Here is a 72089-nt window from a genome sequence, read left to right as displayed (position 1 = left end):
GAACCAGCAGATGGTCTTTCTTTCAGGAAACTCTCATTACCATTACCATTGCCATCAAGAAACCCAGTTCTGCAACAACTTTGCCAACTGTGAGGCCTGAACTACAGAGTCTTACAGAGAAACTGCAGGTTTTCACCAGTGCATGCATTATTGACTAGGTAAATGGAGTGTTCTTCGGGCTCCCTTTAAAATCTAGTTGACTAGTGGTTTCCAACCTGAGATATCATTTCCATATTCTATTTTGCAGAGCTCCTCAATCCCTTTTTACACTTCCTGCTATGGTAGTTATTGGCTTCTATTTTTTACTTAGTAAGGGACATTGCCTTCTCTAGGCTTTCCACTGCCATCCTACAAGGTTAGCACTGTCTCCTGAGTCCTCTAGAGTCTTAAATCAAATTTCATAGGAGATTGTTCCCAATTTTATAAACTCTCCCTATCTAACACTATGCCATGATGCCCTCAATATCACACTTTTCTGCATCCAATTCCTTTCATGGACCCTGATTCGCGCTACTATATTTGTCAAGGCTATGTAGCACTTTCAGTTATAGTTCTTTTACTCCCTTAGTAGATCAAGTGACATTTAGCTGAGTTATGTTGTCACTTAACACTGGGTATTGCTCTCATGAACAAAATAAAGGGGAGATTCTGTAGGGATCACAAATTATCTTTTAAGTCAGCAACTGGTAGATTTTCTTCAAGGTATGTGCAAGATTTTAACGCGGAGATGTCACAGAGGATTCTGGGGAGTACTGAAAATCCCAGAGGATCTAGGAGATTCTGCAGTTTCAGAGAATTCAGGAGAATATGGACATCACAGATGCTCATGTGCATTGGCACACATATCTCCATCTCAAGTATAAAGGCCCATTCTTTCCAATTAGAGCTCAGATCATATTGTAATGGAATTGCTAGGGTGAGGATCCAATCTTCTCTGGAGCTGAATTGCCATTATAACTAAATGCTGACCTTAAGCCTCAGCTTTCTGCTTTCCAGCTCCAGGAGATAAAAATTCTCCATTTATGTTGCCAAGGAAGCACTATGGCTTTTAAACACATATCTTAAATTGGCGATGAATTAACTCAGGCTTTTGCTGTCTTTCTCCAATTCATTGATTACCCCTAGCAACATCTCTAGCAATCGTGTTTCTTATAATTAATTATTGTTTCCATTGAACTTCTCAAATACCCAAGATATTGATGCTTCATGCCTTTCTTTCACTAGTTTACCATTCCAGTTCACCATTGGTGCAAGCGCTAACAAATTCGCTTTTATCTCATGCCAGAGACTATCAGTACTCCACCTATCCCAGTGATAGGATCCTCAGTGCCAAATATTCAATGATTAATTCATCTCCCAAATCCCATTTTTAAAGACTGCTTCTTCCTCTGGACATCATCTGTCAATAGCCTGGTTCTTCAGAAAACTGAGTCTTGGGAATATTTGAGAATACTTTAGGAAACAATCCCTTTCAAAGACTGAAGGAAGCAGGATGGGGCAGAGGGAAAGTTGACCTGCAATATAATTGTAACCAAATTCTCAGCCAGTCCCACAAGTTGATCTGAAGCTGGTGTAGCTCTTTAGTGACATCCCGCATTAAATCTGAGGGGTACGAGATTGGTGGATGCTTTGTACCCTTGCCTTAGAAGTAGGCCATCCCTAGGGAGGAAGAGTCACTTTGGGCAAGTGAGTCCTTTTGCCTAAGAACATTTTCAGGGATTCGCTGTGGCAACACTTAACAGGCAACACTTCTAATCCTGAAGGGAGTATCTGCATGGCGAGTCACAGTATTTGCTACAGGACCCACGATGAAATAATTCTACTACAACTTCATCTTATGATACCCAGATCTATAGCTTTCCATTTTTCTTCCTTTCTTCCATATGGAGATCACTTGCAGAATGAAGCCTACCCTAGCAATTTTTCACATAGAATATCAGAGAACTTGTGAATTCTGAAGACAGATCATTTAACAGATGAGAAAAAACAGCAGGGGCAGCATTAAGGTTTCTTAATTCCTTCATTTTAGCTTCCCATTTATGTAGGTCATGTCTTTCCACTAGGCTAAACCTAGTGAAAGTAGAATGAAAAATGAGGAAAGGAGAATGGAATTCCATTTTACATTTTCCAGTTTTTTTGTACTAACTTAGTGATCCTCAAATTAGAATCCTTTTTAGTGTATTTTAAAACATACTCTAGTATCTGGGTCCACCACTGGTTAATTAAATCAGAATCTCAGAGAGATGCTCAGCAATCTCTAGGCTGTAAATGCTTACTAAAGTTCAGTCAGCATTATATAGTATATTGGGCTTATTGGTCAGGATTAGAATCAACCACTCTTGCCTTCCTAAGAAAAGACTGGCAGTCATACGCCCATATTTGTAATTCTGCTCTGCCAATATCAACCATTGCTCCTTTGTGTATCTTTCTGGAAATACTAGAAGACAGTTTTTATTTTGTCCTTGATAGGCTGTGACATCGATCAAGGATATACTGTTCCCTAAGCAGAAAATGTATTCTCTGTTCTATCTACTGTCTTGTTTTAGTCCCAGAGAAAAGCTATACAATGAGTCCAAATGACAGCATAAAAATTCTCCAAGTGTTTTAAGATTATCAATGTCAAAGAGTAATGAAATTATTAAATCCTCTAAAAATTTAAGATCTCATGGAGAAATTTATTTCTAGAAATAAAATATCTTCTTAAAGACATAAAAGTCCACACATGTTAAGCATTTAAATAAAGATCTTAATTTTTAACCCGTTCAGTTTCAGCCAAAAGAATCTAACAACCTTGTAATAGCTCTGATGATGATCTTACCTCCAAATCTTCAGTGTGTTCTACATTTTAAACCCAAAATGATGCATTGGATAACTTAAAGTTTTTATACACTGGCCTTCAAAAAGAAACTCTTGAAAATATACATTTTCAGCTCCTCAAGACAGCTAATAATTTTCCAGGCTCACTTTATATTTCCAAACAAAGACCATAGCAAAGAATTAGTCATTTCAGACAGAATGAGGTAGAGGGAGAGAGGAAACAATTCTTGGTTTCAGGCTTGTCTGGATGAATAGAGCTGTATGAGTTGTGCAGAATCAAAAACTCAGGAATTTAAACTAAGTTAAGAGAGCTATCTGTAAAGAGATTAATTTAAACTCCATCTTTATTATCTAAAAGGAAAAAAAATTACCCGAATTTCCTTCCTCTTTCTATAAATGAGATTTATACATTCCCGCCCCCCCCACCCCAATTTGGAACCATATTCCAGTGATGCATATTTTATTTATGGCATAGTTTTTTTCCATGTAGGATATTCAATCTCTCTTGTTTAAATATAGATTTTGATTTAGGAGATCAAGGAAATGGTCTGAGATTATCATATCTGAAAACCTCCTAGGTGATGCAGATGAAGTCAGTCTAAGAGCAACACTTTGAGTACTTAGGTCTTAAATAGTGAGTCTCAAACCACGATCTCTGGATCAGTAGCATGAGCAATGCCTGAGAGCTTTGAGAAATCCAAGCGCTCAGGCCCCACGCCAGACAGATTCTAGGAGACATTTTAAGGGCTGAGGCACAGTCATCTGTCTTTTAATACATTTTTTTTTTTACTATTCTGTTGCACATTAGTTTGAAAATCACTACTTTAGAGCATTGTTTTTCTTTCAAACAGCTTTATTGAGGTATAAGTGATAAGTGATTTTTCTCACTTTCTATGTACTTTTATTTCCTTCTGACAAAGTACAAGATATATGACTCTATATTCTGTGAATTCCTCAAAATTGATTTTCAAAATATCAGACTAGAATTAACAGACGAAATATCTAGATATGATCTTTACAATGATGGATACCTTTCAGTCTAACATAAATATATTTTCTGAAGACCAATTGTGTAACATCATGAAAGCAACAACAATACAAAACTAGTTTTCACATTATATAGAAACAAATTCTCTATTCATTCACTTAACAGAATACTATAAGCACCTACTACATGCAATGTATTATGTAATTATTTGGGTTATAAACTCAAGTCATTTGGGTTGAGTCAAACTTTGATGTATAAAATTTGTTGCAAAATATGATTTTAAATATAGTTGCAAATATAATTAAAATTTCAAAGATTTAAAACAAAAAAAATGTATACAAAAAAGGGCTATACAAGTGGAGAGAAAGATTTTAATCAGTTGGGGAAAAACATTGCTAAATGTTACACCTAATTTCTAAGAATCCATATAGTCTGAGGGCCTAAAAGTACTGTTTAAATTTTGCAAAAATATTTGGATGAAGTCAGTTGATAGTTTAAGTTTCTTATTGAAAGAACATAACTTCTATGATCAAGAAATAATTTGAGACCTATTTTTTTCTGTTAAAAAATAATTATAAAAACCAGTCTGTGTTGCTTTCTATTTTTAGGATTTCTTTTTAAATTATATATTCCTGTTCTGGTAGTAGCCCCGAATATTAGAATCTTGTTTATTTTTTCTCAAGTTGTCAGTAGGAGTCAGTGCAAAGAGAAAAAAAGAAAAAACACTGAATAGCATTGATTTAGTGATTCTAAAAATTAAGTTGAGTATGAAATTTTCTTTTATTTATTTACTGGTTTTGGCAAATCAGTTTTACCAACATATATTTAGTGATAATTCCATTGATATATTAAGAAAGATGTGTCTTAAAATCTAAGTCCTTAACAATTTTAGGACTTGTCATAAAAAATAAAAATGAAAATTAATATCTTAGTTATAATAAGTGCAAATATTAATTTTTGCTTATGCTATCATTTTTATCATTCATTTTTATGATTTTAATATCAATTTGAAAGAATGTGGCCTAGAATTTATTTATAACCTATTCTCAGTTATATAAAGCCATGTAATTTCACTATAATTCTTATTTTCTTTGATATTCTGGAATAAATTTAATCCATAACTACCAGTGGGATAGATCAGCTACTTTCAGGTTTTTGTTTTTGTTTTGTTCTTAGCTTTTGAAATGCAGGTAACTCACTTTGATACCTCAAGGAATCTTTGCTTAATTTAATCTTTCTTAAAATTAGAAAAAAAATGCACACAGATACATGTTAAAGAATTGTTAGGAACAATGAGTCTTAATTTTGTAGTTTATATAGTCTAAGTGCCTTTTATAGAAAGATTGTGATGGCCATCCGATGATACTCTTTAACATAAAGTTTATTTTCCCTCTATTAGGGTATGATTCATATTTATGATAAGCTTTTTATTAATAAATTTACTTTCCACAACTTTTTCTTCAGTTATTTATGATTAGATAAAATATATTAAATATAAATTTAGTTTCTTAATTCACGCTCATTTGTCAGATTGAGAGAGGAGAGGAGGCATCTGAAAGTAAAAGAGATGCAAAGAAAAGAGCCTTCAGAAATAACCAACTCAGCTAGTTAAAACTGCTCTCTCTTCCCCCATTCTGCCCTATGCTCTTCAGTTAACATGCTTTCCACAGCTGTATCCCTCACCTCAAGGATTCTCCAGTCCCCTCCCTATCTTTGCAGCTGTGTATGAAAGTCAAGACTGTGTGAAACTGTTGTGTTACAGTGAGAGCTCAGCTTTTGGATAAGGAACCTGCTGAGCAGTACTACATCAATGAGTGCTGCTCCCTGTCTGGAAGCTAGGAGTCCCAATTCTCTGATCAAGAATCTGATAATAACGCTGATAATACCAAGGTCTCAGACTCTGCAAAACAAATGACCTGTAAGACCAAGGGTCTAGAAATTCCTCCCCTGCAGCCCTCCCACCTGAAGCTTCCCCTCCCCACTCTGAGTAAGAAGGGACATATAAAACCTCAAAGGAATCACACACCCCTTGCATAGACACTGTGAGGGTATATAAGCTGTAAGAAATCTAACCAAGGGGAAATTGTGCTTTGGGTTTGGTGAATGCCCCACACTGTCCACTGGCAATAAATTCTCCTTCCTCCAAACAAAGTTGTCTGAGCTTCCGAATTCCTCCGTCAGGTGTTGCTTCCTGCAACAAGATGACATTTCATAAATAATTTAAACATGAGCATAAGTATATAGTTCATTAACTTCATGAGACTCTTTTATCATACATGCTTACTATACCAATTTTTTACATAATCCTGAGGCAATATGACAATTGGAAAAGGTGCTGGAGTTAGAAACCCTATTTAAGTCTTCGTCATATTTTTAAAGTTATTATGGTTTATATTATCACTGTGGTATTTAAAAACAATGCTAATAATTCTTATTTTGCTGGGTTAAGTTGGATTTATGTTTATGTATCAAATAAACTAGTATACTTGTAATTGGTAAAATATAAACTAGTACACACTTCTTCCTGTTGTTATTACTATTATTATTATCAAAAAGGTCTTCCTGTTAATATCATATTCTCTAGTTACAGAAGTGAGGCCTGTCCGTAAAGCCAGGGGAGTTTGGAATTTAAATTACATGTAACTATATCAAGCAGATTTATAGAATATTAAGTAATGGAGGGGACATGGAGAATGGTTCACTCTAGAATTGTAACCTAGCAGGCATAAGTAGTATTTGGTAAAAGAGAAAGGGGTGAAGGATCAAAGAAGTACAAATTAGTAGCTGATAGATGGTCATAGGGAAAGGGAGCACAGCATAGGGAATGCAGTCAATAGTAATGTAATGGATAGATGTAGAGCCAGACGGAACATAGAATAATCAGGGGTATTGTTTCATAAACTATATAAATGTCTAACCAAAGTCCTGTATACTTGAAACTAATAATAATAATAAAAAGAAACTTTGTGCAAGATAAAAAAAAAAAGAGTACATGGTAGAAGCAGAAAATCTTGAGGAAAATCTCTTTAAGATCATATGCTTGAACTACTTAAAATATCTGTACTGAAACTAATTAACAAACTGTAACTAAAGGAAAATTTCATAATGAAATATAATAAACACAAATCTTGATGTTCAATACATGGTTTGATTGGATTAGATTATAGGAAATATGAGTCTTACTTTTGTAAATTATAAACAGATAAATGAAAAGAGGCAAGAGCTGAAACCAGATACCTTTCATTAAAGCAAGTATTATAGTAGGATAAACCAGACTGTTAGTGAGCAGAATTTCAAACAAATTAATATCTGGCAGTGTTAAATAACATTATTTATATGATTTTTGCCTTAATCTACAACTTCTCAAAATTTTAGTTACACACCATCAACTACTTACATGTATCATAGACTCTATTCTCCAGTGCAGCACCTTTTGCATTTCCTTTATATTTACCTTTATTTATTTGTTCTGGCTTATTTTTGTATTTCAACTAGACTATATATTTAAGGGCAGGAATGATGTCTGTAAGTGTGACTGCCTAACATAGTTCTTGACTCATTGTAGCTCTTCAAATACAACTTGTGTGGATGAATTAAACTATTATTTATTCTCTGCATATCACTTGCATATTATCCACCCTGTTAATGTATTTTTGCAAGACTTATAGTCAAAGTATATTTTTTTACAGCAATAAGATTGGTTTTTCTTCATAGAAACTAATAAACATAATGACAAAGTTTTTCTTAGCTATATACCCAACAGGCCTCTGACTAAAGATTTAAAAGCTGTAGATATTTAATATTATATAATATTTGGTGTACTATTTTAATTTTCCACACTGCCAAGTATTAGTACAAAGATGAAGTATTAAAGCTAACATCAACTGTAGTGCTGCAGATATGTTGGTATATTAACAGCTAAATGCCTATAGGTGACTCCATTAAAAAAGATGGATAGATTTTTACTAAAGCATCAGTTAAAATTAGCATCCTTACTATCTTTAATTAGCATAATGTCTATTCATTTATTATGCTAAATTTAACAACTACTCTTTCTTGAAATTTTCTTATCTTCAGAAAATTAAATGGAGAGGTGACTCCATGTGTAGTATTTAAAAATTGTCAAAGTTACATGTAAGTAATCTGACTCATACGAGAGTATCTTTTAAAATTAAAGATATTTTCTTAGAAAATTTTTCAAAAACTGACGCATTTGATGCTAAACTTTTGCTAATTTAGGAGATATTTCTTTATAACATAAGTACATAAGTATATATGTTATTAAAATTGTGGACTTTCTTTTCTATTTAAAAAAAATAGTCAATTTAGTCAACTCGATAGATAGCACTTCTTACATTTGTTTGTGTTTTCCACTTTCAATGAACTGATTTGCAATCAACATTTTAATTATGAATTAACTCTTCGGTTTGGATAACATACACTTTTTGCATAGTCTGGCCCTGAGCATGTATAAAGAGGAATCAAACTGGTTTTCATAGTCATCATTCAGTTAACACAACATCTATCAATTAAAAATGAAATCCATGTCTAATGTATATAGAATGAAGAGACTGCTCAGCTACACCAATAAAAACTGATTTATTTGACAGTAAGATCTCCCTAAATTGTTACATTATCTTACAATAGTCTTTATAGCAGTTTCTCAAACTATTTTATTTATGCAAGTTGTGTCATTGTCACCTTTTCATTAATAGGCAAATTAAATGTCATAATATTTTATTCAAGCCATTACTTAGATTTTATACAATGTTTTATTGAAAGACATGAAAGAATACTGGATAAGAATCATAGCAACTTGGTCCTTGTCTTCTAATGTTTTACTATTAAATTAACTATTAAAGACTTTATAAAACTAACGCAACTAGATTTTGGTGGTTTGTTTAAAATACATCATAGCTGGTATGTACAATAGTAGTACTGTCACAATGACTAATTTGATTTGGGAGTGCATGTATGATAAAAGAGTCAGTGGTGAATAGGACAAATTCGATCTTGTAGCAGAAGAGAAAAGACAAGCCAATAAGGGTGTTTTAGTGACATTCTTGGAAATTCACATGCTGATCCTGAGAACATCTTGTCAGATAACCAAATTGAGAATCTAACATGCCGATAATAATTGCCAAAACATTATATAAAGCCAATATGAAAAGATATTATTGCTAAACAAAGGGAATGTTTTTAAAGCATTCATTTAAGAACCCATGACCTCAAAATCACACAGAGAACTATATGGGTGACTGTGTAGTATTTAAAAATTGTGAATGTGTGAAACTTTCCAAACTGTCACATATGTGAAACTTTCCCAAATAAGGTGATAGAGCTCCCACTAAGTAAGTCCAAGGCTTTCAGAGTCAGCTCTTTCCCTACTTGCTCACCTAGAATCCTCATACTCCAAAATACTTAAGTGGCATGCTCCCTCTTAGGATGAGGTTAGACATCACCTCTGACAAGAAATATTTCCTTACCTACACAATGTTCAGTTATCCTTTGAGCCACTCTAGCAAATTCTTTCTCTTTAGCGTGAATTTTATCACATTATATTGACTTTTATAGTTCATTTATTTTCTTTACAGTAGTAACAGATCTATAACATAGTTTATTTTTGGCTTACGGTAGACATTCAATACATGTTCCCTAAAAGAATGAGTGAAAAAATAAATGTATTCACAGTAGAAAAAATAAATTAGTTAAATTAAAGAATGAGTTTATTTAGTCTAATAACATTTATTGTGATGTATAATTTCATATTTAATAATTAAAGTTTATAAATTATCACTTTCAGTGCATTTTGAAACACTTTGGATGCAATGCGTCTTGGCCCTCAGGTCTTTATTGTCCTCTCATGTGAACACTAAACATTGAGAAAATGGCTTTTTTCAAAAATTATATGCCATTCAGTTACTAAATTTAATATTCAATTTAAATTTTAGATCTCTTCTAAAGAAGTCTATGACATTATCACAATTACTTGTGATAAGATATATACTTTAAATGAAGTGGAAAAATACTAAACTAGCCTAGCTAAATTATGTAATGGAAATAAGGCACCAAACTAGAAAAATAATACAAAATAAATATAATACATTTGGAAAATGGATCTTTGATCAAGTGCTAAAAGCAGTCATTTCAATTTTTTCAAAGAAAATAAAGCCTAGTTTAGATGATTCACAATGTATTTACCTTACAATTTAGTTTATAATTTAAATCATTTTAGGATGATTCATGACAAAACCCATGATCCATAACAAAAATACAAATTTAAATTTTGGTTTTTCTCTGCTTAAACTCTTCCATACCAATAACTCACATTTATTTTGCACTTATCATCCTATCCTATGCTAGGCTCATTATACACATAATGCGTAATAGGTATGCATTGCTTTCCCAATTTAATTTTTAAAACAATGTTTAGAGAAATAGGGTAACTTTCTCAAGGTAACACATTTAATAAATGGCAGAGAGAATTTGAATGTAGGAATTTTAGGCTTCAAACTCAAGGCCTAAAATGTTCTCTTTATCAAACTACTTATCTGTTTAGTATCATATCTTAATATTTTTATTCCCAACTCGATTTCCACTATAGCAATGAAAAAATACACTAGTTTTCTGAAAATCCCATGAGCTTTTGAACATTACTCTCTTTATAGCTTTTTCTTTTTTCTTTTTAGTTTAGATTGAAGTTCCCTCTCCTTTTAAATGCCTGGTAAATTCCTAGTTTCTTCAAGAACTGTCATTGTATATAAGTTCCCAATAAGCCTATTCTAACCACCACTATTCTCCTTAAAAGGGCATTTGCTCTCTACTTAACCTCTGTACTTTCTATGTTGTCTGTTCCTTCCATGTATGTATTCTATTTTTACATGTATGTCTAAATTTACAAATAATATGTTGGCTTCTTCAGAGATTATGCCATTATTATACTTGTATTTGAATCCCTAGTGCCTAGTACATTGTCTGGTACATAATGGCTGCTGAATAATTGTAGAACTGAAATAAAAGACAGTTTTCAATTTCTTCACAATCCTATTTATAAAGAAAAGAAGCCAAATCTGGGTAAGATGATAAAGAGAATATCATTGTGACTGGAACTATGAGAAGATGACTGGAATTAAAAGTAGATATTTTAAAAGTTTAATATTTTATAAAAAGATACTAAATTTGGAAATCAGAAGACATAAGTAATTCTTACTTTTTCATACGCAAGCAGTGGGAACTTAAGCATTTCCTTACTCTCTAAGTTTTGGTATATCTTCTATAAAATGTGGCTTAAACAACTCTTTTTAAATCATCTGGTTTCTTTGGAGAATCAAATGAAAGTAAAATAATGCATATGAAAACACTTGCAAACTTGAAATCATTATATATGACATTTCTATTATTTCACAGAGAGAACGTGACTACAAAGATTAGCAAAATATAGTGGGACTACCAGTCTAGTGATTTAGTAGAATTACTAGACTAGGTGCTATGAACAATCTTAACTGAACTCTCGAGTAAGTATTCCAAAGATTCAGTGATAAAATTTTGCAATGAACTTGGTTAACCTGAGATGTCGTTGTCAGTGTCATGCCATAGACTGAATTTAGCTGTTATATATTTAGAAATCACATCTGAAATTTAAATGAGATGTAGCAATCATGAATGTTGTTCTTCATTTCTTTTAGCGTTTTATTTTTTTATAAGTTTCAAGTATACAGTACATTGGTTAGACATTTATATAGTTTGTTAAACCATCCCCCTAATTGCTCTTTCTCTCCTGTGGCTCTCTACGTAGCCATTACATTAATGCTAACTGCATTCCCTATGCTGTGCTCCCAATCCACACGACCATTTATCAACTACTAATTTATACTTTTTTAACACTTCAACTCATTCTCCCAATTCCCCAACACCCCTTCCCTCTGGCCGTCACCAGATTGTCCTCTATATTTGTGAGTCTGTTTTTGATTACTTTGTTCTTTTTGTTCCTTCGATTCTGCATATATGTGAAATCATATGGTATTTATCTTTGTCTGATTTATTTCACTCAGAATAATAACGTCAAGGTCCATCCATGTCATTGCAAATGATAGGATTTCATCTTTTTAATGGCTGAGTAATATTCCATTGTATATATGAAATATAACTCCATTCAATCATCTGTTAATGGGCATTTAGATTGTGTCCATATCTTTGCTATTGTGAATAGTGCTGCCATGAACATAGGGGTGCATAGATCTTTACAAACTATTGTTTTGGTTTTCTTTAGATAAATACCTAGACGTGCAATTACTGTATAAAAGGCATATCCATTTTTAATTTTTGAGGAACCTCCTGACTGTTTCTCATAGTGGCTATAATAATTTACAATCCTACCAACAGTGTATGAGGGTTCCCTTTTCTCTACATCCTCACCAACACTGGTCGTTCTTAGAATTATTGATGATAGCCATTTTGATAGGTATGAGATGATATCTCATTGTGGTTTTAATTTACATTTCTCTGATGATTAGTGACCTTGAGCAGCATCTTTTCATACGTCTATTGGCCATTGATATTTCCTCTTTAGAGAATTATCTATTCAGATCTTCTGCCTATTTTTTAATTAGATTGTTTTTTTGTTGTTGATATTGAGTTGTATGAGTTCATTATATATTTTGGATATTAATCTCTTATCAGATGTATAATAAGCTAATAATCTCCTATTCAGTAGGTTGTCATCTTGTTTTGTTGAGGGTTTCTTTTTCTGTGCAAAACATTTTTAGTTTGATGTAGTCCCGTCTGTTTATTTTTTCTTGTTTCCCTCGCCCAAGAAGATATATACAAAAAGAAATTACTTAGTAGCACTATCAGAGAGGTTACTGCCTATGTTTTCTTCTAGAACTTTTATGATTTCAGGTCTTGCATTTAAGTCTTTAATGCATTTTGAGTCTATTTTGTATGTGGTGTAAGAAGGTGGTCCAGTTACTTATTTTTTTTTTTTGCATGTGTCTGTTTAATTTTCCCAACACCATTTATTGAAGAGACTATCTTTACCCCATTGTATATTTTTACCTCCTTTGTCATATATTAAATGAGAATATAGATGTGGATTTATTTCTGGGCTCTCTATTCTGTTCCACTGATCAATGAATCTGTTTTTATGCCAGTATCATGCTGTTTTGGTTACTGTAGCCTTGTAGTATAGTTTGATATCAGATGGTATGATACCTACAACTTTGTTCTTCTTTCTCAAGATTGCTGTGGCTCTTTGGGGTCTTTTATGGTTCTGTGTAAATTTTAGGATTATTTGTTCTAGCTCTCTGAAAAATGCCATTGGCATTTTGATAGGGATTGCATTGAATCTTTAGATTGCTTTGAGTAGAATGGCCATTTTAATGATGTTGATTCTTTCTACCAATGAGCACAGTATATGCTTCTATATGTTTGTATATTCTTCAATTTCTTTTTTCAATGACATAGTTTTCTGAGAACAGGTATTTTACCTCCTTGGTTAATTTGATTCCCAGGTATTTTATTGTTTTCGATGTAATTGTAAATAGGATTGTTTTCTTAATTTCTCTTTCCAAAAGTTCATCATTGATGCATAAAAATGCCACTGACTTCTGAACATTTATTTTGTAAGCTGTTACTTTACTGAATTCATTGATCAGTTCTAACAGGTGTGTGTGTGTGTGTGTGTGTGTGTGTGTGTGTGTGTGTGTAATCTTTAGGGTTCTCTCTATATGGTATAATGTCATCTGCAAATAATGACAGTTTTACCTCTCCCTTTCCAATTTAAATACCTTCTCTTTGTCTTTCTTGTCTGATTGCTAGCTAGGACTTCCAATATAATGTTGAAGAAGAGTGGTGAAAGTGGGCATCCTTGTCTTTTTCCTGATCTTAAGGAAAACACTTTAGCCTTCCCCCATTGAGTGCAATGTTAGCTGTTGGTTTGTTATAGACGGCCTTTTTTATGTTGAGGTATGTTCCCTTTATTCCCACTTTGCTGAGAGTTTTTATCATAGGTGGATGCTGGATTTTGTCAAAAGCTTTTTTTGCATCTGTTGATATAATCAAAATTTTATCTTTTAATTTGTTAATGTTGTGTTTCACATTAATTGATTTGCAAATATTGTACCAACCTTGCATCCTAGAAATAAATCCCACTTGATCATGACATATGACATTTTTAATATATTGCTGAATTTGGTTTGCTAATGTTTTGTTGAGGATTTTGTATCAATGTTTATAAGGGATATTGACCTATAGTGTTGTTTTTTTTTTGAAATGTCTTTTTCTGGTTTTGGAATCAGGGTAATGAAAAGAACTAAGGAGCCTTCTCTCTTCTTGAATTTTTTGGAATAGTTTGAGAATAGGTGTAATTTTGCTTCATTTTCAAAGTTGTTCCACCATAACATAATGCAATTTTTGAGAGAAAGAACAGAAACTGTAGTTAGGATAATTTAGGATCACCTCAAACCATATTCCTTTTTCTTTTAAATTAATTTATTTTTTATAGTTGTATTGGTTAACGGACTCCTATAAGTTTCATCTGTACACTTTAATAGTAAGGCATATGTGTATATTTACGCTGTGTCACCTCACATAGTTAGATTTCCTTCTGTCACCACATTTTTGACCTCCTATATCCTGTCTATCTGCCCCCTCCCCAAACCCCTTACTCTCTGGTAACCAGTAGTCTATAGTCCATGTCCATGAGTCTCTGTTTGTTTGTCCCATTCATTTGTTGCTTTTAGGTTATATCCCATATATCATGTGATTTTTAACTTTTACTGTCTGTCTTATTTTGCTTAGCATGATTATCTCGAGGTTCATCCATGTTGTCACTACTGGCAGTATTTCATTTGTTCTCATGGCTGAGTAATATTCTATTGTATATATGTACCACAGCTTCTTTAGTCAGTCATCTATCATAGGATACTTTGGTTGATTCTATGTCCTGGCCACTGTAAATAATGCTGCTGTGGACATCGGTGTGCAAATATCTTTTTGGATATGAATTTTCAAGTCGTTGGGGTAAATACCTGGTAGAGGGATTGCTGGATCACATGGTAGATCAATTCTTAGTTTTTTGAGGAACCTCCATACTATTTTCCATAGTAGCTGTACCAATATGCAGTCTTATCAGCAGTGTATGAGCAAAACGTATCCTTTTGCCATGATTCTAAATGCACATATGCAAAATTAAATATTTGCTCCTTTTAAAGTTTAGCAATTTTAAGATATTAAGGGTTGGGTTTTAAGTAATTTCAGTCCAAGTTACTGTCTTTCAAAAATCATTTTGAGAAAAAAAAACAGTTCTTGAGAATTTTAACAAATGAATCTGGAAGTACAAGTAGAGGGACCTAAGATTTGAAGATCAGCTGTAACTGAAAATTTTATCTCCAGCTAGATATTCCAATTATTAAGGATGCAATAGTAAGAGTCCTACTTAGAATTTTCCACTGAGAGAGTTTCATCTTTGGAGTAGTAATGAAAGTAGCAAAGTGTTCTTTCTGTCAATCAAGTATGTTCAGCTGAGTCATCTCACGATCTAGGCAAGCCAACAGCCATACTTTTTGTGAATATATTCTTCTATTGACCACTGCTTTCCTAGTGGATGAAAACAATCTGTATGCTGAGATTTAGTGGTAGTTCAAGGGGAGAGAGAAAGGACATTATTGTAAAGCCAGTGTATAAGGATATGTACCTTTAAGGAGTAACTTTGTTATATATTAATAAAGAAGTAAATAATGACTGTCTTAATAATACCTCTTTAAATGCAGAATTAATTAACGATTAGGAAATATGAAATTCTTAATTGTCATTTATAAGAAAACCCATGAGCAATCAATACTATTAGTAGAGTTAAAAATGTATTTCATATTATAATAAGACAATTCATTAAATTTCACAAGGGAACTTGCAGTACACAAATGTAGGTCAAAACATAAGAGTCTTTAGGTCAAATGTGAAATTATTTTAAATTCTTGGTACTAAACTAAAATAATTTTTGTACAGTGATTATTTTTTACTTTCATTAGCTATGGTGCTTTAATTTCTAAAGTATGATGCAGCAAGGTTCTTAATATGCATTTGTAGTAAATGCAAGCTCTCTTCTAACATTTTCTCTTAACATGTCCTTTATGAATAATTTCACCAACTGAATGTTAATATTCTTAGTTGTAGAAGAGAATTTACTGATATTTCTTTGCTTATTAATATCTTAATAGAAGTTTAATATTTAGGTAAAGTATTCAGATATGCCTACAATCATATTAGAAGCTTGAAAAATTAGACAAGTTAATCTCATTAAGTACTTTTGCAAAATCCAGTTTGAGGTTTACATTATTTAAGGTTTACATTATTTATAATCAATTTTATATGTGAAAACATACTTTGATTTATACTTCTATATAATTCTCTAAAGCAATTAAAAATCTGATAAAATATAAAAGAAAATATCTGGAAGAAAACAATAGGAGGAAGACGAAATAGAAATTGCTAAAAAAAAAAAACTGATTCTAAGCTTTGAAGAAAGTTCTAAAAGGATTAAAGGTGTTATCTTGAAAACTAATAGTTTTTATTAGAATTTAAACTAATCCATAAACGTAAACAAATTTTATTAAAAACAAATTATGGTAATATGACACAATTTCATTCATATTATGACTAATAATAGTAATATGTTCAATACATCTACTTACAGATATTTACTGGTGTCTATAATTTTCAAGGACTTTCTTAAATTCTGTGAACATAGAAAACAGAAAATGAAATTCTTGTACTCATGGAGATTATATTCTAATGAGTAGGTGTAAATGACAAATAATTAAATATATAATATATAAAAATGAAGAAAGATAAATTAGAAGGTAACTAGCGAGTGCCTGGGATGTTGAGAGTTACAATTTAGATAGGTTAACCATGGAAGCCCTTACTGAAAAGAAGACATTGAGCAAAGAACTGAAGGAAGAAGGAGAGGAATTAACTTAGTAGCTATTTAGAAGACCCTTAGAAAGGACTCCTACAGGTCTTCTATAAAATTTAGATATTTAAAGTGATTAATCGGTTTTAACTTAATGAACTATATCCTCAAAGTGTTTACTAATGAAACGAGATCAGCTTATAGTAATGTGCATACTAAAGTTTCTGCCCTCCAACTTGTATTCTTCAATATGTTAATCAATAATTGGAAATCCAGATCTAGAAGGCATTCTTTTAATATTTGTAGACAAAAAGTGGTAAGGTTAGTTAAATCTGCATGGATAAATTACATTCCTGAAGAAAATTGGACTTATGCTAACAAAAATAAACTGGGCAAACATGACTCTTACATCTTGTATTTGATAAATGCAAGATTATAGAAACCTGGCTAAACAGCTTTATATAAAATATTTGAAATTTTTTGGTTGAACTCAAGCTATGCTATACGTATGTCAGAATAAAAAAGAATAGTTAAATTAGTCCTTACTATATTGAAAATAATTCAGCCATTGTCTTTTGTAGTGTTTATTTTGTTGGAAACAATATGTTCAATGTTAAGAATGTTATTTTAAGGGAGTGCTAATATATCGATGTTAATACAGAAAAGAATAGTAACCCTAGAGGAATATTTAAAACTTTAAACATAGTCTTTCAAATACACTAAATAGTCTTCATTTAGAATTTCAGAAAAGTTATTTCCTCAATGGTCTTAGTAACTTGTCGAAAAATAGGTATTTTTGCCAGTTACCTCTCAACCTTGCTTTTAATCAATGTCTTGGGGCTTGCTAACTAGCCTAGTAAGAAAAGGGTTGTGAAAAAAGTTTATTACTACAAATGAAGCATTGTTTTTGGAAAAGTGACTATAAGAAAAAAGATACTAAGAAAAAGCTTTTTTTGTGTGTGTGATAATTAAAAAAATAATAATAAGCCAAGTAAATCTGGGGGAAAGTTGAATCAGAACACCTTGCAGACTATTTTTGATTCTTAAATAAAAATTTTAAATAAATCCATGATAAAAGTGAGAAATTATTACAGAACTTTCAAGAATGGCATGAGGTCCTTTACAGACTTTGAAGAAATCTCATGTGTCAAGAAGGCCACAGGGAAAGAATCTGTAAAGAGTGTGTAGGTGCTGAGATTGGTCTCTGGCTGATGACCAGGAAAAAAAGAGACCTCAGTTCTAGAAACACAAGAAATGAAATTTTCTAATGACCTGAAGGATCTTGAAATGAATTATCCCCTAGCTTACTCGCAGGTCCTGGAGGGGCTACATGGCACCCATCCAGGGTCCATGTGGTAGAAATATCCATGTGGTAGAAATATCAAGGCAGGGCAAACAACATAGCAGGACTTGGGGCATGTGCCTTGATTAAGGTCTGTACGATGGAATGCTTTGATGTTCCCAGGCTGAGGTTGGATTGTTCTGTTCCAACCAGAAAGGGAAGTATTTTGGTAATTTTAATAGGATTTTATCAAAGACATGCACAAGAGGAAGTCTCTTGGAGGTTGTGTACAGTGCTTATGAGAGGTTAGAGGAGTTTTATGAGGAATTTATATATCTGGGGACTATTATCTAGGGCATGAATTCCAGAGAAAGGCTAGTGTCACATCAACGCCCCTGCAGGGCACTTGGCCACAAATATAGATACTGAGATAGCAATATTATGGAGTAGTTTAGCTAAACTCTCAACACAGATGAAAATGCTTGATATCAGCCATGTGAGACCCTGAGCAAAGGACCCAGCTAAACTGTGGTTGTACTACTGACCATGGAAACTGAGAGATAATAACTATATGTTGACTTAAGCTTCTAAGTTTGTGGTAATTTGTTATTTGGCAATAGAAAACAGATATGAGCCATGTGAACAATTTTGATAGTAGGATAGTGTGGTGGTGGTTATATAATCTAGGTCAAACAAAATGGGACTTCATTCCTTAAGCTAGAAAAAATTGATTTAGAGATGGACATGTGAATAAAGCTTAGTCAATCAAAATTCTCTTTATGATATTTCTGCTACAGCAGATAAAACATTATCTACTGAAGTTTTTTTATTTTTATTTTTTTATGCCAGTCATCATGATACCTGGAAAGAGCAAGAAAAAATTTTTTTTTTTGCTAATATTGCTGTATTTCCTCTATCTAGCTATGTACAAACCAACTCTATCTAATCAGCTACCCATCCCAGAATTATAGTTACATAAGAAACATGTGCTTTACCAATGAAAGAGTTGTGGCTTATACAGACTGAAAATTTGGGTCTGTTGTCTTTTCCCAGCTTATCCTTCATCATTAATAAATTCTGGCCAAAAGTAACTATATGCCATTTCCTAAACTCATCATTTATACTTGACTTCTGTATCTTGCTCACAGTGTTTCTTCCACTGCAATCCACTTGCTCGTGTATACTTTACTTGACTTTTTATATCCAATTTATATCTATTCTTCAATGATATGAGTTGAAGTTGTCTGTCACCAGAATATCTTTGCTCAAAAATTCAAAATTCTTAGATTAATTTTACCTTAGTCCTATAAATGAATTCTCCTTTTGAAATTTAGTGAAAATGGTTCTATTTTTGATAATTCCTCCAAGCTTATTTGAAACGAGTGTATATTCTCTTTATAAACTCTTTTTTGAATCATTCTTAACTACTTTAAGAACTGTTAATAGGATTTCAGTTCTAATGTAAACATTTTCATTTAAATTTTTAAAATCTTATTTCTAATGTTGATATTTTTAAAGTAATAAAATTTTAAATATGGAGAAATGTGTGATTGTAAATGTAGTTTTAGAAGAAAAATGCTACCATCTCGACTTTTGAGAATGAGAATGGAGAGTCTACCATACACTAGGCTACTGGAATGGGGTGCAAAATACCTCCTCTCGCTTTGGCTACTCACTACACTAGAGACTCAAGATATTCTGATACTGACCATGATCCTGAGACACTGGTATTTAATGTAATAGCATAATACTAATCAAAGCATTGAGTTTGACTGGTTTGAGATATATATATATATATATATATATATAAATATATATATCTCAAACCAGTCAAACTGGTTATATATATATATAAATATATATATATTTATATATTTATAAATATAAAATTTTTTTATATATATAAATATAAATATAAATATAAATATATATAAATTATAAATATATATATTTATATATAATATATATATAATTATATATATAATATATATATAATATATATAAAATTTTTTTATATATAAATATATATAAATATATATAAATTATAAATATATATATTTATATATATATTATATATATATAAATATATATATATTTATATATATATATCTCAAACCAGTCAAACTGGTTTGATATATAAAAATTATATATTTTTATATATAATATATATATAAATATATATATTTATTTATTTATATATATATAAACAGTCCCATATTCTAATTAATAATTTCATAATCGTATATATTTCTTCTTCATTCTTTAGACTGTACAATCTTTCTGGGACAGGGCTGTTATCTGATATACCTTGATATACTTACCTTCTGAGCTGTGCCACAGTGATAAGCAGTTAGTTTTTACTCAGTACATCTTTGGTACATAATACATAAAACAATCTAAGGAAGCTGTATAGGCAGCTCAGAACTAAACCTTAGTAAAAATGCCTCTGCTTGGAGGCAGTGTATGGGGTTTGCCATGAAGTTAATAATAACAGTGAATTAATTTACTGAGAAACAGGAGGAGGAAAATAGTTATGTGATAACAGTTTTGCAATGCAATTGCATACTGATATTTTTAAATCAAACTTTAGGACTTTACTAGACTGACACGTATTTAACTTACTGTGATGTCTGCTCCACAAGGGCAGGAACTTTGTAGGTCGTATTTACCCATCTATCCTCAGCATCTATTCCTAGTATATATTTGGGCCTTGAATAATATCGATTAAATGGATTAATGGATTATCATTATATCAATGATTAGAAATATGAATTAGAAGGTAATTTGTTAAACATGTGTTCCTTATTTGTTACATAAATTTCTGGATGTCATTTAAAACAACAAAACCCAGAAGAGAATATGAACAGCATCTACTTTTATTTGCAAAAATTCTTATTTATTTTTAGAAAAATTCACTCCTTACCCCCAAATTTTTATATTATATTCCATTTTGTCTCCAAATATAACATGTCCAGTCCTAAGATCATTATTTTTCACTCAAAATAGATCGTCCCTCTTGTGTTCCTTGTTCTATATAGTCTAGCTATGAAATCCTGCAAAGAAGGTAATCTTCAAATTTTTTTTTAATATTATATTTAATTAATTGTCTTAGACTTTAAGGACATCTGTTAACCACATTTATTTTGATAACAACCCAATTGGATATGTTGGAACTCAGTCTACAGATGGGGAAATGGTGACTCACTTTCCCAAGAAGGTTTAAATAACTGTTACTGAGGCCTGTTCCATTTCCAATTTCTTCATCAGCTCTTTCCATTGCATTTGCTCTCATATGTTACTTTTTCTGACGTCTAATAATGTATATAATCTCCTGTACTTTAATTTTATAAATTGTGTGTTATAGTTGAATTAATCACTTGTGCTTATCATGTTTCCTAGACACATAGTAAGCCTTTTGATATCTCAGACAAAGGCTCTCTCCAGCCACCTATGAATATATCTATAGCATCCTCTATGTACAATGTTACTTCCTGACACTTCCTTTCAGAGCAATTACCATTTTCATTTTGAAGCAGCCTTATGATTATAGTTAAATCCCTAGTGGGCATCTATAAGGTCGTATTTTAAGTTTTTCCAGTGTAGTAGGTATGTACATCAAGCACAGTTCTTGCTATTAGGCTGTGCTATATTATCACTAATCCCTGTGAACTCAGTCAAGTTGAAAGACATGCAAGGAAATAGCAATTTCAAGAGAATCTGATAGAGATGCATAACAGGTGCTATGAAATAAGAAGTACCAAACCTAAAGTGGAGAAGCCTTGAAAACCATTTTTGGGGGATCTAAGGGCAAGGACTAAGTTTATTGAGTTACATTCACATAACAAAAATTCACCACCTCAGTTATTTAAAATTATATAATTCAGTTATATGTAGTATATTCACAATGCTATGCAACCATCCTAATTCAAGAAAAATTTGAACCCCCCAAAAAGAAACTATGCTTTTTAAGGAGTCATTTTTTATTTTCCCATGAACCTATCTCCTGGAATCTATTAATCTATTTTTTTGTCTCAATGGATTTGCCTATTCTGGACATTTCATATGAATAGAAACATACAAGTAGATTAATCTTTGTCTAGTAAGTTCAGAGTTTGATCTTCCTTAGGGACAGTTTGTATTTATTGCTGTTATTCCCCTTCTCTTTATGGGCTATATTTTCTTGTTCAGTTGTCTGCATCATATTTTTTTTGTTGTTGAAAACTGAACATTTTTATTATAATATGGCAGCTCTGGAAATCAGATTATTCCCCCCTGCCCAGGTTTGTTGTTGCTTCTGTTGTTGTTGCTATTATTTATTTATGTGACTTTTCTCAACTAATTTTGTAAAGTCTCTATTCTTTGCAATGTGTGGTTACTAATGTCTCTATTCTGTTAGTTTAGTGACAAGAAAGAGATTGGATCAAGATTTGCATAAAGACATGGACACAATAAACTACCAGTCTTCGCCTATGGCCTCTGCCTGCCTGCTGGGCATGCCTTAGACATTAGGCCTTCACCAGAGTTTACTTAGCCTTTATTTCCTCCCTGTGGACAGCCTGAAGGCCAATTAGAGGTGAAAGCTTCCTTCTTCTTTCTTGAGCATGTTCCCTACTCTGAGAATTCACAGGCCAATTAGATTCCCAGGAACATGTTCAAGTGTTTAAAAATGTTTATTATCATGAAGCATCTTATTCCCCAGCCTTTTCACCCAAGCTTTTTGGTTAATGATTTGTTCCAAAATGATTTGTTTCCAAATGTTATCTGTTATCCCAGACAGCAATGGCTAATACATGTCCATGTTTTTACAAATACTCTAGATAGCTGCTTTAGCACTGGAGAGTTCCTAGTTAGGTAAAATACAGGCAAGCATTTGGAACTGGTCTTCCAAGAAACCACTAGACAATACAAAACAACAACCATTCTGTGCAGATGAGGTCTGCTGTGGTCCCTCTGGTACTGGTGGCAATACAAAAATTAGGGGTTGCTAGTCTCAAAAACATAGAATAACTGGAGAATGTGAAATGGGACTAGGGTAAGTTCAAACACCACAAAGTTCTCTGTTTCTATCAAGATTCAGATGGCTTTTCTTATTTAAGCATTACCCTCATTGCTGCAAGTTTTTGGTGAGGTTGAGAATTCCAACAAGGTTGATTCTGACAGTTATTATGAGTTTTCATTGCCTTTATAGAAAGATTAACTTTCAGATAATAAACTTTGCCATTTTTACTGATAACATTAAGAAAACTTTTAAGATGATGTTACAACTAAGTTGGTTTTGAAAGAATCAGCAAGAATTAGGTAGAAAAGGTAAGAGAACAAACCAGATAGAGAAAGCATGACGTTAATAGTCCCAGAAACAGGCCTGTTATTGAGAAATGCCCCTAGTACAGTGCAGCTAAATTATAGGATGGAATTAAAAGTAAAAAGACATGCATTTTAGAAGAAATAGGTTGAGGACTCAGAGTTTCTTATGCCATAATACAATATTAAGACTTTATTTGGGTAATATGGACTGAATTATTTAAAATATTTGTTAAATCATTTTTATGAACATTATAGAAAATGGATAGTTTGAGAATGAATTTATGCAAGGAATCTAGTAAAGAGACTAATATAAAAAACAAGAGCCTAATAAATGATAAGCCAAATTGAGGATGAGACTGTTGGAGAGGAAAGGATACTTAATATTTAGATAGGGAAATACATAGAAGCTAAAATTTATAAATATTTCCAGTTTCAGCATGTGGGGAGATGGAAGGCATGGCAATGAAGAGGAAGAGTGAGAAAATGTCTAGATTAATGCTGATATTTTGGATTCAGCAAAGCAAGAGGGCATTAAGAATGCTGAACGTGAAGTGAATTTGAAAAAGGAAAGGAAAACTTAGATGTATTTAGATTTGGACATTACAAGATTAAGTTGTCTATGAAACATGCAGGGGTGATATTCAACAGGCACTTGGAGGAACTGGTTTAGTGTTCAAGAGGGAATTTGGAGCTGCCAGTACAAATTTTGAATAGACAAAGGTATATAAAAGTAATAACAACAACAACAAAAACTATGGGTATAAATGAGGTCCTTAGAAATAAAATATATTGAGAGAAGATGGTTAAGGTTATACTAGGATTCTTTAACAATTGAATAGACAATTTATTATTAGTATTGCTAGTCAAATTATAGCTTATGATAAGAATTGATGAAAGATATTAGTCATACTAATCCATGAAGATTATACTACTCTTTCTTAGATTTTTACCTTAACTGTACTACTAGCAAAGTTTTCATATAGTCAAACTAGAAAATTTTCTGATGGATAATAATTATGGAGAAGGAGCTTTGTCCCAACAGTATAGAATCCATAGTTTTTATTTATAGTGCAGAACAGCTTACCTGGGGATAATCATTGTTTTTAACCTAGGTCATCAATATGAATTTTTAATATTGTAAGCTACAAGAAAAGCAAACAAGAAAAGACAAGAGATTTTCAAAATTTAATCAAGGGGGCAAAAATTGAGGCATAATTAAATCACCTGACATTAGCCTTATTTCCAGCTTTAATCTATTCTAACATTAGAGATTTAAAAAAAAATAATTACATCCAAAGACATAGCCTAGATGTTGACAATTAATGATTTTTTAAATATTTATATGTTTTTGGATTTTGAAAAATAATAATCATGACTAAATAGAGTAATATATATAATACAAAATACTATATATTGGGAAAACAACCAAATTACTTGTATTATTTTTCAATGAAGATTGAAATAATCAGTCACAACTACTATTCAAAATGGGCAGCATCTTCATCTCTAATGATAAAGAGTAAACTGAGTTATTCAGAAAAGGATTATTTTAATATGAGTATCTCCATTCACACAGTGGATAATTTCCTGGTAAATGTTTCCTATATGAATAGTATATTTGAGGAGAAACAAAGCTTTCTATAAATATACAGACACAAATATTTTGGGCTTTGCAGTCCATACCATCTTTCATAACTATTCAAATCCATCCTTGTAGTGCAAAAGCAGCCATAGATACTACATAAATGAATGAGAGTGGCTGTGATTATTTTTTAAGCCTTATTTACATATAGCGAAGTTTGATTTCCTATTACTTTTATGTGTCACACAATATTAAACTTTTGAGTTTTTAAAAATATTGGGGGTGAAAAACACTTTTTTAGCTCACTATTCAAAACAAACAAAAATAGGCAGAAGGCCACATTAGGCATTTGGGATATTGTTAACCCTTGGCCTAAAACCTAAAATCTACATGAGTATTTTTTTCAATTGTGTGTGTATGTATATACATTATATATGCACATACATATATACGTATACGTGTGTGTGTATGTGTGTGTATATATATGTGTATATTTATATATATATAAAAGCAGAATATACATAGGCTAAAATCGAGTTTTCTGGACTAAAAATTCTAAGGCTAAACAGTTTGATTTTCCCCCTCATCTTGCTATTCCTCTTATTTAATATACAATAAAGGATTATTATTATTATTGTGTCTCATAAGCTCAAAATGAATGGTTTTTAAAATGATTGCCTACATATATGACTGAATAAAAATATTAACATCATTTCTGTTCTGGCAGAGCAATAGAAAGAACCAAAAAACAAATGACTCAGTTTTCTTTTTACCCATCATTTTTATGTAGCTATATTATAAGAATCTCAGTTTCTTCATTGGTATTGATTTAACCCACAATGTGTAAGGAAAACTGGTTTTTAAAATTCCATACCCATTTCAATGGTTCACAAAGGAGCATTATAACTGATTTTATCCCAAGGTCAGAATAAATAAAGCACATTATTGAGTCTGTGCTTACAAATCTTAGGCATTTAAAAACTCGAGTGTTTTATAACTGTAATGTAGAATTGTTTTAAGTATGTCATTTAATAATTATTGTATGTAAAACAAGACAATTATATTGATTTTTATTTTGGATGAACAATAGTATTCAAAATATGTCAATGTCTGTCTTCTCTCCACATAGTTAGTTGTGCTAACCCTTCCATATATTTAATTCTTTAGCTTATAGTAGTTTAATAGACCTTGATGCATTATAGCATAATGGTTAAGAACAAAAGGTCTGCAATTAAACACAATAACTCTCAGATCTACTCCCCACTAGTTATGTGAATTTGCACAGTTTACTTATCTGTGACTTATTTTCCTCCTCTTTCAATGGAGATAACAATTGCTAGCTCATGGAATGTTGATATTTAAAAGAGTTAACATGTACATTTTTCTGGTACTTTTTAAGAACTTAATGCCTGTGAACCTCTAACATATATTTAAATTAGTCAATAAAATATTGTCATCAGCCTACTTATTTTTAGTTATCTATATTATCCCATCCACAAAGATTATAATATGGGAGAAAATAATTTGGTGCCATTAAAGAAGAATCCAGACAAATTGATTAATACATTCAGAAGCATATTTTTTCATCGTACAGGTAACTTACATTGAAAATCAGATTTGAAAGAACTATCAGCAGAAAGCAGCTAAACATGCTGAGGAATTTTATCCTAAATCACACAACAAACAGACAGATTGCTTTTCCTTTTAGAAGGACATATTCATATTCATCCATAGGCATGCATTTATTTGTACCAAGTTTCTCTTACCTTCAAATATTTTAAGTTAGAATGCACATCTGTCTCTGTTTGATGTGAATAAATTCCCTTTGGGTGAATGCTGCCTCTTTCTTGGCTGTGGAAGCATATTAATTAGAAGGTTATTTATAAAACTGTAAATTATCTTATATCAGGACCACTATATTTAGAATTTATAGCGATTTCAAAAGTGGATAGAAATAATAAACTAAGATGTCAACATGTAACTAGAGATGGAAAAACATGAATTTTTCTTTAGAAATTGTTGTATTACATTTTGAATTTATTGATAGAGATTCATTGTAAAGAAATTTACAGTTTGTTTGGAATCTTCTAGAATAGGCATTTTGATAAAAAGCAAATAATCCCCGAATATCTTCATATATAGCTAGATGGGTTTTGTTGTTGCTGTTGTTGTTTGACAATTTGTTGCCATAGTTGTTGCCATTATCTTTTTAAATGATTATGCTTCTTAGTGAATAACATGTTTGGCAGTAGCTGGTTTTCAGTGTCTAAGATAAATACTATATTATCTCCAAGGTAAGTCTCTCTCAACATCCTAAATTTGGTTTCTATTTATAATTCTGAGAATGTCAACCCATACATTCCAAAATTAAGAAATATTTTTTTAATTAAAGGCACAAATTGTAGTAGTTTATTACTATTTAATCTCATAGAGATAATTTTTGACAAAAAGTTATATTTTCAGTGAGAGGATATGAATCCACTTTCCAACCTAAGAACTATTAATTTATAGTAGTTGATTAATACTTAGGTGCTACATCTCTATTACTGCCTTTCACTTTCCTGCGTCTTTCCCACACCAAATTAGCCATTATTCCTATTACATTGCTTCTTTTTATATTTTCATCATATTATATATACCTAAAATTAGTGCTAGTCATTTTTCATTTTAAAAAAAATGACAACATAATATATATTGTCTTATTTTTTACTTATTTTTCTCATTATTATTTTACCAATTCTGTCCATATTACATGGCTCAAGCAGAAATATATATGTTCACTTTTTATATTTAAAAAAAATATTAGTCTATTTTATTTATTTGATTGATCAGCTTTGTTAAGTGATACCACAGCACAGCTTGATATAAGAACATCCAAATAAGACCATGTTTACATTTTATTTAGAGAGAAATTTTATTTAAAATTAACATTTTGCAATTTCTACCCCCCAAAAACAGTATGTAGCTCAGCCTTTTTTGGCTATATGTTGTTAGATGCAGCAAAGCTCAGTGATATCTAATCTAATTTTAGAGATGGTATATATATTACAAATAAATAAAAATGTTCTCAGATCATTTTTATAAAGTTTCCCCCACATCCACATTTCTTCCTGATTAAATTAAATAGAAATGCCCACTGTCACAGAAAACTGGTGATTTTATTTAATATTTTCAGTAGAAAGAGTATACCACCCAAAGGTAAAAATGTGCTTTTGCTAAATCAAAAGGAAATTTTATATTATCCAGAATACCAATTTGTATAACTATTGCATAAAATTTTTAAAATAAAATAATTATTTCTCTTAATTTATATCTGATATCTTAATATGAGATAATAGGACTTGGAATATTGGCTTAGAGACATGGTTGTTTTAAACAAGTAGGATTTTGCCAACGTTTAAGTCCAATGACTGATGTTTATATAGTACAATATGTCTCAAATTTTAAGGTGCACAAATTAATACAATCTGGGAGATTGTAAAAGAAAGAAAATGAATGTTCATGAACCCCCTTCTCAGACATCTATTTTCAGTAGGTCTGAATTAGGGTTGGAGTTTGGACTTTTGATGAACAATTTAGATACTTTTAATGCAGATAGTCCATCCAACCCACTGGGAAAACCGTTGCGGTTAGTCCCTTCTCTGGTCACGCTATAGTTTACTCATGTCTTTGATGAGGAATGAAATACACAGTTCAGTATTGTAAACTATTTTCCTGGTAAGAAAATAACATAATTTTATCAATAGTCAGAAAAAGATTTATATTGTTATTATTTTTCTTCTTTGATGTTAATTAAATTTTATTTTGTAAGCAAAATGTTAGCCACATTAATTTTTAAGAAATCTAAGTACCTTCCATTTCTTTCTTAGAAATCAAATTATACTTATAATTCTTCATGTTGAGCTTATTTTTCTTAAGTTTATTACTTGTGTTTGTCCATATATCTGTTATTTTTATGTAAATCATTCACACTGATTTTTTTAATTAAAAAATAATAATTTTGGCATACCTACAACATACCAAATACGATCCTTAAACTGGGATTACAGCAATAAACAGTCCTTTTCCTGAGTAACTCCATGATTGAACACTAACTGGTAGGGAGAGAAGAATGACTGAACAAATTCAAATCAGGTAATATTAGATGTTTTAGGGAAAAATAGAACAAAGTTTGTTGGATTACAGTTGGAGCAAGGGGTAGCTATTTCATATAGAGTATCAGGAAAGGACACTGGAAGTGACATTTTATCAGATACCTGAATAAAGTGAGAGCAGCCACTGAGACTTTTGAGGGAAATATTCAGGCCAAAGGAGTAGCAATTGATAGCCTTTCATGCAGATAATGAAAGAACATTGTGAAAGCAGCTGAGTTAAGGAGGAGGAAGTGGTAGAAAATGAGAACAGTGACATAGCTGGTGGCCTTGTTGGACATTTAAAAACTTTGACTTTGTGTGTGTGAGAGGGAAGTTACTTGGTTGCTTTAAACAGAAATGAAATCTAATCAAAACTTTCTGGAGAATAGAACAGTGGTTGCAAGGGTGGAAGAAGAGCCATTCGTTAGCATCTACTGAAGTGACCTAGGTAAAGTTCACAGTGTCTTAGATCAGTGGGGTTGTGGCTGTAAAAAATAGCTGGATTCTGGATTTATTTTCAAAATAGATTTAATAGAATTTGCTGGTGGGTTGGATGGGAAATATGAAAGAGATGAGTTGAAAATGACTGAAAAGTTTAGCCTGAGAAACTGAAAGAATAGATTTCTATTTGCTGAGAAATATAAGATTGCAATAGAAGAATATTGAAAGTAAATAAATAGAAAACATTTATTTTGTACATGTTGAGATAACCTGTTAAATATCCAAATAGACATGAGTGTGAGAATTTCCTCTGACCTGTCCATATTATGTTTACTATTTAACACTCAGGGTTTAGTGTTCTCTACAACCTTGAATATTTAAATATGTAGTAGCTATTAATTACAATTTATAAAACCATTACATACTTGGTCTTAGGCCTGGATTCTGAGGTAATCACATTTTAAAATTCTGTGTCAAAATAAATTCTGTCAAAATAAACTTCTACCTTTTGTTTTTGTTTCTAAATAATCTGTCTACCAATAAAAAAACAAAACTTTCTACACACGCTAACACACATAACCCAATACATCCCAAAACACATTCCTCATAAATATTAAACTGTTTTTAGTAACTATTTTTGTTCATAAGTAGATATCATTTTTATAATATTTTGCCCCATTAAAGCTCAGTTAACTAGATGTATTATTATATCTAGTTAATAATATATCAAATTATGTTTGTATTTATATATAATTATTTAAAAAAGCAATAAATCAGGAAGTAACCTGAAATTTGGGGATTTTTTTTGCAGTATAGATTTTATATTTCCTAGCCTTTTATAAAACTGAAACGCAATTTAGCCTAATGCTCACAGATGTAAGTACATTTTGCTTTAACAATGAAAGGAAATAGAGATAATTCTGTATAAGTCAACATCAATATGTATATAGAAATGTTTTCCTTATAAGTAGAGCAAAATCTTTTTGAACAAGTCATAATAGTTAACATTTACTGAAGCCTACTACACACTAGTCATTTTTCTAAGGGCTTTACGTGAATTATCTTATTAAATCTTCACAAAAAATCCTTTGAGCTGATTCCATTATCATTTATTTTCTAGATTATAAAAAAATGGAGGCACTGAGAAGTTAGGAAAGTACAACATGGCAACACAGCATTAATAGATATAGCCTAAACATGACCTCATTTCTTCCTCACTCCATCATGTGTTTTTGTAAGCATTAAGATATAACAAATAATGAAAAATACTTCTGTAAATGTGTAGTTTTGATATAACAGCTTATGTGAGAGGGTCCAATAGACTAGCCTTTAGATGATTAGCTGGACAACAGTGAGGTTGGCCCTCTAGGACTATCATTTGTAAGGTGGACCAAAAGTTGACATATTTTGCTTTCCAGGATAATGATTTGAGACCCAACTCATTCCCTCTCTTATTTTACCATTGGAGCAAGGCAAGACAACTAACTGGGCCAGCAGTTTCTTAGGACTGATCTATAAAAGAACATCATTTATAAGCCCCATGAAGCTTAAAATAGCATTTCCTTATTCTGGTGTTCACTCAGTTGTATGACATGCTGAGATTTCCTTCCTCGGGCATTTGTACATGTTCTGTCTTCTAAGGATGTTGATCCTAGGAGTCTTTCAATTTGTTTTATTAGCTTTCCAAACTCAAATTTCATATCTTCAGAGAGGAATTTCCTGACCACCTGATCAAGAAATTTTCCTTTACTCATTATGTACATTTTTTTATCATGATTTTGTGTTCATTTCTTTCATAGAATTGCACATTATTTATAAATTTGTTTCCTTGCGTATTCATTGACTGCATTGCCTCCTTCTCTAAAATGTAGGCTTACTTCACTTCTCAACATGTAACAATTGCCTATTACAGCATCGTGCACATCACAGATAATCAATAATTATTTTTTAAATTAATGAATCAATAGTGTCACTATTCTATAATTTTCCCAACTACACTCAATAAATAAGACTTTGCCTCACTTTTTGGTGCCTGATATTAAAGAGTGCTTACTTCGATTGAAAGATGTGGGTCATAATGTGGTAAAGTAAATAAGTTTTCTGTAACTTAAGTTAGCCCAGTAACTATTTGCTGAAGATTTAAAGTTTGTACCAAAATTATTCTAAAATGCTGGTTAAATTTTTTTCCTAAAAGCCTCATCATCACCTCACACTTGTAATTAAAACAAGATCTTTCATGTGAAACCTAATGGATTCCTCTACTCAACATATCTGCTTCTGTCACTCATTTCCTGGACCTAAAATCTTAATACCTAAGCTTCATTTCTGAGTCCTCTTTATTCCTTCTGGTTTATGTTGTCATGAAAATCTTTACCCATTCATATATCCTTAAACCTCTTTATTGAGTAGCAAATATATATAACGTCCAGGAATTTAATAAAATCTTATTTCTGAGCATGGATAAGTTTTAACATCTCTGAGGCTTCGATTTATCTTCCATATAAAGAAAATGACATTCTCTTGTTCTGATAGGTACTATGAAGTTTATACAGTGATGCAAACTAGAGCTTTGGGATTTGGTTAGAGTCCTGTCTCCTCTCCTTAACTACTGTAAGTCTCTGAGTGATATTCCAACCTATAAACCTGAAATAATAACATCTACATACTTCATATTCATCTAGAGTGAAAGGTGCACTTCCTCGTACATAATAGGAACTAAATAAATTGTTGCTGCTGAAGAGCTTGGTGACTCAAAGGGAAAGTTGGACATATAAAAATTAGTGTAATAGCAAGGTTACATGCAGAATAACGAGAGCTTTATATTCATAGAGTGGTCACAAAAGAAGGGAATAGTCAGTACTTCTGAGGCAGCAGTTCTTTATAAGATGAGACAATTGAACTGAATTTTGAAAGAACAATAGTTTTTCTCTTGATGGATATGGGTAGAAATGCATTCTGTGAAGAGAAAATGTACTAAGAATGAGAAGCAGTGAGAAATGGTGTGATGATCTTTGACTGCATAGCAGTTTCTCAGCCTGAATTGAACATTGGATGAAAGTAAACAGGAGTAAAAAAAAGAGAAGGGGCTAAATATGTTGTTAGATGTACATAGGGACAAATCTTAAAGGATACTATGTGGCATAATAAATATCCTTTATATAATAAGCCAATCTTGTAAGTAAAATGTATCTCTGGTTCTATGAGCCACTTTAGCAAATTAATTGAATCCAATTAGGGGGTTCTTAGAATAGCCAGTCTATATATTAGCTGTTGATCAAAAGCACAGGTGATAACCTGGGCTTTCGACTGGTATTTGAAGGGGTTATAAGAGAGCAGTGTTGTGGGATTGAACCCTTAACCAGTGGAATCTGACACTATCTCTGAGTAGAGAGTATCAGAGTTGAGTTGAATTATAGGATATCTAGCTGGTATCTGAGAGTTGTTTGTCTGAGGAATCCTCCACATTGAAATTGGGTGATCAATATTTTTAATTATTAAGCAGCCCAGTTGTTTCTAAACAGTAGTGCAGTGGCAACTTTTAGGTTCTAGGATGGTTCACTACACTTCAGTAGGTTCAGCTGATGAGAAAACAATGAACCCAAGTGAATGTACTTTAGAAAGTACATTACTCACAGTACAGCAGATAGCATGAACTCCATGTTTGCATCACTACCTTACTCTCCCAAGTTTCATGGGGGTGATGCAGAGATGGGCTCAAGTGGATGGTGTGTCACAGATAAGAAACACTTAGGAAACATCCGGTCATATAGAGTGATTGCTAGAATACCTGCTCATCTTCTTCAGAGAGAAACATCTTGATTACTCTGAAATGTCAACAAGTTTTCTTTGGAGAGAGAATTGAGGTCTTTATATTTGCAGTCTTGATATATATATGGGGGGAAATAGATTGAGATTATTTTTACTATCCTAGAAAGAATGTAAATAAATATAAGTAAACATGCTTTGAATAGGTAGGCATAAAAAATGTGAGAGATTCACTGAAATTTTTCCCCAAACTCAAAGAGCTTTTGAGCATACATTTGAATAAAAATGAAGAAACTAGAATCAGAAAACCTGAAAAAGAGTGCTCCAGGATGTGAGGTTAATAAATTTAAAGTCACATAAAATGGCACATTTGAGAAACAATGAGATGTTATGTTTGACAAAAGCAGAGTAAATAAAGCATATAGTGATAGGAAATTAACTCAGAGAGATAGGCATAGGCAAAATTATGTAGAATATTTATTATCATTTTCAATGTAGACCTCATGTTCAGAGTCATGGAAAGCTATTTAAGGGTTTGAATACTGAAATGACAAGATTTAATTTAGATTTCAGTAATTTCACTCTGGATGACATGTCGTAACATTTGTAGAAGTGCCCACTAAGGAAAATGAAAGAATTATAAATCTGAAGTGATTGTGGTATGTAATATATTAATTAGATTCAATATGTTTTGAACTCAGATGGTAGAAATTTCTGGCAGAGTATAAGCAAACGAAAGTAGTCAAGAATTAAACTTTTTTTTTCGATAAGTGCTTAAGCAAATTTGCTGTTATTACCATGGATAAAACTAAACTGGAGAGGGAATTCAAGAGGGTTGTTTAGATAGAATGTCTACATTGTGCAAATCAAGATTCCTCTGTGATCGAATGGGCCCCTAAAAGCATGATGGGCACATAGTGGGCACTCAGTAAATATTTGTTGCATTAAACATTTTATACAAAAACTATTGGCTGCAAATACATTATTTAATTTGGTGTGAAAACTCATGAAATAGATAAAACATCAATAAATGCTCCTTTTACAGCTTGCATGATAGTATTACATGGCTACTTAAATATGTATTAGACATACTGCAAACAAGACAGTAAATCATTAGGCAGTATCATGAGTCATGTGTACATAAGGCCTGCAAAATCAAATAAACCTATTTAATTGGCTAATTCAGAATTCATCCATAAAATTAAACTATAATAAGCAAATCTAACATATTTTTAATATGGTATAATTTACATATTATAAAATAATTTTTTCATTTTTACTTTAATGTTTTGAAATTGTGCATATATGTATCTACCACCATTCCAAATCAGATATAAAACAGTTTTGTGATCATGAAAATTTCTCAAATGCTTCTTTTTTACCCAATTTCCAAACTTCTGCATCCGTATCCCCTGAGGAAATTACTTTCTAATTTATATTATCATGGATTACTTTGCTTATTTGGGGGTTTCATACAAATAAAATAAATCATAAGTCAATATGGTTTAGATTTGATTTCTTTTGTTCAGTGTAATGCTTTTTTATGTTCTAATAGTATAATTTTGTTAAAGATTCCTTTTATCACTCTGAAGGAGTATTACTCCTAAACTCATGAGTTTTTAATGCATGTTGTATATTATCAAAAGTTTTCTTCTGTACTTACTGAGGTCATCATACACTTTTCTTCTTTATATTGTTAATGTAGTAAATTGATTTTCAAATGTAAAATTAGTTTTTTCATTAGTGAAAACTCTCATTGGATCATATGGTATCCTTTTTATATATCAGTGGATATAATTTGCTAATATTTTATTAAGGTATTTTGCACAATGATGATGAGAAACTTTTGTGTGATTTTATTTTCATAATATTCTCATCAGATTTTCAGGTCAGATTATATAGGCCTCAAAATAATGATTGGATGGCATACGGAATGCAGTCAGCATTAATGTAATGTCCAGGTAGAGAGCCAGAGGAGAGAAAGAGCAATCAGGGGGATCATTTCATAAACAATATAAATGTCTAACCAATGTACTGTGTACTTGAAACATAATAAAATAAAATTTTAACATATGATTGGAAATTGTTCAAATCAGCTTGATTTTCTAAGAGTTTATAAAGTTGTTTATTATTTTAAAAAGGCTTAATAAAATTGATTAGTGAAGCCATCTAGACCTAGAGTTTTTTCATAGGTATTTTATTGTTTTCAATCATGTTGATTGAGATAGAGCTATTTCATGTTCTATTTTGTTTTGATCCAGTTTAGATAAATTGCATTTTGTTTTGCTTTTTTTAAAATTTGTACTTGATTTAAGTTTTCAAATCATTGGCATAATGTTCTTCATTATATTTCCTTATTATCTTAATTACTGTAGTGTCTGTGCTCTCTACTTTTTCATTGCCGATATTGTTAATTTGCATTTTCTCTCTTAGTTTTGAAAGTTATTAGTTAAAATAATCTTAAAAAGGCAACTGTATTTACTTTCTATCCCTGGAGATAGTACAAACCAGCAGCAAGGATGGCTATTAGAATCATAAAACAAGCAATAAACTATACTAACTGAGGTGGAAATGCCTGCAATGAACATGTTAAATTGACTGCACTATCCACTCCCAAAATGACAAGATGATCACGTTTCAGGGGAGAGTTTGGAGGTCATTCCTTTTACCTAAGTGCTGAGGGATGCACTGATGAGTGGGTCAGACACCAGCATCCTGGCACTTCACCGATGGCTTTCCTCTGAAAGCCAGAGCTGACAGAAAGATTCTGTTACAATATGGGCTCACTGATAACAATAGAGACATTAGAACTGCAAAATCATATAGATCAGGTGTCAATGCTTAGCCAACAGATGCCACATGTGTCCAATTGTCATAGTGAACAACAACATCAGAATGACAGCCAAGACTTAAACAGTGTTATGAGCTATTGAGTAGTACACAGTATCATGACGGCAAAATATGTGAGCTTTCAATAAGGGTAATTCTAATTTTGTTCAACTCAAAAGAAATCAAGAATGGATGATCATGAGTCTAAGAGCAGTTGCCCCAATATCATGATGCTTTGCTCAATTTCCACACCTAAGATAGTTTTCTGACTCAGTGAAAATTAAACTAAAGGTTTGTTACTCAGGAGAAGGGACTCCATGATGAAATTAAATACAATAATAATTACCTCAGTCCTTTTCCAAAAGAACCGAATTACAATTACTCTAATAACTGTGATGGTGGGAAAAGAAATTGGGGAAATACCTAATAACTTTGATGACTGATAGTCACTAGGTCCAATTTGATGTGCATATCTTTAGATCTAAAGTGGTATCGTGACTGTTGGTAGAGAATTCTCCATGCTCCTCTCAATTTTTACATATTTTTGAATCAACTTTTGTTTTGGAATATGTTTTAGAAACTATAGCAAATACCTTTAGAAGATATAGCATCCCCTTCCAGGGCAGAGGTCAGATTTGTCTGCTGAACATGATAATAAAGATAGTATCTCTGGGAGAAGGGGTATTTGAGGTAGTTTTCTAACAGTGCCCAATCACAGATCTGATTTTGAAAGCTTAAAGTCCTCAGCTGTGATGCAAAACCACTCTTTGTGCAGTATCCACGTGGATTACTCCACATGGACCCCAATGGGGCTTGGAGAGCAGGAGGAACTAATAAAAACATGAAACTCAAGATTCTTCTTGTGCTGTGAATAATAAAATCTTTTGTATTTGTCTCTGACCCAGGACTCTGATGTCTTCTGCTAGCATCTGTGAACTTGTGGCAGGTTGACTTGTTAGTTTGCAAGCAGAACAAATGCCAGACACTACACAGTTTTTTAACAATTCTTCCTTGCCCTGTTATACATCTGAGACAAAAAGGGAGCAGGTATAAAATTGAATTCAGACCCAGTGATCCCATAATGAGTCCACAGACCCACCTGGTGATCATTTTTCTAACCACTATCTACTAAATGTATAATCAGAATGAGTCTATTTGGCATAAAGCATGACCACTACATTTGATCCATGGCCTGTGTGGTAGAAACTAACGGTTTTTAAGTCATTGCGGCTCCTCTGAAACTGATTCTCTGCCACAGCCAAGATTTTAATTAAATAACAATCATATTTGAGGGAATAACAAAAATTAATAGTACCTTAAAGAACTAATAGATGCAGGATTGGTAATCCTACTATATCTCAATTTAATTCACAAGTCCAAATACTGCAAAATCAGACAGGATGTGGAACATGAAAATTAAATTCCATTATCTCAAGCAAATGGTGACTTTAATTTCAGATACTCTACCAGATGCAGTATCTGCTAGAGAAAATTAATATGATCACAGATACATAATATGAGGCCATAGATTTATCAAGTTTATTTGTTTACATCTCTAATTGGAGAGAGAATGAGAATAAGCTCACATTCACTTGGGAGAGATAATGGCATAGTTACAGTTTGCTCAGGGCTATGTTAACTCTCTTGCTCCCTTTCACATCATCCAAGGAGATCTAGATGGCACATCCCATAGACCGGTGGTCTCCAACCTTCTTGACACCAGAGACTGGTGCTCCTATGAGAAACTAATGCCTGATGATCTAAGGTGGAGTTGAGGTGGTGATGCTAGTGCTGGGAAGCAGCTGCAAATACAGATGAAGATTTGCTCACTAGCCCGCTGCTCACCTCCTACTGTGTGGCCCAGCTCCTAACTGGCCATGAACTGATACCAGTTCGCGGCCTAGCCTGGGGGTTGGAAACCCCTGCCATAGGTTATCGTTGGTACACTGAGTTGATATCACACAAATAGGGTAGATGGGCAAAAAGTGGCTAAGGCATTAGAGGCCTTGGTAAAACATGTACTCATATAATCAGTCAGCAGACCCACCTACCTGAAAGTTATAGAGAAATATCTATGGCAATTCTTACTCAGTCTTACATTACGGTCCCCATGAACCCTCAAATAGAATCTCAGGGACATTTCTTGACTCATAATGGGATATGCTGGTCAGATCTTGTAGTTCCTTTGGAGTGTTATTACTTTCCAGTCTTATCAGGTTTAACATGTCTTCAGAATGCTAATGGCATTATAACTTATGTTTTGGGCCTGGTAGTTAAAGTACCTCCTGAGAGAGTCATCTTTTGCCATGTAGAGAAAAGTCCTGAAGTATCTTTCTGTGTGAGGGAGTGCTGCATCACGCTACACAGAGAAAGGTCACTAATTCAATCTCTGAGTGGTGTGCACACCAAAAGTCCTCAGAGATCTCAGTGGAAATATACCATCACACATTTAAGGGTCCCAATTTTTACAAATTATGCCTGATGTTAGCGCACCAACCAGAACTGACAACATTTAAATATCTCTGGTTCTCTATGACCATGAATATCAGATCCTGAATTATATACTTATCTTAATTTTCCTTCCACTGTAGAAGATAAGGGCCTTTTTACGTGCTACCAAATAGGATCTCAGGCTCTTACTCTGACCGTTTAACTGCTTAACTGCCTTCAGTTTCTTCCTAATCATTCCACTGTAGAACATTAAAGTAACAAAAGAAAATAGGCAATTTATTGCTCTTGTAGGAATTTTTTCCCCTGTAACTTACATCATCTCACCTAGCAGTCAATGCATCTGCTACCACTGATAAAATCTTCTAGAAATAGGCCTGCTACATTGTGCCTAGTGCTCCATGTTCCACACAAGATGGAGTCATCCCTGCCAGGTGGGTAATGAGGGATAGCCTTAAAAACTTCTCCTTACTGCCATTTTCTCAGACCACTCTCTGGACCACCTGTATTAGTTCAGATGCTCAAGCAACAACAACAACAACAATATGAAACTACTCCAAGAGTAGATTAGATGCATACAAGTTTATCGGGTGGAAAACACCTATGAAGGATTAAAGATGAGAAAGAGAAAAGTAGCCCCCAACGAGTGGGAGCTGGCCTGATACCATCAGCCGTAACTTAGTTTTGTTGTAAACTGGCCCGCAATCATGAAGAGGCTGGGACATTCCCCTGTTGAAATGAACAATCCCACAGAACGTAAGGTTCACTCTGTGACTATGATTGATCAACATAAAAATAAGATGCCTCTGTTTATTAAAATAATAGAAATTTGTTCTCACAATTCTGGAGTCTGGAAGTCCCAGAGAGGTGCTGGCGGGTTTTGTTTCTGGTGAGAACTCTCTTCCTGTCTTGTAAACAGTGCCTCTTTATTGTGTCCTCACATGGTCTTTTCTCTGTGCATACCCTAGAGAGCTCTCTGGTGTCTTTTCTTAAGGAGGTGCCAGTCCTGTCATAAGGACCCTGCCTTTATGACCTCATTTAACCTTAATTACCTTCCTAAAGGCCCTGTCTCTAAAAACAGTAATATTTGAAGTTATGGCTTCAACATACAAATTTTTGGGGAAATCAGTACAGTCCAATTACATTCCATAAACATACACAAAAAACATGAATATTGTCCAAGCCAAAAAATAAAAAACATCCCTTTGACATAATAAGAAATATATATTTGGTCTCTAGTCTCAGATAATGATAACATTTGGTCCCTGGCCTCATTTTCTGACATACAGCTTCTAACACCTGGGAATCTCTCTCTGTGTGTGTGTGTGTGTGTGTGTGTGTGTGTGTGTGTGTGTGTGTAATAATGAGATGGCAGGTTTTAGGGGGTTTCTGAATAGCATATGGGTAGTTGACAGGGGAACTAACCATGTGATTAGAGTTAGAATTTTCATTACTCTCCATACCTCCCCCTGGGTTGTGTTAATCACCTATGATAATTTAATCAATCATACCTACTCAATAAAGCCTCTACAAAATGCTTATTTGAAGGGATTTGCAGAGCCTCCAGGTGGGTGAACATATGGAGGTGCTGGAAAGGTAGCTCATCTAGAGAGGGCATGGACGTGCTTCACCTCTTTCCCCACACCTTGCCCTATGTGTCTCTTCCATCTGGCTGTACCTGAGTTGTATTGTTCTACAATAAACTAGTAATCTAGTAAATAAATGTCTTTCTGAATTCTATGAGCTGTTTATCAAATTAACCTCAGGAAGGATTTGTTGGAATCTATAATTTACAGCCAGTTGGTCAGAAGCACAGGACTTAAAATTGGTGTCTGAAGTGGAGTAGGGCAGTCTTCTGGGACAAATCCCTTAACTCACGGGTTTTTTTTTTAACTCCAGGTATTTTTAGTATTGTAGTGACCACTGCTCCTTTACCAGTTATAGCTTTATCTTTTCACTAGTCTGCACTTCTCATAGATAGGATTTAGTAAAATATATAATCACAAAATCACCCCTGCTTTCTGACCACATCTGATTCAGACCTAAGCCTAACTTACTTACATTCTCCCTTAAATCACCTGACACAAGTAGTTCTTAAAACAAGTTTTGTTTGTTTGTTTGTTTAAATTTTTCTAATACCCCATAAGTGAGACACTCTGCTGTCATTATTTTCCTTCACTGGAATGAGTAACAACTCACATTTTCAATGACAGTGGTGTTCCTGGTAAATTTTGACTATAGGACATTGACAAATGGGAGAGAATGAGAGCAGTCTGAGAGACCCTTTTGGTTTGCAATGCATATCTAATACTTGTGAGAGGAGAGAAGAAAGAAGAATTGGCTAGCGAGAGACACAGAATCCAGGGAAGTTCTGAGTGAATCTGATCTAGGCACATGGCATAAAGAAAGATTGTCCATTAAAGGAGTCTTCAATTTGGCAGGGTTTATCACAGCCTTTGGTTGAAAGCAGACTGGGGGAAGTGCAACCACAGTGTGAATATTGTAGTAAATCTAGCTCTAAGGCAGCTTGATGGTCATCATTCAACTACACTCTTCACAAAAGTTCCTCTTGAAGGGAGATTTGACTGATGCACCTCCAGGGACACTATGGAAATAAAGAGATAGGTAACATAGATATGAGCTATAAGGCCAAAATTTTCTCACTGATAAAAGGTAGTACAATTTGAAAACATTAATACTAATAATGGATTCAAGAGCAATTGAAAAGATATGATTGTTAGAACATCATATCTGATTGGATATTGAAGTATAAAAACAGGAATAATTAATGGATAACAAGAAGCTTAAAGTTTGAGTAGCCTGGAGAATGGTAAAGTCAAAACAGTAATATTAAAATTAAGATAGAAACAGTTTATAGGAGGATATGGTGAGTTGATTTTGAGATTCTGGAGTTATTTATAAGTCAAAATTACATCATAATATTAAAATATATAATTGGGGATCATAAGAGAGATGGAGTAAGGCTTTTAAAGAAAAAAAAAAAGGAAGACAGTATAAATTTATCTTGAGATTATAGATAAAATTGTGGGTGGTTAAATAACTAAGATAGCCAGTATAGAAAGAAAAAAAAAGTACAAGAATTAGGGAAGAGCATGGAAAACCAGTAAAAGTAAATATGAAGCAAGAGGAACTTAATACTTGGAAATTAAGAGGAGTCCAAAAAGTTTGGAGGACTGGAATAACATTTTAAAAAATTCTGAGTGGCCGAACTGTTCTCAAAGTCTTATACATTGGGGTTTTACAAAAGCAGGATATTAAATACAATGAACAAGTAAGCATAAACCTGCTTTGTTCTATTTTTTTATGTAAATAATTTTATGTATATAAGAAATTAATCATATTTGGACATAAACAGTTTCTGAGTTGACATAAACAGTTTTATAATGAGGACTTAATATTCATTTCATATTACCCATTATTTAGTGATTATTTCATTATAAATTATAATTTTTTTAAAATTTCTTTGCTTGTATTTGAAATTTCAGCCAAGTCTATACTGAGGTCAAAATCTAAATATATTTTACAAAGATTTTATTCAAATTTTTGAAAATGAAAGGTCAAGGAAATACTAAAGGCTGAATTTAGGAAATACGTGTCTGAAATCTACCTTTAGTCTTTCCTGGGCTTCAGCAATGGAATCATATACAACATTTATCTCAATCAGTACAATCTTCCTGACCTTCCAAAATGTTATTTTACCTCTAAAAATTCAAAATCGAATAAATATGATACATTTTCCAGGAAAAAATATCCAATCTATGAACCACTGGACAGGAACTAATCAAAAATTATCTTAAACATAATGATGTTAATACACAAAATACAATATGCTATTTTTCAAAAGGAAGGGAAAAAACTCATTTTTATAATAAGGAAATTTGAAACTTAATTTACAAACTTAAAAGAAAACTTTGAAAGTGGAAAATATTCAGAGTTCCAGATTTGTCTATTATTGCAATAAGTTTTATATTTTATCCTCCACTTCAAGATAAACTTAGGTACTAATTGCTTATTGACAAATTATATAAAATGTATTGAGAGCTCAAATTATTCTGCATTTCTGAGTGAGAAAAAATTTTATCTATAAAACTACATTGCCTTCACTGTATATATAAAACAGTAGTTTTTTAAAAAATATTTTTTGTCAACCTTATCTTTTTGTGATGAAGCTTTACAATTTCTAAATAACGATAGCCTTGAAAATATTGAAATTAATCAGAACCATCCTTCCTTGTCAGAAAATCTTGACTACGAATTACTGTTTATATTCTGTTACACCAGTATTTATGATTTTCACATATACAGAGGCTATTCAAAAAAATACTCATTGGTAAACTACTAATCTGACAGTTCTTCCTAGGATTCAATATCATTAATTGTATATATATACAAAATATTATATGAAGGAAGTGGAACTAGATGAAATACTTATGATTGTGGAAATGTAAGGTGAAAGTACTAAAATAATTTTTATGGCATATTTCAATTTTATATATATCGAAAAATTATAATAAAACTTCTGTTACCTCTGTAGCTCCTCGTCCACCAAAGATTTTAAAAGAAGCTTTAAATTCTTAAAAAGTATTGTCTGGAAATCTGCAGTATCTTTTAATCTGTGGTTATTGAAACTATTAAAATGGTTTGTAAACAAAGATTTGTGTGCTAAGAGAAAAACAAAGAGAAGGCTGGGAGCCCTCTATGGATGAAAATGAAAAACTTGTAATGCTAAGTATTCAGACATGTAAGTTTGCTTATGCAGAAAACACCCTCAAGTTTGTAAATTGTATGACTTGCTATTCAGGTTCTAAAAGGCTTTATTGACCACAGTCTCTTTAATAACCATAGGTTTGAGGGAAATGATTAGAAAGATCAACAACCGTAAAGCTGTAGATTATAGACAATTACCAGATTATCAAGATTTTCCTTTTTGTTTCTCTATGGCTTCGTGTATACTAAGTACAATTTTTGTTGAAAAATTACAGAATACTTTATTTGCTTACATCAGTTATTATGTAACGATTATACTATTATCTCATTTATAAAAATTTAATAATTTAGCTATTTTCATGTTATTTAAATATTAAATACTTGAAACTGATGTATTTTTCATAAAATTGTTTGAACTAGGAAATTACTTTCTACAAATGTGGCACAAATGAATAGAATAGGCATCTTAATAAACCATGTTGCATTTTTTTAATGCTTTTACTAGTTAAAAAAAATGACTCACTGTGAGTACGTTGTCCATAGCATCAAAAAGAATACGCAGTATCTTCCTGACAACATGAAACATATATACTATTTCCATGTATAATAAGTAGCTGGCTATATAGTGAGATAAAATTACAGGAAATATTTCTCCCATTGCTCTTTATAGAACTTGAAATTGATTTATTCACTCAGGGTATATTTATAAAATCTTAACCATTGTCAGGAAATCTGCTAAGAAAAATAGACACAAAGATAATCAGATTAAAAAGAAAGAGTCTTTTCCCACGTGATATTTACCAAATAACTCCCTTAAGTAGAGCCCTCTTTAGTCTTTGCAGAGCACAAAATTTTATTTGGTTAGGGTATATATATCATACCTATAACTAAAAATGTTCATATTTTAGCTATTTATTATAAGTTCCTATGCTTTTGATTTCATATCTCAACATAGCTTAATGCTTGATTTCTTGTTCCTATTTTATTGGCTTCTCATCCCAAACATAATTTTCACCAATGTTAAAGAAGAACTGAACACTGTAATTCACGTTTATTGCATCTGCTCTTCCACTACGTTTAATGGTGTATTAAAATATGCAGCAAGCCAAGGATCCCTTTGCTATTTTCAGGTTTAATTCCTTTGCTGAATCTAATGTTTTCTCTCACCTCTCAATTTCTTTCCTCCTTTGCAGTAACTATCTCTGTTTCATTGGATTGTAATCTATCATTTACATGCCAGATTTTTTAAGCCACTGATATATAGCCAGATGTTGCAGGAACATTCAAACTTACCACCCCTCGATCAGTAAAACAGGTACTTGTGTTTCAGTACTTAGCTCTCTTACTTGGTAACAGGCCAGATTGAAAAGCAGAAAGCACTGGGAAAATATAAACGTTTGCCTAGGAGAGGTTACATGCTACTTTAGGATACAGAGATTCCAGCAGTGTGCAATTTGAAATTCACAATAATGGACATCTCACTTTGTGAGACTTTGCTATTGTGAATAGAATATGCTATAATAGAGAACAGAGGAGGAGAGCTAAAAATAATCCATTGCATTGTGTTGGTATCTATGAGGCAAAATTCTGCTGTTTAAAACTTCTACCACTTTGTATGTGGAAACCAATTAGGTATAGGAAGCTTTTTGGATGGTACGCACAGTCTAGCTAACCTCATTTCTTTTTAAAAGGCATGCCAAGAAAAAAAGGGTGAAAAGACATTTGGAATTTTTGTGTGCTGGTGACAGATAGCCCAGAGGGTTGAAAAAAAGATCCAGTTTCCAGCAATTATCCTTATTGAAATGTAATGCACACAAGAGTGCTGTTAATACATTTATTTCAGTAATTTTTGTATCTAACATCTTTTAAGGAAAATGACCCAAAGTTATTGCATCCCATGAAAACAATCTCCAAAGTTCTCTACTCTTGAAAAAAACAAGGATAATTTATGAAAAAAAAAAAAAATTCTGTACTGTTCAGGTACCTAATTTTTTTTTTTAATAATTAAATATCCGTCAGCATTTTAAATGCAAACTCTATTTTCAAAAAGTTTATGACTTGGTTGTAAAAATCAGCACCAACCTAGAATTTGGCATAGTGAGTACTTAACGAGGGGCAGTGACATTCCAAATGCATGAGGACCTCCCAGGGCAGGAGTCACACAACCACCCACAGCAGAAATTCTAAGCCACCTTCTAAAATGGATTGAGCTTCCCAAAAGTGCCAGGATCCAGAACTTTCCTCTGCTACTGACCAGGGTAGATGAAGTTAATTGGTCCAGGAAAGACGAGGCCATTATATTGGTATTTTTTTTTAAGTGTTGATGAGAGAATCAAAATAGCATAGATGATAGAGGCTCTGTTCATCTTTCTGGCGACTAAATAGGGGTTGTGATGGAAACAAGGAACAGCAACAAGGAAAAATCACCTGGGATCTAGATGAACAACCCATACAACTAGGGAGAAATTCAAGAAAGTACCCTGTAGTGGTGGAAGGTGGGACAGGGCGAGGATGCGGGGCTGCCTGGTCTTGAGGGGCTGAGTGAGCTGGAGGCTGTAGCAGTGGTAGATGCCTCTTAAAGGGGCCGCGTCCATGAGCGGATTTTCTCGGTGATCGACCTGCTTGCTCTGAGTGGCAGTACCCATTTGGCTGCATGCAGGGGGCACCAGGGACTTGCAGGGAGACACTGTCAGAGTGAAGGTGGAGGCGAGACTCGCTCTGTGTAGAAGTGCTGGTGATATCTATTATTTCTTGTTGAGCCCTTCCCCCTTTCAGTGTGCAGACACAAGCCTTCATAGCCGAGAGGTCATCAAACTGGATAACAGAGGTTGCTCCACCCAGAGGATTCCCTGACACCCTGCCTCCCCAAACCACATCCATGTGTGTCTTCAGCATGTCAGGTGCTCCTTGCTCAGCAGCGCCTAGACTCACACTAGAGGCAGCCAACCTTGGTTTCTGGTGTGGCCTTTTGAGGCAACCATAAGAACAGCATCTGTGGATTGCTTGCTGAATCGTAACAGGTGGCCCTGGAGGTGCAGAAGCTTGAGCTAAATTTGGCCTGCTGCTGATCTCCTCTCAGGATTGTGTCACTGGACACCTACTTCACAAATCCACACTAATAAGACTGGGAGACTTAGGAGCTTTGCTTAGTACATAAAAACAGACATAAAAGGCAGCCAAAATGGGAGGACAAAGAAGCAGAAATCACATGAAAGAAAAGAACAGAGATCCAGATATAATGGAGTCAAGTAATGTAACAGATGAAAAGTTCAAAACAGTGGTTATAAAGATGCTCAATGAACTTTCGGTTAAATTCAGTGAGAACTTCAACAAAGAGATAAGAAGCATAAAAATGGAATGGAAACTATAAAAGGGAATCAGTCTGAAATGAACACATTATCTAAGATGAAAAGAATATTAAATAGAATCTAAAAAAGGAATAAACAAAATGAATAAAGAAAAGGATCAAATGCCCTATCTAGAGAGTGGGAAAGCCAAGGACATGCAATCCAAATGGCAAGAGATAAGGTGCCAAGGCTATAAAAATAATTTAAGGAGCATATGGGACACTATTAAAGGTCCAAATATCCATCTGATCGCTGTAACTGAAGAAAATCAAGATGTTGAACAGCTGTTTGAAGAAATAATGATGGAAAACTTCCCTAACCTAGTGAAGGAAATAGACTTAAAACCCCATGAAACTCCGAGAATCCCCAAAAACAGGGATCCAAAGAGGCCCACACCAAGGCACATTATAATTAAAATGCCAAAGTTTAAATACAAAGAAAGAATATTAAAAGCAGCAAGAGAAAAGCAGATAGTTATCTACAAGGGAATGCCCATAAAACTGGCAGCTGATTTCTCAAAAGAAACTATGTAGGACAGAGAGTTTGGCAAAAAATATTCGACATGATCCAGGATCTACAACCAAGGATATTTTATTCAGCAAAGCTATCATTTAGAGATGAAAGATAAAGTGCTTCCCAGACAAAAATATGCTAAAGGAATTTATCACCACCAAGCCAATATTACAGGACATGTTGGAGGGACTTCTTTAAGAAGAAAAAAACATGTATCAAAAACAGGAATTAAGAATGGTAACAATTATATTCCTATCAATAAGTACCTTAGATGGAAAAGAATTAAGTGCTCCAACCAAAAGACAGAATGGCTGAAAGGATAAGAAAACAAGACCCCTACATATGAAAAAGAGGAGGATGGAAAAAGATATTGCTTTAATGGACCCAGAAGGTATTTAAGTCAGAGAAAGATGAATATTATATGATTTCACTTATACGCAGAATCTAAGGAATAAAAAGCACAAACTAAGCAAAAAACAGACTCACAAATATAGTGGACAATTTTGTGATGGACATAGGGGAGGGGATTTGGGGTCTGGGAAAATGGGGCGAAGGGTTAAAGAAGTACAAATTAGTAGCTGATGGATGGTCACGGTGATGGGGAGCATGGCATAGGGAATACAAGTAGCATGAATATGTTGGCTAGGTGGAGGATCAAGGGAGGGAGGGAGCAATTGGGATCATTTTATGAACTATATAGATGTCTAACCAATGTACTATATACTTGAAATTAATTAAAATAAATTAAAAAAAATATTTGGTGGACTCTATTTCAAAGTGATTAGCTAATTTAATTTTAAAACAAGTCAGTGCCTCCCAAGATCCCCTTTCTTGCAAGTCTCCATGAGCACACTCTACTTTGTGCTGACTCTTCTAATACAGACTGGGAGAGCTCCAAGGAATCTCAGCAGAGTGCAGGGAACAGAAGAGTAATTTATTCTGAAAAGTTGCTGATTCAATGAGCTAAATCATATCCTTGTATAAGGGACTGTGGGATTTGGGGGAAAAAATTGGAAAACTTCAAGTTCCATTTTATGATGTGGACAAAGTATTACAATTCAATTTTCAAGTGAACTGATTTCAGATACAACGAAGCAAAATAAATAGAGAGAAATGATGATTAATGTATTTTGTTCAATATCCTATGCTTCAGTTAAAGGATAGATAACTGAAGGCAGAAAGGAAGAAAGAATAGCCAAAGAAAGTAAAAAATATACCACAGTATTAAGACGAATTTATTAAATACACTTAAGTAATATCACATTTTTGTGCTCTCACGTCAAATATGTTTAATATGCAAAGTTAGGCAAGTCAGTAACTTCATGGTACCTTTTCTGCTTTTTCACAATCTCATTAATGAAAAATATGGAGGTCAGATTTCAGTTCCATGAAGCAGAGTTTAGAAGGTTTCACATCTGTTCTTATAAGAGAAAGCTAGACCAACTGAAAATCAGTGAGTTTTCTTCAACCTACACAGAACTAACTGCCAACCCAAACATCTTGAGACAGATCCATATAAAGTGTTATATCAGATTGATTACCTGAAGTAATGTATGCTGGAATCATAAACTAGTAGGACTACTTAAATGGCAATTTTTATGAACTGCTGGATGCTGAGTGTGAACTAGAATGAAACTCAGAAACTCCTGAGGCCACAGTTTCAGGAGAGTTCCAACACTTTAGTGGTATTACCTGAAGGAACACAGCTAAAATTATCATGTGGCAGTCTTAGAAATATGCCCTCATGGCTCCAGCAAGATGAGAGGAAGATTAATTCTTAAGAAATAAGCTCAGAATATTCTCCATAACAAAGACCTACTAAAAGACTTTGCCAAAACTTTATCTCAACTAAAGAAAAGGAATTTTTTCCCAGTCCAGCCTCTTCTGGTGTTCCTGTCTCATCCAAAGTTTGAGGAAAAATATTGTCAATCGGAGTTAGGATTTCAGTAAAATAGATTGGGAATATTGCCGTCAGAGGAGGGAATAGAGAACTCGGGGGAGGGGACGACTATGCTACTAGAGAGACACTTGTGAGGGTCACAGCCCACAGCCCAAAGACATTTACACATGAGAGTATGGAACATTTTTCTTCCTCCCCCTTATTACTCTACCAACAGCTTTAGTGTATGAACAGTGGATTACAATTGAAATATCAGCAAGAGGCAGATTCTTTCTCATGAGGGATACTCAGAGAAGCCCAAAGTCAAGAATGGTGACAAAAACAATGACACGATGACTTTAATCCTATGGTATCTAAAGCTACAGCAAACATTAAATACAGCCCTGCTCTTACTCAAATTAACAGAAATCCTAACATCGAAGGCCTATTTATCTCAGTTTCTATTACTTGATTTATGTCTGACTTTCAAGAAAAATTATTAGGTGTGACAAAAAAGCAAGTGAAAACAGTCTGAAAAGACAAATGAAACGTGAACACCAGTCTCTGATATTACAAAGATGTTTAAATTATCAGCTAGGGAGTGAAAATAACTATGCTGGTTAACTATTAAGGCTTCTATTGGAAAAAGTATGCAACATGAAAAAACATATGGGTAATGTTAGAAGAGAGAGGAACTCTAAGGAAAGAAACTGCTCGACATCCAAAACACTAATAAAAGTGAATATTGCCTTTGACGGGCTCATCAGTAGATTCAACATGGCTGAGGAAAGTAAGCTTATCAATAGGTTAATAGGAACTTCCAAACTTGGAAAGCAAATAGAAAAAATACAGAAGAGAGTGGTACAATTTTAAGAGATGCGACATAAGCTCCATGAGAGCAAAGATCAGGTTTTTGTTGTTGTTCATTAAATTAACTCCACAAATTAAACGAAGTGCCTAGTATTACTTAAGTTCAAGATAGAAATGAACTAAATTAATAACTAAATGAATTTAAAAAAATACTTTTAGTACATTCCATGATTAAGATGGCTTAATATGTTAATACTTTTATTTTGCCTTAACAAAGAGAATGGCTATGAAAAAGCAGAATGGGGAAGCGGGGAGGAATGATATGTGGAGAAGGCTTTTCCTTCAATCACAGAATAAAAGGGATTGCTTCACTCTCCTAAATTAGGAACCACAAAATCCATATGCTGTGTTGGTATGAATTAGGCCTCGATTATATAAAGAAAGTTCTTTGGTTCTTTGTTCTCAAAGAATCCTTAGTAAGGACACACACAAGAAGTCAGAGCCCACTGGGTGTGACTGCTATCACCCATAGAGCTATTGACTCGCTCACAACAAGGACATTTCATAAACAGAAGTGACATTAAATTCAAATTTCCAACTCTGTGGGCATAGGTGTATGGAGAAAAAATATTCCACTTTGATTTCCTTTGCATGCTGTGGAAAATTCAACTGATGATTGCAATGTGGTTACTGCCATGAAGAGAAAGTCAGGTCTGCTCTCCCTGTACTATCACCATTTCAGAGTCTAAGTAACCATGACAGCATGCATTCATCCTCAAAGCTTTTAAGAGGATTTGAGATTAGGGTTGAAGAGAAAACCCAGATGTTCTTCTAGAAAAAATTACACTTATACAAGGAAGATAAAAAAGACCTATTTATAAAAGAGACTATGTTTTTGGTGAAATGCAACAAATTCTATATTCATAAGAGTTAATACCAAGAATTCATATTGCTGGATAATTTTCAACAAAACTCTTCTGCTTATAACCAATATTTTAGAAGCTGCATAGCAATTGATGTTTGTTAACTGTCAAGAATCAGGGCTACGATATTGCATCTAACATGAGTGCATGGGGCCGCTGAAGAAAACATGGTTTCAATAGTGAGCATGAAAATCACAGTGTTCAGGTAACAAGGAAAATATTTAAGTCTTTTGTATAGTCTGGACACACTAGAAATTTCAATAAGAGCTGTATTCAAATAAAACAATAATTTGATAGATCAAAATTTAATATTTTACTTTGTATGCTCAACATTTACTCCATGCATGATTTTTTAATACTTAAATTCAGGTAGTAAAAACATTACATTTTCAACAAGAAACAATCAGTATGTTGTGTACTATATTTTACTTCTTACACTTTAACGTGCGGTCATAGTATCCAGTGGTCAGCACAGTTTGTGAACTCATGGAAGTGCCCAGATACTACATCATAGGTATTCCATTCTGCACTGCTGACTTTATGGAATTAGGCATAATCATCATAGTGGATGTGATTTGCATATAAATTGATATTTAATTGGCAAATTGTTCATTTTCAATTGGTTACACTTCATTTATTCTGAGCAAAGGAATATGGCGAGGGAAACCTATATTTCAAGTCAATTTTTATATAATTTTGCAGAATAACAAATTCATACTATCTTACTCCTGAAATTTATATAGTACAATCTCATATCAAATGAGCAAAACTTCTAACACCACTGAAATACAGAAAGTAGATAAATGTCCACATTCATAATCACTATTACTGACATATCTACTATAGATTTAATATTTAGTAAGTCAAAAGATCATACATACACATCTAAAGTGATATACTTTCAAAGTTCTCAGATCTTTTACTAGTTGTTGCCATATACACATGTACATATATGTACATACATGTACATATATGTACATGTGTGTATATATATATATATTGCTTGCTTTAATATAAACTAGTTTTACTAGTCATATCTGTAAAAACTGGAGGATCAACTTTAAAAGTACATTCTAGGAGTTATTTGAAAACAATAAATTATATAGAGAGATTAATGATTTTCATCATTACATGTTTTGAGAGCCAGATATGTTATTTTTCTTATACAGTTTGTGTGGGATAGCTTGATCTTCTAGATCTTAAATGTTAAAAACAATGAAAAAATATAAATATTCTTTCCTCTACCATAGATTTAAAAAACTTAAGGTAAATAAAGTAATTTGTAAAAAAGCTGGAGACCTACAGTTTCAAAATATCTTATATTAGCGTTTGAACTCTCTGCTGAGTAAATAAGGGCAACCTAACAGAAAGGTGAACTTACACGTCTATACAATATATTTTAGCATGCCACATTTTTAAACTTTCTAATATTTTCCCTAGGAAGTACATGACAGTACACACAGAATTATGTTCATAGTAGAAAAGCTAGAATGTCACTATCAATGGAAATTGAAGATTCTCTGAATATTAGTAACTAGACAACCAAGTTGTAATCCTCCAACTAGGCACTGACTTTGGGACAAAGAGGTTCTTTTTAGAAGATACATATTGCCATGCTTCAAATAGATATGCTAAAGTTGGACTGGTTAGCAATATATCAAGAAGCATTTTTTTCAGGTGTATTTTTTATTGAAGATACAATTTTCTCCAAAAACTGAAGGGAAATGTGATTTTATTTCTGTTTTGTTTAGTTTTATTTTTTTTATTTTTTTAATTTTTTTATGCCTGCAGCACCTGGTCTTCCTAGGTGGTCTCCCATCCAAGTACTAACCAGGCCCAGCCCTGCTTAGCTTCCAAGGGAAAATGTTTTTTTAAAACCACATATAGCTATCATGATATTTTCTAGCTAGAATAAACCACTTAAATCAATTGTACCATTTATATTTTTCCAACTGATAATACTTCATTTTCAGTTCTATGGCGAACATTTCAAAATAATGAATGCAATGAAATGTAAAACTTGATATACCTCTTTTTTTAATTGATAAATTTGACATATATCATTTTGTAAATTTAAGATACACAGGATGTTACTTTAATACATTTATATATTATATTACGATTGCCACTGAAGACATATTTATTATAGTACATTATTGTCTGTATTCATTGTATTGTGCATTAGATTTCTCTGGCTTATTTACTACTCGTTACAAAAAAATATGGAATGCTTACCAATTTGTGTGTCTTCCTTGTACTGGAGCCGTGCGAATCTTCTCTGTATCATTTCAATTTTAGTAAATGTGCTACCAAAGTGATCTCTTAATATACTATTTTGAGTTATTACTGCAACTCTGAATCCACATGGAGTCTTGATGCATTCCAAATATATATAAATGGAAAATGGCATTTAGAACCCAATATCTGGGCTCCAAGTGTGCTTATTACTACTGGGGTGCCAATGCTTCTAGTATCTTTTTAGTGTACAGATCTAGGAAATATTAGTATGTATACTAACCCACACAAATAAACATTTATATTTATGTATCTAGTTATGTGTACATATGCAGTATATTTTATGAATGATATATATCTATATATATACCACAATTCTGCTAATAAGATAAACTTTAATTATTACAAATGTCTGCTCTATGAGCAGCTAAAATATTAAAAGTCAAGATGGTGGATTGTGATAACTGGTGCAAAAATATAAATTATTCATTGTTCCTTATTTCAGAAACACATACAAAAAATAAGAGAAAAGCATAAGAATTTCAATAGAATGCAGAGAGGATATTTTGTTGAAAGAAACTAATAATAACATGTTTTTTACAAGATTATTTTTAAAAATATTTACTCTCTACTCATTCTGCCCTTACAAGGGTTAAGTGACATTCCCTACACTCTGATTCTGGGCTTGACCATGTGACTCATTTTGACTAATGGAATATTGGCAAATGTGACACAGTTAAGAGCTGCTCTCCTACTTCTCTGCCATAACACTGAGAAAGTCATGCCCAGGCTGACTTCTGACTTCTGGTCCCAGTAGAAAAATAGAAACTTTTGGGGCAGAACTAATTACTCCCATCTTTGCCCAGCCTTGATCGACGCTGAATAAATGACAGTGGCTTTAACACAATGACTTTTAAAATTTTTTGCAGCCTTTTTAAGGCAGTAGCTAACTGATTGCCCTGAAGTCAAGACATATTGAAATATTCACATTTTTTTACAGTTTCTTGACACATTAGATTTCCTCAGCCTAGCATTTTCATGCCCTTTTCAAAGCCTATCTTTCATGGTCCTCTTCAAATGCTACATTTCTCTGAAAACAGTCCCCTATCATAAGTTATCAACTTATATCTATTTTCCAGAACACAGCTCTTTTATTGTTTTGCCACTCTGAGAGATTATAACTTGTTTTATAGCTATCCGTATATCCTTCATATTTCTACTACTGGAATATACCTGTGAAGTGTGGCTTGAATCACATTTATCTCATTATTCTCAATTATTAGAGTTTAAATATTATTGTTCTGCATATTTCATAAATAGTTTTACAATAAAAATGTATTTATTAAAAAGGTATTTTTGAGTTCTAATCAAAAATTGGAAACTATTATTGCTTTGGTAAAGGGGTGAGATGAGGAAGCGAATCAATTATTATTAGGGCAAGTTTAAGCATAACTCACATACATTAAAAACCAGTTTTCTAATCATTGGCTTGCAGAGTTGAGGGCTCCTTAGTTGTTTTTGGCTTGCTGTTAATATCAAGCATTTTCCTTCCTTTAATATGATTAGAAAAACTTTGTTCTAATTCACTGATATTAAGATGTTTTCTTCAATTTCTTTCAAATTAATGGAAGAGCATTCACTTGATATAATGATACTCTTACCTTAGTGAACAAAACTGAGCAATTTTGAACTAGAATATTAAAATACCTTTAAGTATTTTTTTCTGCCATATCCCTGAATCCACAGGGAGTCGTGATACATTCTAAATATTTCTAAATGGAGGATGGCAATTAGGATCCAATATTTGGCCTCTAGGTGTGCTTATTACTACTAGGGTACCATTGCTTCTAGGTCTTCTTAGTGTACAGAGCTGGGGAATATACGTATGTATACTAACTCATGCAAATAAACATATCTATATTTATGTACCTAATTATATATGTATATATATATATGTGTGTGTGTATACATATACACACACACATATATATATATATACATATATGTCATAATTGCACTAATAAGTTAAATTCCAATCTAGTACCACAGAGTTCAATTTAACCTGCCTCCTTTTCTTATTTGTAAATTCTTTCTACAACAGTGAGAGACCTGGTTCTTATCAGCTACAATATATTTACTTGTTTGATTATGGTAATGGATATATAAAGCAGTTTCATGATACCCATGAAACATATTTGTGGGGTTTTTTTGTCCTTATAGTATCCAGCCAAGGTACTGTTTTCCAAAGTTACTTAAAATAGTTCTTTTATTTGCATGCTAATAGAATTAGGTTTATTTATTAGTAATTGTATTCCATTTTTAATTTTCCTACATCTTGGTTGATTTTAATTGTTGATTTGTCTTTGAGGTATGTGAACTATTACTGTGGATCTAACAGCTGAATACACAAAAGACAATGAAGTATGTCACTTCCTCCTAATATCTGCTATGTTAGTATCAATCCCTGCTTTTTTCTATTTCTTTTCTACACATCCTTGATAAGAAACCAAACTCTTTACTTTCTGGTTTATCATTTCTTCAGCACCAAAAAATTCAAATATGCTCAAAAAAAGATGCAGACTAGTTGTAAAACACATGTGCCAAACTGAAGTGACTTCCGATTTGAGCAACAAAATAAGTGTATTACTTTATTATAACTCATGAAATCAAAATAATAGTGAATCCATAAATGCATAAATACATATCATTCAAAAAATAGATTAACCACAAAAGAAAGACAACAATTTTACAGTGGAGAAACCAGGAATGTCAACATCACCGGTAGTAAGACATAGCAGATTATGTATCCTATGATGTAATGCTTTAAGAATTTAGCATTAGACTCCAGTCCAGTCAAGAAGATGTGTCAGATTCAACCAAATTGAATGACAGACAAAATAAATTATCAATATTCTTTGAAAGTGTCAAGGTCATAAAAGACAAGGAAAGTCTGAGGAACTATTATAAACTAAAAGAGGCTAAGGAGAAATAATAACTAAATGTATTGCGGAATTCTGGATTTGATCCTGGAAAAAAGCGTTAATGAAAAAGATGATGAAATTTGAAGGAAGTCCCAAGTTTAGTTCATAGTATTGTATCAATGTTAACTTCCTGGTTCCAACCATATTACTTAATGTTGTCCCAGAGGCCTCTTAAAGTATCTTTATTTATTTATTTATTTTTTTGTATTCTTCGTTCTTTTTGCTCTTCTGATTGGTTGTTTTCTGCTACCTTATCTCCCAAATCACAGATTGAATCTTCTGTTTCATCTAGTCTACTGTTGATTTTCTCCAATACATTTTTTATTTCAGTTACTGTATAATTCATTTCTGACTGGTTATTTTTTTATGTTTCCTATCTCTTTATTGAAGTTCTCACTGAGATTATCAAGCATCCTTATAATTAGTGTTTTGAACTCTGCATCTGGTAGATTGCTTGTCTTCATTTTGTTTAGCATTTTTTTTTTCTGGAGTCTCCTTTTCTTTCATCTGGAGCATGTTTCTTTGTCTCCCCATTTTGGCTGCTTCCCTGTGTTTGCTTCTATGTATTATTTGAGCTGCTTTGTCTCCCAGTTTTAGCAGAGTGGCCTTATATAGTAGGTGTCTTGTGGAGCCCATGGTGCAAGCTCTCTGGTCATCTGAGCTGTGTGCTCCAGGTGGATTATGTGTGCCCTCCTGTTGTAGTTGAGCCGGTTGATGTTTGCATGTCAACGGGAAGGATTGACCCATGATCTTATTGGTCATGAAGACTGACCAGTGGAGGAGCTGTTGCGCAGGGACTGGCCCTACTGTGCAGGATTTGCTTTAGTGGGGTTCTGGTGGCTCCTCAGTCTGCCCTTTGGGTGTGTTGTTTGTGGGGGTAGTTGGGTGGTCCTCTGGTGTGTCTTGAGGCTGTTCACCTTGTGTGTTGGTTCTGGGGCCTCATAGACATTCTGTTGTAGTCCATGGTCAGCTCCTGCCTCTGCCCTCCCTGGAGCACCTTAGTATGAGCTACAAAGTGATCTGCAGATGTTTGCCACCCATGCTATGCTTGGAAGTGCCTGGGAGAAGCTAAGCTATAAACCAAGGCTGGCTGCCACTAGGGCTGCTTAGCAAGAAGTGTGTGGGCACACCGAGGCCAGAAGCTGCTTGTTTGGGTTTTGCGAACTCTGAGAGATTTTAGGAAAATCCACAGCATGAGCCAAGATGGGCTGTTTGTATGGAAAAGCCACATGCTTTTTGTATGGAAGAGTTTTGAGTGGACCCTCAAGTTGGGAGGGGCAGGTTCTAAAGAAATCACTGGGATGGAGTGAACAGTATTAGCTAGATTGACTTGGACTTAGATATGGCAGCTGCTCAGTGTACACACTAGGTGAGGAAAGGGCTCAACAAAGGAACAAAGGCTTCTGCCAGCACTTCTGTCTATGAGAAAGCTTTTCTTCCAAACCTCACCCTGATGGCAAATAATTCAGTTCCTCCCTCTCTATCCCTGGTGCTTTTTGAGCTGCTGCCTCAGCACTGGAGCTCAGAGTAAGTGCATTTGTTCATGAGTATGTCTGTGCACAGGCTCTTCAACAGAAGCATCTGTGACTCCAATTGCCCTCCAACTCCCTCTGCCACAGTCTTCACTGGTTTTCACAGCCAGAAGTTGTGGGGACTTCTCTTCCTGGCACTGGAACCCTGAGCTGAGGAGCCTGATGTGGGGCTGGGACCCCTTACTCCACAGGGAGGATCTCTGCAGCCAAGATATTCCTCTCAATTTTTAACTGCCACCTGTGGATTTGGGATCAGCCCCTTCCATGTCTTGGCCCCTCTTACCAGTCTTGAAGTGAGATTTTCTGTGTCCTTAGTTATAGGATTTCTGTTCAGGTAGGCTTCAGGTGATTCTCAATGACAGTTCTGTAGTTTAGTTGTAATTTTGATGCGGTCGTGAGAGGCAGCAAGCACAGTGTTTACCTAACCTACCACCTTAACCGAAAGAAACTCTCTTTAACTATTATTTAAGTCTAAAGTTAGTTCAAAAAAAATAAAAATATCCCTACTTTTCTAGAATTCAAGTATTTTATTAAGAATTATTAAAACCGTGGGTAGCTTTAAATATCTTTCTTGCCAAAATTTGAAGTGGGAACGAGCTCTCCCGATTCCAAGTTCAATAATCTTTCTGATACTCTGTATTCTTCCAAATCAGGATATTTTTATTGAAAATGCAATTGGTGTGGTAATGTTTAGATCCTGAAGTCTATTGTTAAGCATTATAGAATAAGAAACTCATTTTTTAAAAAGGTTCATATGCCCTCTTCTTGACTCCCCTAAAATTAATCCATAAACTCATCAACCTAATTTTGTGATATTCAATTAGTTACTCTCTACAAAAGATGAGAAACCCAAGATTTATTTTTAAGAAGGAAGTAGGCTGTCTTTTGTTTATAGATCTTAGAATTGGAGAACAGAGAGAAAGCATTTAGAATATTTTTACATGTTTTTTCTATCCTAAGCTTGTTCTTAAAATCAGTTGCTTCAAATTATCCCTGCAGTTTTATAATACCCTTTGTGCTTCTTTGGGGACATTATAAAATAATTCTTAATGAGACAATATATTTTTTAAAAAACATCATCAATAGAGAGTAAATAATTATCAGTGCAACAATAATGGTATTTCTCCGACCTTCAAAATGAGCCTTGTCATTCTTTAGTTTAAACTGTAGTTAAAATTGTACTTACAGATGCTAAATTATTAAATAACACTATCAGGAATTACTGGATTTTCTCATTTAGTTTGCTCTTTGCTTTGGCAGCATTTTCCAGGGCCATATTCTTATCTGACTGGTAGGTTGCTACTGAAATGCCGACACCAGTGCCTGTTAAGACATGCAGAAAATTAAGCTCACACAGTTACATGCTGAATTTTATAGATGGCTCTGTAATCATATTGCTACTAATATTGAGCTATTGGAGTTTTATAGCAGTTATTGAAAATAATGTTACATTACTGTGGTATACAGAAAGTAATAATTGGTAAAAAAAAATTATAGATATGGAAATATTAGGCTAAAATTTAAAACTTACATCATTTTCCTGAATCTCGCACTACAGCTTCTGCAGTGTCATCATTTAAGTAATTGATTTTGCATGAGCTTCATTCTCATTTTGATTAGCTAATTGAGAAGACTATAATTGTCATTTTAATTTAAAACTGAAAGTGAAGTTACTTCTAAGAAAAATCCTGGACAGAAATACATAAGGAAAGATCCATGTAAACATCACATTACTTTAAGGATCCCACAGAGCTGAACTCAGTAGGAGCTGTTGGTAATGCAAACCCTGGGGACATCCTTATTAGTCTGCCCACCAAGTGGACCGTGTATGTGTTGTGAACTCTGTGGGTTAGCAATAGCCAATAATTTAAAGCTAGTAGAGGAGTCACTACAGACATTTAAAATGCAATTACCTACCCTTTCCTGGCATTTCAAATAAAATGAGCCAGTGTGAAGTTGTTGAAGTAGACTCAAGACTCTCCAAAGGTATACATGAAGTTGTCATGTGGTTTTTTATTGCCAAGTTTAGTTGAATATGAACCTTGAGACTGTTACAGATTTCCACCTTTGGGGGATGCGGGTCATACGTACAATCAAATGTTTACTGAGTGCTTAGAGTTCTTGGTCTCCAGATATAAGAAAGTAGAAAAGGATTTCCAGCCTAAACTAAAACATGATCCACTAGAATAATTACTAAATAGCTGATGCAACCTGAACCTTTAGGCTAATGCAGAATTTCTAAAATAGTCACACAGAATTTATGATTACAGTATTCAGAGACCAATCCCAACTTCATTCTTTTTATCCTTCAGTTGTTTCATTGGGAATCTTGGGAACCAAAGCGTGCCTAGGTTTTTCAGGTCACTCTATTACTTTGGAAGCCTATTCATTAAAGTTCCCCATCCTCCATCCTGCAAAGTTATTATAATAATCTCGTAAGATATAAATCACATAGGATCTTCTAGTGTATTTTACATAAAATCCACATACCTCTTAATCCAAAACAATTAAGCTGGTATATTCTTGTTTAAAAACATATTTTCTCTATTGTTAATATGAACCCTAATAACAATTATACTATGTTTAAAATATATTATTTCTTACACACATTAAGTTTATGGACTCTTCTTTCAGTCTCTGCCCATTCATCTCAATCTCTTTTAGTATTCATATAACTAGATCGACATTTCTTCTTAATGGTATGTACTAAATGTCCTCTTCCATGTTATTTGTTTTCAAATCTTCTTTAGAAAGATCACACTTATCCCTGATTACTGTGTTATTCACACTTTCAGAGCTTTCTACGTTTATGACTTGACTTCAAGTCAATCTCTTATCTATATAATTTTAATGCAAATCCTGGAAATCTGCTTTCTGCCCTAAATAGTCTATTACTGAAACACTTTGTTTTAAAATATAGGTTTTATTAATATTCAGGTACGACAAGACCTGCTGCATATCAGGAAATGACTGCCACTGACAAAAGAGCTGCTATAATCATGGATTCCAAGGGAAGCGGGCACCCTACATCCTGGGAGTTCACACGAGGAAGTACCCGGTCTGTCAGGAGGCAGAACTATCCAGGGGAAAACTTGGGCAAGAACCTTCACTGTGGTTTCCATGGGAAGGAATGGGCAGGACAGCTAGGCAGATTTAGGACTGGCTAATTTGAATAGCTTCAGAGGGCTCTGAGGCATAGGGGCTATCCCTAGCTGTCTGATACCTGGCTCTGGGGTAATTAGAGCAGAGGAAAAGTAGCCCTGAGTGTGAGAGCCCTATAGTGTTGGTCTTAGGATGTGGGCTCTGAATTGGTTGGTTCAAATATGAAAGCGAGGCTAACAGGCAGGTCTTTTACTTTCTCTTTAGTAAACTCTGAGGGAGGCAGTCCCTCCAGTGTCAACAAGGCCCCAGATGACAAAGTATTGAAATTACAGGGGGGGGAAAGAAAATGCTTGATATACCCTTTCATCATTATTTTAAAAATCTACAAAATTTTTTTTTTTATTTATTATTTTAATCCATTGCATCATAATATGTCAATTCGAGTACTTACTGGAGTGGTACTAGGCATGCTTTTCTTTTCAGAAATCTTGTTGACTTCTTCCTATGAGATTATACCAGTTGAAAGATTCAGTGAACCTACTTTTATTGATTCTATCTGGCTGCCAAGCATAAGCTTTCATATCTGTTTGTAGCTGCCTGGGTACATTCTGGACCTTACATAGTGATAAGTATGGAACAGTGGAAAATCATTTCATTAGAAATTAGAAATAACAGATTTTATATTGTTTTGAACAATGTGAAGTTTTTGATTTTGGTTTGCTTTACATGTATTGATTATTAGCTTATTTTAATGGCTTATTCAAATCCAACTTTTTTTTTTTTGGTTAGTTAGCATATTTTAAATAATAATTGAGTTTTAGGATCTTTTCAAACTGATATTTAAATATTTTGTCTTCTGTCTAGTCATGTTTGTTTGTTTTTTTTTTTTCTTTTTTAATTAAATCTTTGTTACTTAAGAAAATGAGCTCTTCATTTATCATTTTTTTTTACAAACATTTCCCCTGGTTTGTTAGATTTTTTTCATTGTTAATAGTATTTTTTATAAATTAATTTTTATAAGGCTCATAGAATCTAATTGTCAACCTTTTACTTTATGGCCTTCTGGTTTTAGGTCAAGCTTAGAAAGGCCTTCTAAACTTCAAATTTATAAACTATTTAAGCAAGCTTTCTTTGATCATTTGTTTCCTTATCATATTTTCTGTATAGATATTTTAGCCACCTGGGATTTATGTTGATATTTAAATGTCCTCTCAATCATATAGTAAAACCTAATATATATTTGGGACTGTTTACAGATTCTTCCTTTTCTCTCTAGTAACAATGTTTTTTTTTGTCAATAATAATAAATATTTTAGTAATTGGTTAGTGCTATATTACTCTATTATTTTCCTTTATCTTGACTCTATCCTGATTCTTCTTACATGCTTAATTTCCAGACAAACTTTAATATAATTTTATCAATTTCCAAAGAAAAAGAAAAATTATTTTAATTGGGATTAAGTTCAAATATTAGTAATTTTGGGAAAATTGACACTCCATCATTTAGTATCTTAACCCATAGGGATCACTTAAATATTGTTTTTCAACTCCAATGGCTAAAGAGAAAGTAAAAGATCTGTCTGTTAGCCTCTCTTTCATATTTGAACCAACCAATTCAGAGCCCACATCCTAAGACCAACACTATAGGGCTCTCACACTCAGGGCTACTTTTCCTCTGCTCTAATTACCCCAGAGCCAGGTATCAGACAGCTAGGGATAGCCCCTATGCCTCAGAGCCCTCTGAAGCTATTCAAATTAGCCAGTCTAAATCTGCCTAGCTGTCCTGCCCATTCCTTCCCATGGAAACCACAGTGAAGGTTCTTGCCCAAGTTTTCCCCTGGATAGTTCTGCCTCCTGACAGACCTGGTACTTACTTGTGTGAACTCCCAGGACATAGGGTGCCTGCTTCCATCGGAATTCATAATTATAGGATGGGTAGCAATAAGATGTTTCCTGCAATAACCTCCAACTCCTGGTATTTATATTCTTTTGTAATTTCCTCCCCTTACATATAACTGGGACCTATAACTTGCTTCTAACTCATAGCATATTTCACAAATGATGAAATGGTACCTTCACTATCATGCTTCATAAGATTGCAATTTACATCTTGCTAGAGGATCCTCTTCCTTGCTGTCTTTGATAAAACAAATTATTATGTGTAATACTCTATGTAGAGGCTCAAGTGGCAAGAATGTGGCCTCTGGCTAATAGCCAACACAAAATTGAGGCCTTTATTCCAATAGCCCAAAAAGATTGAATTCTACCAATACCATGTGATCCTCAAAAAGATTCTTCCCCAGTCAAGCCATGAGATGAGACTGCAAAACAGACAGAAACCTCATTTACATAAAATGTATATATATGTAATATACCAATGAATTTAATAAGCTAATACTTTGTTTTATGAATTGGCATTTTCCAGTTAAACTAATTGGCACTTTTGACTCTGCGTTTTCTCCCTTAGATTTGGTACCAATGCTAGATGAGTAACAAAATTGGCAAAGTTTTCTTTTTATATTCTTAAAAAAATCACATTATATTTATTGCTCTTAGCATAAATCAGACAAAGATAAATACCATATGTTTCACTTATATGTGGAATCTAAAAACAAACAAAACAAAAGAAAACAGAAACAGACTTATAGAAACAGAGACTAAAGGGATGGTTACCAGAAGAGAGGGGATGGGGAGATGATTGAAAAGGGGAAGGGGAATGTTTGCACAGTGACAGATGATTACTAGAATTAGTGAGGCAATCACACTGTAAAGTATAAAGATGTTGAATCATTAACAATTGTAAAATTATGTATCAACTGTACTTAAATCAAAAAAATTAAAAGAAGTATGAAGGAGTCTTAAAAAATTACATTATATATTGCTTTCTACTTTATAACTTGAAAAAAAATCATACAGCTTCCTCATAGAAACCCCATCAGAAGCAAATGTGATACGCTGTGTAAACCTCTTTAGTCAGAGCTTGGAATATTAGGCATTCAGTAAATGTTAATTTGTTTTCTTAATGGTAAAACTCTGACAGGTTTGCCAATTTCTTTCAAAGTATTTAACTGTTTAAGTTTTCCATCATATAATGACTTTTAAAAATTTGTACCATATATGTTATCTAATGCTTCAAATTATTTCCATGAATTTTACCAAGTGCTTTTTGACTCAAGTACTTTTTGACATATGTTGTCACTTTTCATATTATTTCAGTGCATGTGTAACTTATTTCTGTCTTTTTCTAAGAATATATGCTTTTTATATAGGATTTTTTCTTGTAAATATTTATCATTCTACTCCTTCTTCATTACCTAATTCACTTTTTTTCTGCTTTTATATTGTCTAAATTCTTAAAGTAGATGATTAATTCAATGTTATTCTCTCATTTAACATTGAAAGAGTTTAAAACTGATTTTATTTCTATCAGAACAAATTTAAATATTTGTAAGTTTAGATATGTAATTTTTATATTCAAACATTTTCCTAGATATTTAGCAATGATGGTTGTAATTTCCATTTTTGACACTAACATTATTTTTATTTGATTTTTTCTAGTTTTTTTTGTTTGTATTTTTGTTTTGTTTTCTCTTTCATTATTTTTACTGCATTTATTTATATTAGCCAAAGTACTGGCCCGAATTATTTTGACTCATTGAAATTTTATTAAGATTTCCTTTGCAGAATCATGTGCATCCAAAACGATTTTTTTATTAAATTTGTTGAGGTAACATTGATTAATAAAATTATATAGATTTCAAGTGTACGATTCAATAATACATCATCTTTATATTGCATTGTGTGTTCACCACCCAAAGTCGAATCTCCTTCTATCACCATATATTTGACCCCCTTTACCCTTATCTATTCCCACACCCCCGTTTTCCTCTGATAATGATTGAACATTTGTCTGTATCTGAGTTTTTATTTGTCTTGTGCAATTGTTGCTTTCAGTTTTATATCCCATATATGAGTGAAATCATATGGTTCTCAATATTTTCCATCTTACTTATTTAGCATGATACTCTCAAGATCCACCCATGTTGTCATAATTGTAGTATTTCATTTTTTCTTATAGCTGAGTAATATTCCATTGTATATATGTTCCACATATTCTTTATCTAATTATCTATTGAAGGACACTTTAGTTGTTTCTATGTCTAGGCCACTGTGACTAATGCTGCAATGAATAACAGGGTGCATATATTTTTATGAATAAATGTTTTCAAATTTGGGAGGTAGATAGCCGGAAAAGGGATTTCTGGGTCACGTAGTAATTCTATTTTTAAATTTTCAAGGAACCTCTATATTGTTTTTCATAGTAGCTATACCAATTTACTTTTTCACCAGCAGTGTACCTGGTTTTTCTGTCAATTGTATAAATCTTTAGCCTTTTACATCTGAAATATTCAAATAATCCATGAGAATTTGGTAAGAATTTTGTTTTTTTTTTTCAGGGCATAGAATCAATATATTTTGAAAACCTACACTATTAGTTAAATGTCATTTAATTCTTCAATACCTTTCTTACTTTTAGGTACATTCTGTAACACAAACTTATAGAAGAAAGTTATTTTTCTAATTCTATGGACTTTGTTTTTATATTTCTTATATTTTATAAGAGTAATTTAGTTTTTAAGGATTCATGGCATTTTAATCCTCACTGCGGGTTTAATAATTTATGATTTTATAGTACCCTATCGGTTTCATACAATAAATTTTTTCTAAATAATTACTTGATGTTAATATCTTAAACTAGGCTTTATTTTGCTAATGCTTGTTCAGCAATTTTTACCCTTTATCTACTGGCCTCCATGTATTTTTAAACATGAGTCAAAATATAGAGTGGTGAAGAGTATCTAAGTGGCTAACTACACATAACCATTGAGGCCAGCATGTTCTGAAGCTATCTTCTCAATGTTCCAAGCACGGCAGTACTTATGGCAATTACATTAAAGAGACAAACAATTATGGGTCTCCCTGTGGTATAATTCTATCAGGACAAGTACTTAGGGGAATGGAAAGCACATTGTAGTAGTGAGATCAGCATTATTTTAAGTACTAAAATGCAACTTACTGAGGCTAATTAACCCAAGTAATAGCATTCACAGAACATCCTTGGATTTGAGGTTAGCCAATGTTATCAGTGTCTTTGTCTGTGTAACTTATTTTGTAGAATCACAAACAGAAAATGTATAAGAAAATGTCTCGGAGGGTAGAAGTTAAAGAAGTCAAATTTAAACACTATATATCTTGCATAATATTTTATTAGACTTCTGACTTTTTGATGTAGTGTGATCAAATACAAGAGACCCTAATCAAATTAGTCGTTTCTTAAAAATATTAGAGATTGTAAATAGACTTTTCCTTTCCTTCATCTCCTTTATGCAAACTTTATGATTGTGTAATGTTGCTTGAATCATAGATAGACCTGAGATAGAAATCTCTTTTATGATCAAGAGCTAATAGTGATTTCATTCCTATTATACTTACATGTTCATAAAAGCAGTAATTCTCTCTCCTGTATTTTCACTTTTCACTGCGTAATACTGTTTGGTGTATAAAAGGTGTATTGCTTTTCTTAGTAGTAGTTTTTGTTTTGTTTTGTTTTGTTTTTTAACTTTGACTGAATAAGTGAATAAATGAGATTGGCTACTACCCCCAATCTAAGTTAGTAGCTTGTTATACCTGAATAGTGAGATAACGTATGGGATTGGTTACCAAATTAAAAGAAAAAAGTGGAGTCTGACAATTGTGTGCTTATATGTGCTAGTACCTGTACTAGGTACTGAAGATACACTCAAAGCAGGCAAAACACTATATTTTCATGAAATTTGAGCCACTTTATTCAAGAATAGAATTTATATTACAGTTGACCCTTGAACAATGCAGGGGTTAAGGATGTTGACACCCACACCATCTTCACATTCAAAAATGTGCACATAACTTTGACTGCCCCAAAACTTAACTACTAATAGCCAACTGTAGACTGGAAGCCTTACTGGTAACATAAACAGTTGATTAATACATATTTTGTGTGTTATATGTATTTTGTACTGTATTCTTGCAATAAAGTTAGAGGAAAAATGTTATTAAGAAAATCATAAGGAAAAGAAAATACATCTGTAGTACTATATATATTTATTGAAAAACTTCACATGTAAGTGGTCTATTTGGAAATATTTTGATATAAACATCAAATTAGTGTTCAGCATGAAATGTCGATATAGGTAAAACTGGTTTTCCTTTTAATTTTTATAAGCCACATTGAAAGTGTTCAGATCTCTGGAGATTCTTGAATGTAAATTGTATCCATAGCAATATAATGTATTGGCTCCTGAATTCTTTTATTTCAGAATTGTGTGGCTCTTTACAGGTGTAGGCATAAGGAGTCTTAATAGAGGATATTAATATTATTATATCACATGCAAATGTGATGTCTTATTTAGAAATAAAACCATAGAAATTTGCTGGCGTAGAAAAATAAGTTTGTGTATTCATGAAAAAGTGCACATTTTAATATCATAGCCAATGGGTTAGTAAGTCATCATCTTATATTTTGTTCCTAAATACTTTTTTATTTTCGCTCCTTCGATGAAACTGAATCATCAAGGGATTAAACAAATATATAAAAGCTTAATCTAATGCATTATTCTTTTGACAGAATACATTCTGACTGCTAATGTACTCATTTGTATTATATTACATTTGAAATTGAGTGATTTACAATGTCCACTATTTTAGACTCTTCCATCACACCATGGTTATAAAAATAATGAACTAAAAGGGGCTTTTTTATTAGAAAGAAATTTTAAAAATGCCAATGAAACTAAATCTTTAGACTGTAATTATTTTTTATTTGTTCTTTAAATTAATAGAATTGGTTATATGGAAAATAATAGACAATCAAACACATGCATAGATCTAAGTCATTTATATTGTTAGCAGTGTATCATTAAAAGAGCAACTATCAGTGCCTTCATTGCTAAATGCTACTATAAATAGAAATAGTTATAGCTCTAAAATTCTACTAATCCATTCTAATAGATTTATCTGTTTGTCTATATCCTCCACTATACAAAGGTAATGGAGAAAAAAGCCTAGGTCTTTCATCTTAGTAATGATAACAGTAAGAATAACAATACTTATAAACACTAGGGTGTATGTATACGTTCAAACACTTAATTTAATTTAATACTCATGACAATCATATGAGATAGGATCTCTTATAAAACCTGACTTCAATTCCAGTGTGGATTTAAAGTCCTTGTTCTCAACCACAATTGTATGCAATATCCACTAGCACATTGTAGCCAGTTAACATCTGCCTCTTTTAAACAATTAAAAAAATGAATACTTTTTAAAAATTTGGGACAAAATTAATACATAAATGCACAAAAATGAAAACACAGTTCCTCCAGGGTTTCAGTATGTAGAATTAGGAATCTATGTACCTACAAACTTGAGTATGTGTGTATCTTTTTGTGTTGTATTTTTTTAGATATTCTGTTTCCTAACCTAAGGTTTATAGTTGTGTGTGTGTGTGTGTGTGTGCGCGCGCGCACGTGTGCATGCACGTGTGCACACACACAGTTCAGAGCATATTTCTAAGACTAATTAATTATGAGTAACTTTTGAGGGTTTTTTTCCCCTACAGGGGGAAATTTCTTTTATTCATAGAGGCCTCTGTTGGGTTATAAGGCTGCAGTAATATTCTTTAAGCATAAAATTCTTAAATTATAAAAGGGTAATTCTTGTCTGGGTACCACACTACAGTAATACTTTTTAGATAGTGAAAATGAGAGAATTTATAGTTTCCTCTATGAAAATATAAATACAATATCGTATTAAAATGTTTGTGATTTAATTTTTAAACTCATTAAATTACCATTAAATATAGCATAAAATCCTTTATTGGGAGGCTTATATTTTCTTTAAAAAAATGTACAACACATTATCAAGCATTATATCTAGATATAATGTGTATCATATCTTTAATATTATGATATTTTATGCATAATCATTATTCTGTCTATGCTTTTAGTTTTCACTTACCTTTGGGATCCTTACTGTATTTCCTCTTTTCTTTCTCAGGATTTTATCAATTCTGTGTACTATTCCCTATTCACATTGAACTTAGTTTTTCCTATGTTTATTCAAATACAGAAGCCTTGAGCTTCCAGTTCAGTCATATGTGATAGGATAGCTATACACTTTTTTATACAAACTGAATCAGTCTTGAAAATCAAAAGAAAAATTAAGCAAAGACAAGTATAAACCAGGACTATCCTGAATAAATTGGGACATATGATCACGCTATATACAAGTTTTCCAACTCTATATAAGGTTACCTGCCATAGAGGAAAGAAGAGACATTCACAGCTGACTAATTTTTCTAATGCTATGTTTTTACCATATTCAGTGTTCCATCTTTTCTGAATAACCAATGAGGACAATTTATAAAAGCCCAAGTTTGGCCTCTAGAGGCATACTGATCTAACTAGCTGTAGAATAATGTCAGTTAATTAATATGTTCATATATTTCCGTATTCAACAAATATTTACTAAATACATGCCAAACACTATGCTAGTGTGTAGGAATTCATCACAGAACATGATAGGATATATTTTTTAATGGAGTCTTAGTTTAACAGAAAAGGAAAAACAAATAGGCAGATGTAATATATTATGATAAGAAATAAGATAGAGTTTATAACAAGGTCTAAGAGACTAAAAGTGGATGAACCTAATTCAGTTTGGGTGAATGAGAGAAATTTAGAGAATAAACTTAAAGATTCATGGATTCTTTTTAATTGGTTAGGTAAACATGAAGGTTATTTCATTCAGAGAGAATGGCATGTATAGAAACCTAGAGGCTATAGGAGCCATGGACTATTTGGAAGGAGAATATGTAGTTTGATAAGGTAGAGACTAAGATATGGGAAGAAAATGATGAGAAACTTGATGAGTGGGAAAACAAGAAGGGCTCATTCCCAAAGAGCCTTGTAAGTCATTCTAAGGAGTTTGATTTTCATCATGATACTAATGACACTTAAATGCTTTAAGAATCGTACATTTGATTTGTGGTGTGGCAGTGAAAATGTACTGTTCACATTTCTTTCTGAGAAGTGCATGATTAATAGAGAGTTCCAGGGCCTGCCATCCTGGACTCATTATCATTTTTGGTGAGGATACGCTTCCTCCTGGCTTCTATCAGCCAATGACTGATAGTGGTTATTTTGAGTTTGTGGGGATGCCAGTGCTTACCCATTCCACAAGAGATCAAACTCCTTCAGTTGGCCCCAAGATGCCACATTTGCCCGGCTGATATTTTTTAGAGCTGCACTACAGACTAAGTTTTTTTGTATCCAGTCTTTCCTTCCTCTAATAAATCTTATGCTCATCTAATCATATCTTAGTCACCCAAACTAACATAATTTGCTCTGATTATCAGGTTTGCAAATCGAAATTCTATAATAGTGTTAACCTTGATCGAGCCTTGGACTTTGTTTTGTAAAACATTATTAACCACTCCATGGATTCCTTCTCAACCTTGTATATCTCAGAGGGAATAACAATGATTTTAGGTAAAACCCTGCATGAGGGTACCTCAGTAGAGATTTTCATGTGTATGCATTATCTAATTTAAACAGAACAATGTCTGTCACATAATTTTATAGCCCTTTGAAGGTAGGACTTTTTCTCCTTTCTTGGTCACTAACGTATATCTATCTTGTCCAGAAGAATATGTAGAATATAGTAGATACACAATAAATATTTGTTTTTTTTTCTGTTTTCTGTGGGTTTTCATCATTAAAGCATGATGACTTTTTTCCTTTTTTTCATCTTTATTGAAATATAGACAATTAGTTGCTTGTATTTACATTGTACAATTCAGTGAGGTTTTTTTTTTCACTTATAGTTGGCATACAATAATATACCAGTTTCAGTTGTACAGCATAGTGATCAGAGATCCACATAACTCACAAAGTGCTCACCCCACTAAATTTAGTACCTCTCTTCCCCCTTACATATTTACTACATTATTAACCATCTTCCCCATGCTACACTCTACATCTCCATGTCTATTCTGCAACTATCCATTGGTACTTCTTAATCCCTTTGCTTTTTCTTCCCCAACCCCCCTCCCATCTATTATCTCTCTAAATAGTCTCTGTATCTATGAGTTTATTTCCACTTTTGTTGTTGTTGTTGATTTTGTTCTTTAGAGTCCACATGTACATGAAATCATGTGATATTTGTCTTTCTCTATCTGACCCATTTCATTCAGCGCAATACCCTCTAGGTCCATCAAGACAATATCTTTTTTCATCCACTTCCTTTTAGTCTGTGTGTCTTTTAATCTAACGTGAGTCTCTTGTAGACAGTATATGTAGGGGTCTTGTTTTCTTACCCATTCAGCCACTCTGTCTTTTTGTTAAAACACTTAATTATTTTCCATTTGAAGTAATTGTTGATAGGAATGTAGGTATACTATTCTTTATTCTTGTTTTTGATACATGTGTTTTCTTCTTAAAGACGTCCTTCCAACATTTCCTGTAATATTGGCTTAATGGTGATAAATTCCTTTAGCTTATTTTTGTCTGGGAAGCACTTTATCTGTCCTTCAACTCTAAATGATAGCTTTGCTCAATGAAGTATTTCTGGTTGTAGATCCTAGGTTTTCATCACATCAAATATTTTGTGCCAAGTCCTTCTGTCCTACATAGTTTCTTTTGAGAGATTAGCTGCCGGTCTTATTTGTGCTCCCTTGTAGGTAACTGCTTTTCTTTTGCTGCTTTTAAGAGTCTTTCTTTGTATTTAACCTTTGGCATTTTAATTACGATGTATCTTGGTGTGGGCCTCTTTGGATTCCTGGTTTTTGAAATTCTCTGAGCATCCTGGGTTTTATGTCTATTTCCTCACCAGGTTAGAGAAGTTTTCCATCATTATTTCTTCAAACTGCTCTTCAACTTCTTGTTTTCCTTCAGGTACCCCTGTGACATGAATATTTTTACCTTTAATAGTGTCTCATAGGCTCCTTAAATTATTATTATAGTTTCTGCTTCCTTATTCTTGCCATTCTGATCGAGTGTCCTTGGCTTTCCTATCTTCTATATAGGTCATCCGATCCTCTTTTTTATTCACTTTGTTTATTCCATTTAATATACTCATCTCAAATAATGTGTTCTTCATTTCTGACGGGTTCCCTTTTATAATTTCCATTTCCATTATTGTTTTTTTTAACTCTTTGTTGAAGTTTTCACTGAATTTATCTACACTTCCCATAAATTCATTGAGCACCTTTATAACCAGTGTTTTGAACTTTAACTCTGTTAGATTGCTTGACTCCATTATATCTGAATCTCTGCTCTGTTCTCTCATATGGTTTCTGCTTCTTTGTCTTCTCATTTTGGCTGCCATTCTGTGTCTGTTTCTATGTACTAAGCAAAGCTCCTACATCTCCTGGTCTTATTAGTGTGGATTTGTGAAGTAGGTGTCCAGTGGCACAGTCCTGAGAGGGGTTCAGCTGCAGGCCA

The 72089-nt window shown here is 33.0% G+C and overlaps 1 non-coding gene across 1 annotated transcript; it reads right to left on the bottom strand.

Moving 5' to 3' along the window:
* Positions 1-52915: 52915 nt before the first annotated feature.
* Positions 52916-53021, bottom strand: LOC120595918 (U6 spliceosomal RNA). The gene has a single exon (XR_005651030.1). It is a non-coding gene; the product is annotated as a U6 spliceosomal RNA (small nuclear RNA).
* Between the last annotated feature and the right edge of the window lie 19068 nt (positions 53022-72089).

The sequence above is a fragment of the Pteropus medius genome, unplaced genomic scaffold (assembly GCF_902729225.1).
Source record: "Pteropus medius unplaced genomic scaffold, Ma_sr-lr_union100, whole genome shotgun sequence".
In the NCBI taxonomy this organism is placed as follows: Eukaryota; Metazoa; Chordata; class Mammalia; order Chiroptera; family Pteropodidae; genus Pteropus; species Pteropus medius.
The sequence above is the reverse complement of the archived record's forward strand: the minus strand, read 5'-3'. Positions and strand labels throughout refer to the sequence as shown.